The sequence below is a fragment of the Chiloscyllium plagiosum genome, chromosome 33, assembly GCF_004010195.1.
Source record: "Chiloscyllium plagiosum isolate BGI_BamShark_2017 chromosome 33, ASM401019v2, whole genome shotgun sequence".
Taxonomy (NCBI): domain Eukaryota; kingdom Metazoa; phylum Chordata; class Chondrichthyes; order Orectolobiformes; family Hemiscylliidae; genus Chiloscyllium; species Chiloscyllium plagiosum.
In genome coordinates, this window is record NC_057742.1 from 9,043,459 (window position 1) to 9,104,742 (window position 61,284).

General features: G+C 39.2%; 1 protein-coding gene and 1 long non-coding RNA gene across 2 annotated transcripts; one reads left to right on the top strand and one right to left on the bottom strand.

The window, feature by feature from the left end:
- Nucleotides 1-8,882: 8,882 nt before the first annotated feature.
- On the bottom strand, nucleotides 8,883-56,345 carry wipf2b (WAS/WASL interacting protein family, member 2b). The gene is made up of 8 exons (XM_043674868.1): nucleotides 56,104-56,345; nucleotides 29,047-29,176; nucleotides 28,608-28,740; nucleotides 27,975-28,118; nucleotides 24,020-24,676; nucleotides 16,702-16,908; nucleotides 14,367-14,468; nucleotides 8,883-12,563 (listed from the first exon to the last, which is right to left on the bottom strand). The coding sequence occupies exons 2-8, from the start codon at nucleotides 29,107-29,109 to the stop codon at nucleotides 12,523-12,525; spliced, it is 1,347 nt and encodes a 448-aa protein (XP_043530803.1). The 5' UTR covers nucleotides 29,110-29,176; nucleotides 56,104-56,345; the 3' UTR covers nucleotides 8,883-12,522.
- LOC122539806 lies at nucleotides 32,969-49,108 on the top strand. Its single transcript, XR_006309190.1, has 3 exons — nucleotides 32,969-33,052; nucleotides 38,344-38,406; nucleotides 49,029-49,108. It is a non-coding gene; the product is annotated as an uncharacterized LOC122539806 (long non-coding RNA).
- Nucleotides 56,346-61,284: the final 4,939 nt, after the last annotated feature.

The window sequence follows — 61,284 nt, forward strand, 5'->3', positions numbered from 1 at the left end:
AAGCTTTTGCAAGTTGCTTCAATACCTTTATTAGAGGGAGTCAATGTCTAGAGTGGCAAATGGGATCCCACTCAATTGTTGTTTTCCTGGATGGTGTTAAGCTTCTGAATGGTTGTCAGAGTTGCACTTCACCAGGGGAGCAGTCCATCACATTCCTGATTTTTGTTATGCAAGTAGTGGGGAGCAAGGAGGTGAGTTACTTGTAGAAGAGTAGCCAGGCTAGATCTGATGTCATAGCCAACATATTTATGTAGCTAGACCAATTAAGTTTCTGGTTAATGGGGATTTCCAGTATGTTGATGGCGGGTAATTTGAAGATGTTAATGCCACTGAATTTCAAAGAAACATGGTTTGACGCTCCCTCTTATTGGTGATGCTTATTCCCTGCAATGAGTTTCTTTGTTAACTTAGACCAGTGAAGAGTTTTCTTCTTGATTCTCATTGACTTTAACTTTGCAAGGAGGTGCTGATGCTATAATTGGTCAGAATCCAATAACCAGATGAGGTTTGATTTTTTGTAATTGAATTTTTATAAACTTGACTGTTGAACAGTTATTCCAATAAAGCACTTTGTCCAATATAGTCTCATTCTGCTATCTAGAATGAAGAGCAAAGTACAGTTTGGGTAACTGTGGATCTCTTGCTTTCCACCTACCTACACTTCTTATCTTTCAGATACCCAAGATTTGCCACTTGGTCTTCTGGTGCAACCTCATCAAGAATGGGAAAGACAAGACCAGATCTCTGAGGAAGAGCATTGTGTCACTTAATCTAACACTGCATAAATGATAGAGTGCAGAGAGTAACAATTAGCATGCAGTGAGAACCTAGTATGAATGGGCAGTAGCGATGTTTGCCAGTTCACTGGATAGTGAAATTGCATAGGAGCTCAGATGAGGACACATAGGTGAAAGCTGACAGGCATGTAACTGAGAAGCTTAGTGCATTTGCAGGCCTTTTGTCAATATCAGAGAGTATGGAAGTGCCATTTGGAGCCCATTCTTTCCAAAGTGGAAATATTGACCTTTGGAATGACTGCCAGTATTGCCTCTGGCTGATGTCTCAGTATTGCAGCAGACACAGACCAACCAACATTAGAATGCTGCAGTGGAAGATCAATTTGGAGTTCGTGTGATCCATACTTGTTGCCATAAAGGCTCAAACTATTGTAATTCTGGCTGCAGATTTCAGTTGGCAAATGGGCACATTTGCTCTCACAGCAGTCTGTCCTTCAGCAAATTACTGGGATTGCCAAGATGCCACCTTAGTTGGTGATAACTTGTGGTGCATAAACCTGTTGTCTTCTCTCAAGCTGACAGCATATGTGCTTCTCACTGTGAAACTGGTGGATTAGTGTTGCATTATTGGAAATGTTGTTAGATAAAGTTATTCTAAATTATTCTTTTTGCCAGAGGTTTTTACTTCAGCACTTTTGCCAAGAGTTAATTAGCAAGGATTGAAAAATGGTGAGTTGTGAAGCAATAGAAATGTGGGGTCAAAATGTTAAGTAGAAGTTGTCTGGAGTGAAGGTGTCACAGATACTTTCTCCTTTCCCTTTTCTTATTTCAGTATTGTTACACACTAGCTTTATTCTGGAAGGAGGCATTTGCAATTTTGCATTTACAGATTTGTATTTGCAGATACATTCTATTTTGTTCAAAAAGCACATAATTTGTAGAGTCAGTCAATGCAGCATTTTATAAATTCCTACTTTAGAAATAAAACCAGTCTGACTCCAGGTTAAGACCTGAGATGTCACCTCTTTTATACTGATAAAACCTTAAGTTATCTCGGGGCAGTGATTTGAAACAAATTATGAGATTTGCATATTAATCAATTGAAACCTGCAGCTCCATTCCGATTAAAGATTTAAGAGCCAGCTTAGGTGAGTTCAACTCATTCATATCAATTGTATGACCCTTTGATCTTTGACTTATAAATTCTGTGTCTAAGGTCTCCCTCTCTCACTAACACCTGAAGAAGGAGCAGGCCTCTGAAAGCTTGTGTTTTCAAAATAAACCTGTTGGACTACAACATTGTGATTTTGACCTTGCCCAACCCAGGCACCTTCACATTCTGGAAGTACGAAAAGGAACAACCATAGCACCTGGCTCTTCGAACCTCCTCCACCATTCAAGATCATGGCTGATCTGATTTTAACCTCAACTCTACATTCTTGCATGCCCCAAATAACCTTTCATCCCTGCCTTAAAAATATTTTAAAGTTCTGTATCCACTAATTTTGAGGACGGGAATTCCAAAAACTCTTGACCTTCGGAGGGAAAAAATACTTTCCTCATCTGTTTCAAATGGATATTTCTCCACCCACCCCACCCACTTTAAATATGACACTTAGTTCTAGGTTCTCCCACAAGAGGAACCATCCTTTCAATAGCCACATGGTAAAGTCCCCTCAGGTTCTCCTACATTTCTAATAAGTCACCTCTGATTCTTCTTAAGCTGTTGCCCATTTAAGAGGGGCATGAGGCAGTTTTTTTCCCCTGACAGTTAAATGTCTTTAGAGCTGTTTCTGAAAAGACAGTCGAAGCAGAGACTTAATAATTTTAGGGTAGAGGTAAGTGGATTCTTAGTATGCAAAGAGATTAAAGATTTTTGGGGTTGGCAGGTGCGTGGAGTTGAGGTTACAGTTAGTTTAGCCGTGATCTTATTAAATAGTGGAGTGAGTTCGAGGAGTGAGGGGCCTACTTCTGCACCTAACTAGTATAAATACACAAACCATTTAAGAATTTCAGTATCTACAGTATTTTGCTTGTGTATCACTATCCATACTAAAACAATATTCACAAATCTCATGTCGCAATAATAGGTATGCCCTTATCAAAAAACAGTAAGAGAATGGCAGTATCCAGCTTGGCTGCAGTGTCTGTTTACAATTGCATGATCTTGTTCAGTGCATGACCAGTAATGTCTCACCACTAAGTAAGCAATTATAGGTTGTACCTTCTCCTGAACCACAGCTAAAACATTGGTATCCTTTTACTAAAAGACAATTCAGCACTGAGCAGTTTAAAGTTGATCGTAATAAAAAAACGCTACCCTTACAGCCTCCCCCCCCCATCACTTTCTAAATGGAAGGCTGTTATTAAACATGATTTTATCAGTGCTACATATCTCAATTTCTATAATGCACGTTTCTATGCATTTGATTTATTTAGGGCCTTATCTCCTATACTTTAAATTATCAAATCCCCTTTTGCTGTAATTTATATAATAGATAATTCAAACTTCAATGCTGGGTGTTTATCCCGATTTATGAAAATGACATTTTCACAATGGACCATGTGTTAGCAGTTTGATTTAAGACTTTTCTCATTGTCTCACACAGTTGTCTTCCATCTTCCAAACATATCAAATGTTCTGAACAGGTCATACCGGGCTCAAAGCATTAACTCTTTGTTTCCACAGTTGCTGCCACACTTGTTGAGTTCCTCTCTGCTTTCTGTGTTTATCTCACAGATCGATATTCTACATAGTCCAATTTAAGATTTTGGGAGTTTTGATTGTACGTGAAAGTGAATCGACATTTTGTTTCTTTTAAAGCAGATTAATGTAAACATGAGCCAAGTTGATGTGGAGACCGTTTGGAATGAAAGGGTTCTAGCTTACTCCTCCTGCACGATTTGTATGTCCTATCATTCTCATCATGCTCACAAATAGTCTGGGTTGGAAAGGCAAAGGCGAGAAGGAAGGATAGCCGAAAGTAATCTTGGAAGTACCAACGTTTTAAAAATTCAGTAAATGAAGAAAGCCCTTTCTGATTTACAGTGCTTAGTTCTCAGTGCTGGGTTGGATGATGCAAGTCTCACTGACCTTTATACTCACCTACATCCAGAATCTCACTGAAGAGCAGGATCTGTATTAGAGTGGACAGTGCACTATTGGGTAGCATATTGGGATTCCATTACTGAAGTGTTATCAATTGAGCTAAACCAAGATGAGTGGATGGCAGAACAAAGATGGACTTCAGAACATTGATGGGGTAAGACGATGGACTGTCTGGTACCAGTGTGAACAAGAAATCCTTTCATTCTTTCCTATATTCACCTCCATCGGATAAGTGTTTAATCAAGCTGTTGGACATGTTGGTAGATAAATCCCCAGGACCTGATCAGGTGTACCCTAGAACTCTGTGGGAAGCTAGAGAAGTAATTGCTGAGCCTCTTGCTGAGATATTTGTATCATCGATAGTCACAGGTGAGGTGCCAGAAGACTGGAGGTTGGCTAACATGGTGTCACTGTTTAAGAAGGGCGGTAAAGACAAGCCAGGGAACTATAGACCAGTGAGCCTGACCTCAGTGGTGGGCAAGTTGTTGGAGGGAATTCTGAGGGACAGGATGTACGTGTATTTGGAAAGGCAAGGACTGATTAGGGATAGTCAACATGGCTTTGTGCTTGGGAAATCATGTCTCACAAACTTGATTGAGTTTTTTGAGGAAGTAACGTTGAATTCAGATAAATGCGAGGTGCTGCATTTTGGGAAAGCAAATCTTAGCAGGACTTATACACTTAATGGTAAGGTCCTAGGGAGTATTGCTGAACAAAGAGACCTTGGAGTGCCGGTTCATAGCTCCTTGAAAATGGAGTCGCAGATAGATAAGATAGTGAAGGCGGCGTTTGGTATACTTTCCTTTTTTGGTCAGAGTATTGAGTACAGGAATTGGGAGGTCATGTTGCGGCTGTACAGGACATTGGTTAGGCCACTGTTGGAATATTGCGTGCAATTCTGGTCCCTTCCTATCAGAAAGATGTTGTGAAACTTGAAAAGGTTCAGAAAAGCTTTACAAGGATGTTGTCAGGGTTGGAGGATTTGAGCTATAGAGGCTGAACAGGCCAGGGCTGTTTCCCTGGAGCGTTGGAAGCTGAGGGGTGACCTTATAGAGGTTTACAAAATTAAATTATGAGGGGCATGGATAGGCAAAGTCTTTTCTCTGGGGTCAGGGAGTCCAGAACTAGAGTGCATAGGTTTAGGGTGAAAGGGGAAAGATTTAAAAGAGACCTAAGGGGCAACTTTTTCACACAGATACAGGTATGAAATGAGCTGCCAGAGGAAGTGGTAGAGGCTGGTACAATTGCAACATTTAAGAGGCATTTGGATGGGTATATGAATAGGAAGGGTTTGGAGGGATATGGGCCAGGTGCTGGCAGGTGGGACTAGATTGGGTTGGGATATCTGGTTGACATGGACGGATTGGACCGAAGGGTCTGTTACCATGCTGTACATCTCTATGTTGTGTCACACTTCCATTGTAGACCGGGGAGCTGATGGCCTAATGGTATGATCATTGGACAATCCAGAAACCCAAGAAATGTTTTGGGGACTGCCACAGCAGATTGTGGAATTTGAATTAAATTTAACAAAACTGGAAGACAGAGCCTAATGGTCAATGGTTCACAAGTGTCCTTTAGGGATGGAAACTGCCATCCCTATCTGGGCTGGTCTGCATGTGACTCAGACCAACAGAAATGTGGTTGACTCCTAAAGATCCGCTGGTAATCAGGGATGGGTAATAAATGCTGGCCTTACCAGTGTTGCTCATATCCCATTAATGAATTTTTAAAAATACTTTGAATATAGACCTTCTCTCCCAGAACCAGGGAATCAGATTAAGCAACAGGATATTTAGCTGTTATGTGCATTGATGGTACCTTTATCAAATAGCATTATTTCCATGGAATTTTGTCAGAGTCAAAATGTAAATGTGTTTCATCTCCACAAATGCTACCAGATCTGGGTTTTTCCAAATTTTATATTTTTTTATGCAGATGCCCAGAATGTTGCTATCATTGTAAGATTGCTTAGGTATAAATTGCAATAAGTGCATTTGAAACAGGAATACTTTAATTGGAACTCAGTTCAGGTAGATAGAAACCTCTGCATACTTGTGTATATCATACAGAATCAACCTGCCTGAAATCAGTGCCTTTGCATAATTCAATTGAAATAGTGGACTAACTTTCTTCAATAATATTCATCCTGTGTAATATTCATCTTCCTTTTGTATTTTGCAATAAAATCCAGCACAATGGCTCAGTGGGTTAGCATTGCTGCCTCACAGCGGAGACCCGGGTTCGATTCCAGCCTTGAGTGACCGTCTGGGTGGAGTTTGCACATTCTCCCAGATTCTCCATGGGTTTCTTCCAGGTGCTCCGGTTTCCTCCTACAGTTCAAAGATGTGCAGGTTAGGTGAATTGGCTATGCTAAATTGCCTATAGTGTTCAGGGATGTGTAGGTTAGGGGCATTAATCGGGAAATGTGAAGTAATAGTGTGAGGGAATGGGTTTGGGCGTGATCATTTTTGGATGGTCTTTGTGGACTTGTTAGGCCAAGAGGCCTATTTCCACACTATAGGGATTCTATGATGTTTTGAAGCCCATTAAAAGGATGATCATAATTCAGATATTTACCCTGCTCAACAAGCCATTATTAATATAGATACATTTTGTTCACTTTAAATACAGGACATACACTCTTATCCAGAAGGCATCAGTGCTTTATAATAAAGGGAAGCTCATCTCCCAGACTGTCAATTCTGAAGCTTATTATCTATCAGTACATAAATCACTGAAATTTGGCAAGACAGGGACTGAGTAGTTATTAATGAGTAGTCAAAGTCCACATTCATTACCAGAGTTTTGCCACAATTACATAATTTTACAAATGGCTACACCAAACCAGTGGATCTTAACTCGCTTTGTCATATTTCTCCTATCTCTGAAAACATTCCAGAATATTTATTGTAGTCTCTTATGCAAACCAAATGATCATTTGTCAAAGGACTTTAACAAGTATCCTGCTCAAAGTTTCAGCAGCTCTATACCAAAAATACATTTCAGGAAGCTTGGCACATGCAATGTTAGAACTATTGGGGTGATCCCGAAAGGAGAATGACTTAATCAAGCAAGGCAATAAAAATACAAATATGGTTTCTGAGTCTAAAGAAGGCATCTGAGATAGTTATAGAATGGACTTTCATTAATCTAAAACCTGAGACCACCTTAAGACATCTGAAGCATTTTACCATCCATTATTAAAACATCACTGTTACAATGCAGAAAATTTGAGGCATGCATTCTATCTACACTCAACATTCACATGTGTCCTTTCCAGTCACTGGATATTAACTAGGCCTGAAACCTATACTCCTTTCCATAAAATGGTATTTTTGATTCAGTGCATCATTTACTCAAAACTTTTACCATCTAAAGCATTGTTAATGAACACACTTTGAACTTCTGGTAACTCACAGTAAATACCCAGTGTAGTAGATGCATTTATGTATCAGTAACATTCTTAACTTGAACACTTATCCCCTCGTAATTGTTTTGCCACCCCTGCTCCTGACATAAAAGATACCAGAAATTGGCCACTCAGCCCATCAAATCTGCTCTGCCCTTCAGAGATCATGGCTGCTCTTGCAATTCTTAATTCTACTTTCCTGCTTTTTCCCCCATAACCCTTGATTCTCTTACTGATTAGCTATCTCAGTCTTGATTATACTTGAATCCCACAAATTTAAAGAAGAAATTCCTCACCTGTGTTAAATGGGCAACCCCTCACTGTCAGGTTATGCCCACAGGACCTTGATTTGTCCATACAGGGGAAATAACCTCCCTGCAAATATACTGTCAAGTCCACAAGAATCTTCAGTATCAGCATGGTCTCCTGTCATTCTTCGAAATTCCAATGGGTACTAGCCAATCCTACTCAAGCTCTCCTCATTAGAAAATCCCTCCATACCTGGAATCAACTTTAGTGAACCTTTCCTGGACTGTCTACTTACAATACAATAACATTGAATTATATCAAATCACAGGACTACAAGTGGCAAAGTGGTATATCTCCCACATTGTTCTTGTTTTTTAAATAATTAACATCAATGTTATTAATTTCATAAAGCTTTGTTCTATTAATTAAAGTTGAATTTTTAGAAAGTTAACAGTTTGATGATTTTATTGCAATGCAGAACATCCAGTTTACTAAAGATGTCTTAGAACTTGATTATTTCATGGACATGCCCAGATATTTGCAGTTTCCATCATTTCAAGCCTATTTTTATTCTGAAGACGGCATTTTGGGTGAATATTTTATTCAAGATGGGAGTTGTTGAAATTACTGTTCATTACATTGTCAGACGAGTTAGTGAAAATGACTTATCACAATGGTGGTTCCATTAAATCCTATTCTTAAAAGTTAATCAAGATTCCTGCCCTGAGACATCAGGTGACTTGTTTTCTTTTGCCATTGACTACTCAATTGCTGCTGTGGCCCTCATAGCAGACTCAATATGAAATTTCCTCACCTGCTTTTGCAGCAGACATTCATCTGCTTGGAAGTCCTAAATTCAGATGCAAAAGTAGCACTGCCAACCTAAGGAATGCACAAATATTTTCTCCTTCCATTTCACATGGAGCTATCTATTTCTAAGAGGCAATACTGTCTGTGACAGACTGTACAAATATGACAATCCTCAATCAGGCAAATGAAAAAATGGATCAGAGATCTAATTCCACCTGCTTCACAGTGGGAAAATGCAACTTGAAGCACTTGCAGAAGGAACCAAATGTTATTTAAGGATCTAGAGGTTTTTTTTTTGTGTGCGCAACTTGTTTAAGTTGGCAAAGGATTCTTTGGTATGAAAGAGTTCAGAGAAAAAACTGCTGTTTTTCTTCTCTTGCCTCACATTTTGGCAAATGGGTAAGGATATGGTGGTGTTATTTTCTTACGCATTCTAAGTAACAGAAATTAAGAGTAATGCAGTTTCCTGTAAAACACACAAATAATCTTACATTGAAAATGAACCAAGAAATAGAATAGTAACAACGGAGTCAACAGCAAATCACACTTCAACACTCAAAATAAGAAAAATTAAAGTGATTATTTTTATTTCAATTTTCTTGATAATTAACAGAGAACCAAGTCCAGCTGGCCTGCATGATACAGCAATTAACAAGGGAATTTAATGTTTCAGTTATTGCAATCTCCATATCTGAGTCCTTTTTTAAATCTTCTGTGTATTTCAATCCCACAGAAGAGCTGCTGTACCATTTAAAGAAATGTGATTACAAAGTTTTGTTTTCATAATCAAGAATTGCATAGCAGGGGAAACTACAGCACACTCCATATCCATAGTCAGAGACTACCCCAAACCCTGCACAGATCAACCATAGGAGGGGGACAAGAAAACTATTAGATTACCATAAAATGAAAGATAAATCAAGACAATAAATTAATCCAGCTAAACAGAACTTTAATAATAATGAGGTTAATTTGTTTAAAAATAATATTTCGAATGCAGAGTACCCACCATGTTAACAGAAAAGCTACTGGAGGGGGGAGAAAAGAAACCCACCATTGGTGGCCTCAGATGACACAGAAATGGTAATATTCACAGGACTCAAAACAGGCAACATCTGATGGAAGGAAAAGTCCTCCTGTCCTATTTGTGTGTGCTTGCACACACACATAAAAGAGCAAATCAAAGCAACACAGAAACACCGGTGCATTCTGTAAGGCACAATGTTTGTGGCATTTGCAAAATGAGAAGAAAACAAAACAAAAAAAAATACTGGACCTGTACTGGACTGGCATATTACATACACCATGCATTAGGGAGCTGGTGCTATGTATACCAATAATAAAGCTGGCATTATATGTAGAGGGTACTGGCATGATTATTAGACATACCAGCACTGGTATTACTGTATGTGTCAGTACCAGTGCCAATAATTGCACATTTCAAACCTGTACTACAAATCCCAGATTTCAGTCTTGTATTGAAGACGACTGATAAAATCTCTATGGCACTTGCAGTAAATGCTGCAAATGCAATTTATTTTAAAACCCACAAATTCTGCTCATCACCTGTCAGTCTGCTGTTTGCCCAGTTCATTCACTGTTTGCTTTTTCCTTTCTTGGTGTGTGCTGGATGATTAAGGATACAAATTCCAGATTTTCAACAAGAAACAAAGACGTCACCAGTACTGGACCAGACTATTCTGTGGAATGGTCACTAGAGTTATTGGTTCAAATGATTATTATACAAAGTTCTTCATGTTCACTGACTACACTATTGAAACCGCAGCCAGAAGCGAATGCAAACACACTGGGTCCATTGATACCTGGACAAAGCATGGTGGGCCAGTTCTGCAGTATTTGAATTGCATGCACTTGTGTACAGTATAGAAAACCATCCCATTGTCACGCTTAAGAAATGTAGGATAAACTTGAGCATATTTGCAAGTACATTTTCTACTTTACAAACCAGCGAGTCAAAATCCTATATAATCGTTCCATGCATGATGAAACACATTTTAGTGTTACTTTTACAGTACCTGTCAATGATGTTTCACAAATGTAAAATTGAAAATGTGGTAATACAAGTGTTTTTCTGAACCGTGGTACTGATCTGCACACAGTCCATAAGGGTAACTGATGCCACTCAGGAGATCATGTAGCAGAGGGCTTTTCTGTGTTCCACAGGCTTATTTCAAGTTTTCAAAAAAAAAAATGGCAGCCAGACTCTTGCTTTGTAGCATCTTCGACAGGGCGAATCAAATATCGCTCTCAGTAACTGCATTGCTAGGGATATTAATTCATGAGAGTAAGTGTGATCCACTTATACCTGCAGTAGCACTCATGAGAATGCTCTTCCCTACACCAACCAAATGAACCAATGCAGAGTGCTTTGTCTTGTTAAGGTAGGTGCATTCAAACAACATTTACATGAAAGTTAACACATTAAAAAAATACACAAAGATACCTTTTAGGCTGTGCCAACTAACTGTTCCAGCAAACAAGTCATCCAGCTTTACAGTGATTGAATGAATCAAACTCCATGGCGAGTTTCCAGGATCTCCACCAGTATTCCAGGGACAACCACCCACCTTTTACTCAAGGAAGCTGTAAACTAGCAGCCTTGTATGAAGGTCAGGCACACAATTAAACATAATCCATTTCAGAATTCTGTCTTAATACAGCAATCACATCAGTGTTTTGCAGGATCTACACAATAATCAAGTGAGAATAAAATACTGGGCTGTACCCATAATGATTGGCTCAAAAAAAAAACTGATTGATTAATAAAATATTAAAAACCAACAGCAAACAAATCTATTAGCTGATCATGAATCGATTTACTGATGTATACTCCGTTCCCCTTCCTTTATATAACTATAATTCTGTCAAAAAACTTCTAATGGAAGGCTGCCAACAGTTCCATAGATTGTTCAGCATTTTTCACATTCTCACATCCCAAGATCTTAATGCAAACCCCACTTCCTAACAATGCAGAGAGAGAGAGAGAGACAGAAAGTAAAAAAAGAGATGGAAGAATGTTTACCTATGGAAGAAATTACTGTTGTTCCTATAAAGAGAGATTTAGACTCGCTGGTACTGTAGCACCGCACATGCCGCCTGTTGAACAGTGTACAGGGCTCCCAAGAATAGTATGAAAGTACCACATTACAGACAAACACACAAAAAAAAACACCAAATTCAAAGTGCTTTGGCCTGAAGTTACAGCTTTAAAAAAAATGCACAGTGCATTTCACATCGCTCGTACCTAGCACGTACCAGGCGACATCACCCCAACTTGGTGAATGCCAAGCTGATAAACTCTCATACCCAATGCGTGCCAAGAAGAGACTTTATTTGTGCCTGGTAAATGACACACTCAGTCAGCATCCCTCAACATGAGCTCTGCTGCTCCAGATTAAATAAAAGACGAAACCTCTGCTATGGATAGGATAAGCAATCAAAACAAGTCAGTCCTTTATCTGAGATGTCTTCCATCAAGCCCACCATTACCTAATTCACAAGCTCTGTACAATTACAAATAAAGAATTATAACAATGATTACTATATCTCCTGTACTTGAGTAAATACATTATAATAAACCTGGTACCAACAACATGACAATGTATAAGGCAAGGACCAGCTAGATATTGGAATAAAAATTCAAAACAATAAATGTAGTGTGGGAATTTTAGTCTTACCAACTAGTCCATGTGTACCCAATAGTGTTCCATAACTGTACCAATCTACCAGAGGTCCAAGGATATTTTCAAATCAGCATCCATTTCACAAAAAATTATTTTAACCACTTAGTACAGACTGAAGCAAGACCCACATTATTCCATATATTCCAATTCATTTGTAGTGAAATTTGGGCATGCATTCTTGGAACTCTGGTAGCTGTAAACATCTTACAAACCCTCAACTTCATAAAAAACATGACATTGCAGTCAACTTTCCATTAGCTCAGCCCAATTGCAGTGACAATTCCTGGAGCTGAAAGATGTGAAGGTCAAAGATTGTGCAATCTGAATCACAGAAATCTCAGATTAGGATACATGCTCTAAGCAGATCTGACGAGGTTTTGTCTCAACGTAGTGAAGTGGTTAAGGATCTTGAGCTGTACACCAGGAAAAAGGAAGGAAGGGAAAGCATCAGTCTTCCACAACAGGGAAGGCAGGGAATAGCCAAACCCACACAGTCACAGATCACCTTGCAACAGGTGGAAGAGGTGGTGCCCCTCGAACAACTGGAAGAAATGAAGAATAAAAAAATGCATCAGCAAACAGTAAAGCGTTGGACAGGATTAATTAGATTATACAAGCCTTATGACGATGATCTGCAGCATTTAATTGAATTATGGACCAGATATACAGCTTATTACAACATTTCCCTCCTTCCTCCTGAAGAATTGGCCCACAATGGAGAATTATTCCATCCCTGTGGTGCTTTATCCGACTAGAAACTCATCTGTAAGACACGAATGAGAGGATGGGCAGCAATCCTGATGTGAATTCCTATCAGTTATCATAGACGACTACAGACCAGTGCTGCTCGGTGAATCAAGCCTGTCTTAAAAAGCACAATTCAACTGGGTAGACGGTGCATTTGAGAATGAACAAGACAAGGTTGGAATTGACACTAAAGAGAGGAATTAAACGGGTATTTGCAATACCTATGGACTTAAGTACTTCGTTCCCTGTAGCTCTGTAGGAATTTATTTCAATAAATTTCCTGAACATTGCCATTCGTCAGTAGCCATTTAAGAAACTCTAGCTTCCCCATGCTCAGTGCAAGTCACTGAGGGGGACTGAAATTGATACTAAATGCCTGAATATGTAAATGTAAATGAAAACCCTGTTTATATGGTCGCCAGGGATGTTAATAACATGAATCCAATGGTTTAAACGGACATATTCATAGTCGATTCAAATAGTTTTGTAACTCCTCCATTTCTAGCTCCAAACTGCCATAAATGTTAAATGTACTCTCTAAACATACAGATAAAATTTTAAGACACCAGATTGAATACTTTCATTTGCCTTGCTTTGCTATAAAATTTAGTATGTGCAGTTAGTCTTTAGAAGTTGGTCTCTTGGGTTACTGTCACCATTTTCAGTCAATTTATTTCGTTTACTTAACACAGTTGATGACACTGCAGTCAAATTTCTAGCCACCCCTTGCTGCCTTACAAAGATGGCGGTAGGCCTTCTTCACCGAGCAGCACTGGTCTGTAGTCGTCTAAGATGATAACTGATAGGAATTCACATCAGGATTGCTGCATCATCATCCAAACACATTTTGACTCCTGGTCCTGTGTGTTATATATGTAATTTTCAACACCAGAAATGGTGTAGACATTACTCCAGAAGGTACTGATTGTTTGCTTTTGTACTATTTGAGTTGTTCAAAATTAAAAACATTGTTTCTCTAAATATAGAAGCATTAAGTCAGGCATGAAGATGGGATCAAGTCCAATATATTCCATAATGGAATGAATTATGTCTGAACACGATACAAGGGCCACATAAACTTCATTCCTTTCATTTCTTCTCTCACATGGATACTTGCAATTTATATCAGTGCATCAAATACTTAGACACTAAATTTAATCACACTGAAAAATTATGTTGTCATGAAGCAAGCTCATACCATGGAACAGACAAACCAGATGTGATTGAGGGGAGCCAGATAAACACAAGAAATAAAGGCTTTGATGAATGATGAAATGGAATATGACGATGCTCACTCAATAATCTCAAACATAAACCAGTTGGGCTGAATGGTCTGTCATAGCACTGTAAACCACTTAAAAGTAACTAAGTAACACAATGTATTATTAGTTGCACACTCGTAAAAATATTTTTCTCGGATTGATACCTACAGGACCTAAGTCTCAAGAATAAAAATGAAGACAACTCCCTTCAAGTAAACCTGTTTTATATGAGCAGAGATGTCATGTTTAACAAATGATTCATCAGTGAGTGTGCTGAACACTCAATTAAAACTGGAATCCTTGCACATAAACAAACAGTTAACAGGAGGAACTCACCTCTATTCAGCTTACTTGGGTACGTTTTTTGGAAATGTCGATATTCCTCCGGTGCCGGGAAGTCTTCCATTGGATGAAATGAATATTTTGATTCAAAGTCATCTAGGAGAGAGAGAAAATTTTTAAAATAGAGTTTTTAACATTCAAATAGTAAATGCAAATTAGGAGTATTCTGGACGAATGAAGGCGATGAGCTGATCAGAAAACTCTGCCACTCTAGTAAATGAGCATCACCATGTCAGCTCCAATGGGTTACAATGGGATTCTACAAGTTGACAATAACTGAACAAATTGATGAAGGGCTTATGCCTGAAGTGTTGATTAGCCCGCTCCTTGGATGCTGCCGGACCTGCTGTGCTTTTCCACTGCCACATGTTTCGATTCTGATAGCCAACATTTGCAGTCCTCACTTTCTCCTAATAACTGACTGAAACTCTATTATTCTCTCGACTTGATTATAAGATATTGCTAAAAGCACAAAACTGGCGAGAGCAGAACATGTGCAGACCATGAGCATACCTACAGTTTCTAAGCTACCAATAACTCTCAAAACATTTACCTCCGTGTCAGAAAACAAATAGGTTCTGGAAATGTGTTTCTTTGGAGTCCAAGGTTTAGACTGGTTTAATCCAAAACTGAATAGGTGACAGCTTTCAGAGTTGTACAGCACAGAAAACAGACCCTTCAGCCCACCCTGTCTATGCTAACCAAGAAACTGCAATCTACACTAATCCTATATACCTGGCATTTTAAGTACTCATCCAGATATTTCTTAAATGTTACAAGAGTATCTGCCTCCACCACACACTCTGGCAGCATGTTCCATATTTCTTCCACCCTTTGGGTGAAAGAATTCTTCCTCAGATCTCCTCTAAATCACATACTCCTCAGCTTAAATCTATGCCCTCTGGTCATAGACATAGATTACATTAAAACCTCCAAGTTAAAATGTCATTAGTGAAAGCAGCTTCACCATTTTAATCAGTTCCCACATACATGAGCCATAATACTAGCTCGAAACGCGAAAATCTAAAAAAAGCATAGGCTTGTGTCTGGACTTTCCACATGCAAGATACGATTGGCACAGTGTTATGGTGCCTACAGGCTTGTGTCTGTGTTGACCATATGGCTAGTTATTAATGTCAGCTGCCTATGTCATGATGCCAGTTATAGAAAAGATGGCAGCAGGGCATAGCCACGTTTCAGAAGAGTAAGAGCAGCATCTCGAAGAGCAATTCACTATGGCTGGCTCTCTCATATCTCCCAAGTTTGGAAAAAAAAGCACTGAGTGAGACATATTAGAGTCATAGAGGCTTTATAGCATGGTAACAGGCCCATCGGCGCAACTTGCCCATGCCACCCAGTTTACACAATTAAACTAATCCCATTTGCCTGTATTTGGTCCATACCTATCCCACCCATATCTTCTTTCCCTTTTTTGCCAGACAATTGCACACAGTAAAGGAGACTCCAATAAGGTGAAAGAATAAAGCTTAAAAAAAACTAAATCTACTGATTTTTTTTCCTTCACTCCATTATTCACAAATAATTTCATTGTTTTCTTTTACTAGAGAAAATAAATTAGCTGAAACTCCCTGTTCTGATCATTAATTCAATGGCACTGAAAACGTGTGAATGGATGTTAGGTCAAAGGCTCACCTTGTGATGCTTACTCCATAGACTAACTAGTTGGCAGGTATAGCATAGGATTACACATGGAAGACTGTGTGTGTGCGCGCGAGCGCGGGTTGAAGACGACAAGTCACCAGCACCTTCTGAAGTGCAATTAGAGGTGGGCATTAAATGTTGGCCAGGTCAGTGATGCATACATCCCATGGGCAAAGTAAAAAGGATCTGAGTATGGAGGAGCAAATTGGCAAAATAAAAACCCAAAATATATGTAATACTGCTATTAGGAAAATGCTTCAGTCTACTTGTGTGAATGTGACAACAGTTACAAGTTTCAGTTTGCTTGATAACAATTTTATCCTGATTGTACGTGGCTTTTGTATTAGAAACTGTCTGCACGCATTAATTCACTAATGGGAAGACTGGTATAGCCAGAATAAATATTACAAGGAAGGTCAGAGGGAGACAGGCATTTCTGCTACAAAAACATTCCAGAATATCTGCATAAATAAAAGAAAAGAATTTAATTTTGTGCCAATTTTCCTAAGTGGTGGGAAATACAGAAAAAAGTAATAAACATCTTGAATTTATCTTCTGAAAGTATCTCGCCAAAAATTTACAGTCACCGAAAATCCCATCAGAAAGTGAATGACTGAACAGATTTAAAACCCATCATAAATTTGACATTTATTCTCTCTTCTTTTACCTGTATGTGGTTTGGAAGATAGTCCAACAGGATCCCTATGTCCATTTCTTATAGGTGGAGGTGGAGGAGGGGGTGCAGGCGTTCGCATTGGAGGTGGTGGTGGGGGTTTCCCACGATTTGGAGGATCTGAAGGTGTCCTGTACGGTGGTGGCGGGGGAGGGACCTCGCGAGCTCCATTCCGTGTTCCTGGGGGAGGTGGTGGGGGAGCTGCACACAGGAATAAAGTGCTTAACAAGTTATATCAAGTGGCACATGAGAAAATACATTTATAGTTAAACACAAACAGCTTTTCAGAGTTACCTAAAAGTGCAGATACAAAAAGAAGCAAATCCTTCAAGATTTGATGGTTATCACTGTAGACAAGAGATTTTTTCCAAAAATGAACTTAGTGCGATCCAAACTACACTTTCATAATCAATACCAGTCAAATAATCATTTAGTGCTCTCATCCTATTTCTATTTGGTTTCTATGCAGTTTCTTATGTAGCAGCCAACATTTGCAGACACAAGCTATTTTCAAAAAGAGATGTCTTCAAGGCAGAAATTGATAAATTCTTGATGTCACAAGGAATTAAGGACTACGGGGAGAATGCAGGTAAGTGGAGTTGAAATGCCATCAGCCATGATTGAATGGCGGAGTGGACTCGATGGGCCGAATGGCCTTACTTCCGCACCTATGTCTTATGGTCTTATATCCATAATGTCTCAGACACCAATTATATTGCATTCTACAACTAATACCATTTTCAACAATTTGTTCTGATTAATGTAACCATTTAGGGGAAGTGACAGGACTTGTGATAACTCAGATTTATTACAGCTAGACACGGCAAGAAAAGAAAGTGTAAGAATATGGCAACATGCATGGAATTAGCCTGCCCATTTAAGACTCTCTTTAAAATAAAAATTGGGACCCAAAGGGCAAAAGAACATCTAAGAATTTATTAAGTCAGACACAGTTGAAAAGTTCTTGATGAGCTTGCATTCCAAACAATCATAGAGAGCATCTTATTCAATTTATCAGCTTTTACTCAACGAATAGCATGAAACTAAGAAGCTCAGGGGAATAGAGGGAACTCAGGGTGCTTGACCGCAAACCCCTGATGGTAGCAGGACAGATTAATAAGCTAGTTAAGGTGGCATACGGGACACTTGCTTTTATCATTTGAGGCACAGATTATAAGAGCAAGGAAGTTACGCTGGACCTCTGGTTTGACCACAAATAGAGTAGTGTGTGTATTTCTGGTCACCACTTATAGGAAGGATGCAACTGCGCTGGAGGGGGTGAGAGGAGATTTACCAGGATTCTGTCTGGAATGGAGCACTTTAGCTATGTTGAGAGGCTAGATAAGCTTGGTTTGTTTTCTTTGGAACAGGGAAGGTTGAGGGGGTACCTGATAAAGCTGTATAAGATTATGAGGGCATGGACATTGTGGATAGAAAGCAGCTGATCCCTTAGATGAAGGGTCAAGAACAAGGGGCCACTTTTAAAGTGAAAGGCAGGAAGTTTAGAGGGAATTTGAGCAAAATCCTTTCATCCAAAAGATGGTGTAGGTGTGGAATGTACTGCCTGGGAGGATAGTTCAAGTGGGAACCTCACAACCTTTAAAAGAAATACTTGGACAATCACCTGAGGTGTCATAACATTCAAACTTATGGGCCTGTGTAGGAAAGTGGGATGAGTGCAAGTAGTGGTGTATTCTTGGTGGCACAGATTTGATGAGCCGAAGGTCCTGTTTTTTTACTTTATCGATCTATGATTTATATAATTAAGGGAGGATGCATTTTGGAACTAGCTACAAGAGATGGGTATCAAAATTGACATTGCAAGTAAAACTAAGAAAAGCAATATTTATGATAAACTTGGAGATTGTTAGGGTAAATAGCCTTTTGCTACCAAATACATTTGTATATTTTTGCATATGGAAACACAATATTCAAGCTCTTCTGTTTAAAGTTATGAAATTTTCAGAACAATCCAAGTATCATGCTGTCTATGAAAGGGGCACCACATTATAATATAAGGGAAAGAAGAGCAGATAGGAAGGGCACTGTTGAGAGATTAAACACAAGCTGATGTCTAGAGTTTCTGGGATTAAAATCCTCCTGCACTGCAGCTATATGCTTTGTTTCTGTATTCCTATACACATTACACTCAAGTAAATTTGACAAAAATACCTGTAGAATTAACAAATCTGGGCTGGATTTGCCCATTGAATCATCACTGATCTGAGGATCGGAATGAGTCAGCAATAAACTTTTGTGAATGATAAATTATCAAGACATTCTTCACTTTGATTACATAGCATAATCTATACCCAATTCTCCTGTACGTGCCAAATCCTTACTAGATCAACCCAAAACAATTAAAATCCAAGTTTCAGTCTCACCTCAGAACAACAGTAAGGAAAAACTGGTCAGATTTCCTGTACCTGCTTGGTGGACGTGGGAGCAAATAGATTTACATGAAAACAGGATCAGGCTGGGCTGTCATCTTACCTGGTTTCCCACAACTTGCTGAATAATAATAAAAGCATTTCTATAGCACCTTTAATATAATAAAACAATTCAAAGTGTGTCACAGGAGTGTAATAAATAAGCCTCCAACACAGCCAAAGTTACTTCAATCTCAGACCATATCACTGCTAATATTTGCAGTACATGGAACCAATTTCTGTGATTTAAGATTGAAAATTCTATGGCCCACTCGACCTAGATTCTGCAATATACTAATTGATCTGAACATATTTATGCAGTCAAAAATTTATTGCATATATTTTACATTTGTAAAGGGCCATAATGACAAACATTATCTCAATTTGAATTACAAACTAGTATGTATTTCAGAAGTAGATGCAGGAAACTATAGTTCATATAGAAATCTTCTAAAGAAATGGAACTGTGTATGACACAGAGGAATTATTATATAATCTGCACAATGCAAAAAGAGGCCATTCAGCCTATTGAGCCTGCACTGACACATCCCCCACCCCCTCCCAAGACCATCTCACCCAGACACTGCCCTATCCTTTCCCCATAAACACGCATTTTCCATGGCCAATCCACCTAACCGGCACACCTTTGGACAGTGGGAGGAAACCAAAGTACCCAACAAAAATCTGAGCAGACACGAGAAATACATGCAAACTTCACACAGACAGTAATCGGAGGTGAACCCAGGTCCCTGGCACTGTTCCTGCCCCTATATAGAATAGATATTTCTCTTTCTTTTCTAAAGCTACCATAAGATTTGCGTTAAACAGTGAATTTGCCGGCATTAGGTGTAATACCCTGTCTAAAAGTCTTTTTCAAAAAAAGAATGACTACAAGCAGACAGGATCAATTCTTGTTTCAAACCATTGATGTGCAACCAAAGAAATCAGAGGCTTTTTGTTATAGCACAGGTAGAGCTTGAGAAATTGAGAGGATAAAAAAGTTGCCCATTAATTTTCATTATTCAGCTGCGTTTCTATACAGAAAATGTAATAACTAGAAGGAGTAGCCCTTTGAGCCTGCTCCATTTAATACGATCATGGCTGATCTCATCTCAGCCTCAACTTCACTTTCCTGCTGCTCTCCATAACCCTTCAACCTATTACTAATTTAAAACTGGTCTATTACATCCTCAGATTTACTCAATGTATCCACCACACTCAGACATAATTTCTCATCGGTTTTGAATCTTCTACCCCATCACATTCTAGATTGTTCCACGAAGAAACATCATCTCTACATTTTTGTCAATCCTATTTAGCACCTTACATACCTCAATTAGATTTCTTCTCATTCTTATAAACTACAGCCTAAACTGCTCAATCTCTCTTCAAAGGATAAACTCATCTCTGGAATCAATTGAGTGAACTTCTTCCGAATTGCCTCCAATGCATTACATCTGTCCTCAGATCTGGGGACCAAAATTGTTTGCAATAAGCCATGTGTGACTCAGTAGTGCCTTTTACAGTTGCAGCAACACTTCCTAATCTTATACTTAATTGAAGGGCTTCAGCTCTGAGTTTACGATGTAAAGCCCTGAACCCTTAGAGGTCAGCAGGACAAGTGACTTATCCAGATCTATGCACAAATTGTAAATGTCCTTCTACTTTGTCTTTCAACAAATTACACCTGATGATTGTATTTTATTCTTTAAAAACTTTGACTTACAGTCTGGAGAGAATGATCTCTCATGAACCATGTTTCTTTTCCAAAACCTTTCAGTGACTTCATAATTTGATGTGACAGTTACTGCAGTATTATTCAATTAATCGAGTAATTAGTATTTTAAACGTTTTTGAATAACATGAGTGCATCCTGATTGGCAGACTGCAGCTGGTGGTGTTCCTCAAGGATTTGCAGACTTGCAAAATGCAAATTTATGAATTATATCAAGAAATTCTTCAAAGATTGATCAAATACGTGGTGGATTCCAGGTGGAGTAGTGGAAGTAGTTGAAAAACAATTAAATACCGAAAATTCATTCAGAATCTGCCATATGGACTCCAACATTCCAAAAACATCTTGTCACAAAAGCTTTGCCTCAGCCCAGTCTGCTCAACTTATCATGAAAACTTTCACTCCGGGTCAAAAGACGTCCAAAACACTAAAATGAAGTCACACTAGTAAAACATTCAGGAAACACTGCAGCAGAGAAATGATATCCATCCAAGTTTGTCGATGGAATTAAGTTAGAAATCCAGCAAAAAAAAACAAAGAATTGTTGATGCTGAATATCCCAGCTAATTGTTTCGAAGGAGGCATGAAGAATGGACTTGGGGCAGATTACGAATGGGCAAAACTGCAACAGGTGAAGCACCAAAATCAAGGAGGACCGACTGGATTTTTTTTAATGTCAAAGAACTGTGAATTGAGAATGAGAAGAGAGATTTAGGTGTCCAAGCCCTCACTAAAAGCTGCACAAATAGAAAGTAATCTAAAAAGACGATGACATGATAAATACAGAAAAGAAAAACCATTTTTGAAATATTATGATTGGTGCAAGGCAGTCAGCACTTTGAACCTGCTTTCTCATTCAAATAGATCATTGCAGGTGTTTATCTCAACCTTACTTCCTGACATTTCTCCATGTAGCTTAACATCCTTGCTGAAAAATATCCAATTCAATCTTAAGTACAGCAACTGTAAACTTTTGAGAAAGGTAGTTATCGTTAGCCATTGCCCTGTGTGTGAAAGATTAATAGCAATTTCACTCCGAAATGATCTATTTCTAATTTTAAGATTATGGGCCTTATCTGTACTGTCCCAGTTAGGCAAGAGGCTTCCTGTACCTAACCTATCAAATCCCTTTAATACATTGCACATACTGCCCTCATTTGAACTCAGCCTTTCAGAATAACTACCCTTCCCATCACCACAGGATACAGCAGTTTTGTAAATGACTCCAGAAGTTTTGCATCTAATGTACTCCATGCAGGCCCATCCACATGTTTAATACACTGTGTGCAAGAAAGAGCTCTTGATGCCAGTCATAAATATCACAGACTCAGAGTAGTCTAATATTGAAACAGGTTATGTGGTGCATTCAGCTCTCTGCTGATGCTGCTTTGTGGATGAAATCCTGAGTCAAAGCTATTCTCACTTGCTCTCCATATATGCGCAATGGCTAAATTGTGTCAGTAAAGACATTTCTTCCAGTTTTCCTTTTCAATCCTTGATTTTAAATGCATGAAGTCTTGCTGTAGTCTCACTAACCAGTGGAAACACTTGAATTCTATTTACCTTCGAATTCTTCATAATCTTGAAGACCTCCAATTACACCCACCTCTCAACTATAATGAAGAAAAAGCCATCAACTTCCTCAATCTTTCTCTGTAACTAATCACTCAGCCATGAATCAACACTGCAATTTCTCCATTCCTTCCTGTAAAATGGCGTCCAAAACTCTCACCATGTCCAAAGTTAGCATAAACTTGGTGTCACACTTACAAGGATCATTACACCAAAACAAAAACACAAACACTTTCTTAAAACATCTTCGAGTCAATTATGATGAATAGAATCAATAATGTTTTTTACTTTTGCATGGGAATTCCAATGATGTAGTCACTAAAAACATGCTGCCATGTTACGTATTATACTTGGACTTAAACCAAAGCATATTTTAACAGCTCCCCACAATGAACCATCAGGAGCAACATTCTGATGCACAGCAAGCTGCCATATGCCATCAATAAAAATAACACTTTTCCTGACGTGACTGGCAACAAATTTAATTGCTTGTTTCTTGCAGCCACACATATCACCTGTGGTTTAAAAATAGAAGAATGCTCTCCCCACTATTCCAGAGGTTAATTATATTAATCTTTAGTGACAGTAGTTGAGTATCTGCAGCTTGTGATGTTGCATTCTGCACATGAAAATAAGATTCCCAAAGACAAGTTCTAACCATAACATTAGAATTTGCAACAAAGGATATCTTGTATATAGATCCAAATGTCAAAACTTGCTGTATTCTTTCTTAATCCAACTCATTCTCTCAGACTGCAACATGTTTTTAATCTACTTGTATGCCTCAGTTTACACTTCTTCCTATAGACTAAATATTTATTTGAAATCTACAATTAATATTACCCGATTGTTACTTCTTAATCACCCGCTGTTCAATCCATGTCTTGAACTATGGGCAAATTTTTGACGGGGTCTTCATTAAATATCCTCAAGCTGAATGAGCTGGACATAATGATATATGAAGAAATGGGAAGACACTGTCAGGGACACTGCAGTTGTTACTGAGTTCTTATTTCATTATATCATAATAACAATTTCTGAAGTGCATAGTCCTCAAAATAGTGCTTTTAACTCTCTGACTGGTGTACAGTCCATTAAATATAGCCACAATGAGTACTGGAAAGCTACTCAATGAAGGGCAGTAAAAACAGAAAATGCTGGAGAAATTCAGCAGGTTTGGCAACATCTAACAGAGTTTATGTTCTGAATCCAAAGACTTTTCTGTTTCGCTCTCCACAGAACTGCCAGACCTGAGTTTCTCCAGCATTTTCCATTTTTATTTCAGATTTCCAGTACACAAATGTTGCTTTTATTTGACCAAAGGTAGGCTGGGTTTCATATCTCACCCTGTTGCTTCATCCATAGCATATCCATTTTTCAACGGTAATCACTGAATCGACAGCAGAAATTGGATTTTAAACAAATGCCCCCAAGTCCAAGAATAAAGGCTTTTAAGGTCAATCAATTTTCAAGTGTCTTCTTGTACACAAAAGGTATCATTTCTAACTCAGTAATAAAATGTATTTCATCTCTCATCCATTATGTTTGATCTCTATTCTACATGCAAAGCTCTTACCTGCACCGCGGTTTGGTGGCTCTCTAGCAGGTGGTGGCGGTCGATTTTGGGAAGGTGAAGGAGATGGAGGGGGAGGAGCAATTCCTCGCATTGGTCCCGCTGACTTGCGTGATAACGAGTTGTGCCTCTGCGGCAATTCTGGGGCAGCCTCATTTCCAGGACTAGAAGGGCCATTATGTACATGGGGAGGTTGCCTGTAAGGTGGGGGAGGGGGTGGTAGAGGTTGGCTCTGAATATTACCAAGCCTAGGATTGATTGGTGATGGGGGAGGCTTGGCAGAAGGGGGGGCAGGAGGTCCATCTCTATTGCCAGGAGTCCTTTGTCCTGGGGTAGGAGGCAAAGGTTTTTCTCTGTTGTATGGTCCACTGGAATGAGTTCTGCTGCTATGCACAGGTGGCGGAGGTGGGTTTGAACGTCTTCCAACTGGAGGAGGTGGCGGCGGTGCTGACGCACTGTGCCTCACACCACTGGCACTACTGGGGCGGGATGTGCTGGAAAGATCAGGTAATGAAGGTCGATGAACTCTTGGAAGCTCTGGAGGAGACGTTTTACTCTGTGCATCAGAATCATCACTGTAGCGGTTACTACTGGAAGGAGGTCGAGGAGCAGCAGATCTTGAGCCAGGTGGATTTAGTGCCGTTCTACTGGGTGCAGGATCTGAAATAAAAATAAAAATAAAAATAACATGTAGCTGAAATGTGAAGTGCTTTAAAAATTATACCCTAGACTCCTTGATGATCTTTTGAGATTGCCCCTAACTCATGAACGATAGGGATTTGGACTCTACAGTTAACTGGTCAGCAGTAGAACAGCACAGAGTTAGTTGAGTGATCAGATTCCCCATACCTAAGCCAGCCCTACTGAGAGTGCACCAGCGAGGGTGAAACTGGGAAATAGAAATAGGCATAATATACACTCAAAGCCAACCAGCACCCACTGGCAGGGCTGACTTGTGTGTGCCCATGACACCATTTTACAGAAAAAATTGGAAGATGAAAGAAAAGGGGAGAAGTTATAATTTTTACAATATTATAACTTGGCTACCTATTCAAATTCAAAGGCATTATATATGATTAGGTTGTTATCTACACATTCTAGCTGCAGTCATTGGACGTTAACTGGGGATACAAATCCTTGTTGCTTTTCTCCATTATCATGAACTTTTGGGCAAGAGAAAGCATTGCAAAAAACTATGGAAAATATACATGTTCCACCACTTCAGTTTTAACATTATTGACTATTTGCGAACTAGAGGTATGGAAAAATCAGTTATGCAATTATATTGCTGCCCTTCACCTCTTGTGAGCTTGTTAACTGACAGGAAAACTGGAGCGAGGGACAGATTACACGTTCACAAACCCAGCACAAGTTAATCTTACCCACACTTCTGCAAAACCTCAATTAACATGGACAAAGCAAGACCTTTTATTGATTCATTAAAAAGTAGTTTTGCCTTCCATTTACACAAGACATTTTTTTATTCTTTCAGGGGTTGTGGCTGTCAGTGGCAAGACCAGGATTTGTTGCTCTTTCCCATTCTTAACTGTGCTTGAGAAGGTGGTCCTAAGCAGCTTTCTTGAACTGCTGCAGTTCGTCTTGTGTAGGCACTTCCACAGTGCTGTTAGGAAGAAAGCTCCAGCACTTAGTTACAGCAACAGTGAAGGGACGGTTATTTGGCTTGGAAAGAAACTTACCTGTTGAGGCAGTATTCTTAAGCATCTGCTGTCCTTACCCTTCTCAGTGGCAAGAGGTCATAGATTGGGAAGGTGCTCCCAAAGGAGCTTTGGTGAAATGCTGACGTGCATCTTGTACATGTTGCACATTGGTGTGATTTAACGAATATTTAGGTTGGTAGATGGGGTACTGGTTAACTGGACTTCTTTTGTCCTGAAACATTACAAAGTCTTTCGTGTTGTTACTTCACCAGGTTGACACCTGATTTTTAGGCATACTTAACATTCCTTGTGACATGCCCTTCTGCACTCTTCAGTGAACCAGAGTTAATCCCCTGGCTTGACATTAACTATAAAGAAAGTGATATGCCACATCAGGAGGTTACGAACTGCGGCAGAATACAATTCTGCTGCTGATGGCCCACAGTATCTCATGGATGCCAGCTTTGAGCTGCTAGATCTGCTCTGAATTGATCACATCTAGCTTGGTGGTAATGCCACACAACATGAAGTGTGCACTGTATGAAAATTAGAGTCTTTTCAAGGATCATGTGGTGATCACACTGTACCTATATTGTAATGGGACAGATGCATCTGTGACAGATTGGTTGGTGAGAATAAGGCCTTGTAGTTGTTGGCTCCCAGTTGTTACTGTCCTGGCAAAAGTGTCCTGCAGAACTCAATCAGCTCGATCAGTAGTGGTACTACAAAGCCACACTTGTTGACTGACACTGGAGCCCTTGCTCAGGGAAAAAAAATGTGAACCTTTACTTATGGAGCAACTTTGGGGCACTGCAGCTTTCACACATAGTAACAATGTAATCTCAGATGGTGAGAACAGTCATACATTTCTAACTTATCACATTCAGGGAAGGGACAAGTCATACACTAATATGGAAGTCCCAATAAAAAGTATGATTTTTTTAAAAAGTTACTTGCTGTTAAGAATCAAATACTGGAGTGGGCATTTGGCGGCAAAACCAATTCTGAGCTCAGTGTTTTTTCACAACTGTGACCAAGACTAAAAATCTAAATGTTTAAAAATTTTAACAGGTCAGAAACTAACTATGGAGAAAGGTTAATATTTCAGATTGATGATCTCTCATCAAGCTAATGCAGTTTCTCTTTCTATTCCTGTCATATTCTCTTTTAATTTCAGATCTCTGACATTCACAATACAGTATTTTGTTTTTGTAGTAATCAGGTCTACCTGTATAATGAGGCCTGTGGAAAACTGACATTACCACGATAGGCCTTACCAAATGAAGTTTTAATTCTTCCATACTTAGCAAGAATATAAAACCAGGGCAACCATTTATGCACAGCATTTGTCATAATAATATGTGGTGGGCCCATAAACTTTATACTCAAGAAAGTACTTTTCAAAAAGTCTATTAACTACTTTGCTTTAAAAAATTCACAACCAATTCAGAGATAGCAAAGTTCCACAAATAGCAATGAGTTAAACAGTTTTAGTGTTGAGGGCTAAGTATTAGTCAAGGCATCAGAAAGTACAGCGTTCTTAATTAAATACCACTGTGACATTGTTCACATCCCAGAGAAAGAGAAATGATGCTGGTCTACTTTAGTGTCTCATCCACAAGATGGAATTTGACAGAATTTGATACAATACTGTCTGAGTACTGTCAAGAGCGTGGTCCTGGAAAAGCACAGCAGGTCAGGCAGCATCCGAAGAGTTGGAGACATTTCGGGGATCTGCTATGCTTTTCCAGCACTCTCAACTCTGATCACCAGCATCTGCAGTCTTCACTTTCTACTATACGGTGAGAGTTTTGTACCAATTGCCAATAGGATCATGTGTACATATCTACAGTGGCATTTGTTTATTGCTGGTCTGTTTGTTGCTTAATGGTACACTATATTGTGCCATAAAGTTTTTCAGAGCTAAAGTTATTAGTTTAAATAGCTCAAAAAATGTTATTGCTGATTATCAGAACATTTTTATTGACGACCAGTTATTTCCAAGAGTACTACAGTCACTATTCCAACAGCCACCCAACTGAGCCTCTCTAAACTAAGTGGAAGAGCGTCGCGCTGGAGAAGCACAGCCAGTCAGGCAGCAAACAAGGAGCAGGAGAGTCAACATTTCGGGCATAAGCTCTTCATCGGGAGTAGGTTATGCTCGAAACATCAACTCTCCTGGTCCCCGGATGCTACCTGACCAATTGTGCATTTCCAGCACCACGCTCTTCGACTCTGATCTCCAGCATCTGCAGTCCTCACATTCTCCTAAACTAAGAAGTGGGGATGACTCAAAATACCTGAGCTGTCTCTGTGACCTACTGGACGAAGCTTAGGAACACCACCCTGAAACAAGCCACCGATTGATGGGACTGGTCCTCCAGAAACAGGTCCTGCACCAAATCCTCCACCGCCACCACCACCACCTCCTCCTCCTTTCGGAGCTGTAGTTAAAGAAAAACATGTCATTAAAGCTATACCAAAGTAATTTTCCTCATGATGGATTTCAGTGACTCCATTCCCATATTACATAGCACAAACGGATAAACTTCAGCCCAGGCATAAATCAGCAAGCAATATAAATCTAAATGTGTGGGTGTATTCCTGTCAGTGGATTATTCAGCCAAAGGAAAAAAAATAGTAAGTCAACGAAGATTACTATTGTCTGTTAAATTTCTTGTATGGTGCTCTTCATTATTCATCTCACACTGGCTTCAAAACGAAGGAGAAAGTACCAGAGTTCCACCATAATGTTCCAGAACTCAAACTGCTCCGTCCAAACAGGCACCAAGCATAAAAAGATAAAAATTAACTAGTTGCATTGTAGAGGTTTTCACAGAATTTAACTGGACTTTGGACGACAATATCACAAATCCACCACTACAGTTTACTGAAATCCTATTAACATACTGCTCTTTACTTTCAGCACTTACTTTCAAGAATTGGGGCACTTCTATCATTTACATTGGTCACTTTTCGAAGTTTGGCTCCCTTTGTGATATCATTTAAGAGTGCCCCTCGATTACGTTGTTCATCTCTGGTCAATTTAGGTGTAACTGTATTTGCCTGGTTAAAAAAGTTGAAATGAACAAAAAGCATACATTTTTAAATACTTTGCTATAAATCTCTTGGCAAACTGCAACTGTATATATCAAAGACTTTTCACAATAAACTCTGATTAAAGCATTGAGGTGCAGCATGGAGTCAGGGTGCACCCTCTTCCTATGTAGTCTTACATAGGAATGCAAAAACATATTAGACATCATCTAAGCGATGCTGTTATGTACAAAATATTTTAAAGATCAAAGTCAAGGGTGCTTTGACTGAAATTGCTCAAACTGTCACAGAAAGTGTTTGCATGCCTTGTCTTACCTGATTAAAGGCTGGTGGAGGGGGTGCAGCAGGTGGGGGTGGGGGTGGTGGAGGTATTGGCATATTTTCCCACTACCTGCTGGTTCAATCTCTGTTGTATTTCACACAGTGTAATGGGTCATTAATATACCTAAAAAAAAGCAAACACTGAGCAATTAGAGTACAGGTTTATTTTACATCAATAATTGGTATTTTAATTACCTGTCCCCTTAAATTTTCTCCAACCATTTCCAGCAAGCACTGATTTATTATTGGGCGCTGATCCAGAGATGACCACCAATCTTCCAGTATTGCAATTACAATCAATCTCCAAACATAAATCAAAGCAGCATTTATGTGCAGAAATTCAACTGGTGCATGGCCAGTGCAGACTTTGTTATCCTTATTCAACATGCACACAATGCCTTTTCAAACAGAGTATTAAGATAGAAATCAGGAGTAGTAAGTTAGCCAAAGCTACTGATTTACTACTCACTCAAAAACAGTTATAGTCTCCAATCTTTACAGTAAAGGTTAGAAATAGGCAATACTACTTCACACAGCTCAGATGTTCTTTGTTTTATTTGAATTATTCCCCACTATTTTTATTCCTTCCTGAATATAAACAATGTTTGGATATTTAGTTAACCTAATTATGAAAGCGATTTATGAAATGTCCTCTTTTCCCTAATGATAAATCCAGATTCCTCAATACTTTCCCAAATTAAACTTTCAGCAAAATGTAATCACCCTGATGCTGTACCCATGACCTTATAGCATATGTCAAGATATGTCGCAATGTGTTGTAAGAATACTCCTAGTAAAGGTACAATAATATAAAAAAAGAGCAGCAATGTACTGGCCAACATTTTGATAGATATGCAAGAAGCGGTGATCCGCTTAAGGGTAGGTACCTTGGTCATTTCCGTAAACTGTGGTCTTGCGCTTTTTTCAGTTGCTCTTAACAGCCTCCCACTTTCAATTTCCATGAATAATATGACCAAAAATAATACATCATGTGTGCCATTCATGCGTGTGCTTGAAAGAAACACAAGCCCTCTTCCAGCAGCTTGCTCTGCCTGGAAGCAACTGTTGTCCCTTGAGGTTCCAGCTCTTCACCACTGAATATTACCTGGATATGAGATGACTCTCAAATTTTCCATAAAAAAACTCAAAGTTTTTCTCACTTACAGTAGCAGATTACATGAATTTAATTTAACACATCTTTTGCTGTGAGACTACTGTCCATTGGCTCTACATGAATTCCCCATAACAAAATTCACCTCATTTGGCACTAACAGGAAGATTCCATCAGAAAGGGCACTGGAAATTTAAGAAAGAAATGAAAAATTTGATAAAGATAGAACTTGGAGCGTCATCTCCTGATGTTGGTACTGAGGCATAGTTTTGTCAGCGAGTAAACACTACTTGGCATGAATGTGTCCTAAATCTAGGAATTAGGAATACCCCTCCAAAAAAAAACTCAAGCTGAAATACCAAAGAATCACTCACTCACTTTTCTTATCCTCAATTTTAATCCAAAACATCCATCTTGTGCACCCCATTTCGATTTTCTTTTCCTCTACCAACATAATATGCAGTAATAATCATACAGTCATCCTATTTGCTGCTTTATGTTTAACCTGTCTGCAAACAGAGTCATTGAGATGTACAGCATGGAAACATACCCTTCGGTCTCATCAGATACCCTAAATTAATCTAGTTTCATTACCCAGCATTTGGCCCATATCTCTCTAAACCCTTCTGATTCATATACCCATTCAGAAGATTGCTCACCATCACCTTCTCAAGGGAAATTATGGGATGGCAACAAATAGTGGCTTTCCCAGCAATGCTCAGGTTCAATTAATTGAACCTCCCACCATGTACGTGGCAGGTACTCATGCGACTCAGCCAACGTTGTCTCTCACATACGCTACAGGCAAGGATGCCCTGAGGCATGGTACATTGGCGAGACCAAACAGAGGCTACAGCAACGGATGAACGGACACCGCAGAACAAACAGACAGGAGTGTTCCCTCCCAGTCAAGAACACTTCAGTGGTCCGGGACATTCGACCTCGGACCTTCGGGTGACCGTCCTCCAAGGCAGACTTCGGGGCAGGCAACAACGAAAAGTGGCTGAGCAGAGGCTGATAGCCAAGTTTGGTACCCATAGGGAGGGCCTCAACCGGGTTCATGTCACACTACAGGTGACCCCATTGCAATATACACACACACACAGACACTCAGACCCTCTCTCATACACTCACACATAAACTCCCACACACACCCTCTCACAAACTTAAACCCCTCTACGCTCACACACACATGCACACATATAAGTTTGTGGGGTGAATTTGTACTTGCAGAATTACATTTTACTTTGCTCAAAAACTGCATGAATCATGTAAGATTCTGAAAATCCGTTTTTTAGATTAGAATCAGTCTGACCATTGTGGCACAGACAGCCTCACAGGGAGTTAACACCTTCAATACCTTATCTGGGCCAACATGACACCAATTGTTAAAGTGGTAAAAACAATGACTGCAGATGCTGGAAACCAGATTCTGGATCAGTGGTGCTGGAAGAGCACAGCAATTCAGGCAGCATCCGAGGACAGGCAAAATCGACGTTTCGGGCAAAAGCCCTTCATCAGGAAATGCCCTTCCGAATGTAACTTTTTAAAAAAGTTTTGCGATTTACATATGAAAGAACTGATACCAACATGGTCATTCTAAAAGATGAGAGACTTAACAATTCAGGTCTTTTTCAATATATAATTACGTCACACTGGAAACTTTTGCTATAAATTCTGTGTCTTACAATTTTATTCTCCACAATCACCTGATGAAGGACTAGATTAGATTAGATTAGATTACTTACAGTGTGGAAACAGGCCCTTCGACCCAACAAGTCCACACCGCCCCGCCGAAGCGCAACCCACCCATACGCCTACATGTACCCTTACCTAACACTACGGGCAATTTAGCATGGCCAATTCACCTGACCTGCACATCTTTGGACTGTGGGAGGAAACCGGAGCACCCGGAGGAAACCCACGCAGACACGTGCAAACTCCACACAGTCAGTCGCCTGAGGCGGGAATTGAACCCGGGTCTCTGGCGCTGTGAGGCAGCAGTGCTAACCACTGTGCCACCGTGCCGCCCCAAAAGGACTAGTGCTCCGAAAGCTAGTGCTTCCAAATAAACCTGTTGTATCATAACCTGGTGTTGTGAGATTTTTAACCAGGTTCAATGAATAAGTTTTTACAAAGTCTGATTCAGGGATGAAAGTACTACCATTGAATGAAGGTGAACACAATCAAGGTTAACACTCTATTGAAACATTAAATAAAACTAATTGGAGACAAAAGTTTAAAAAGAACATAAATCCTAAATGTACACTTAATTTTCAAAAACCTTGTCATCTCTAAGCTCCAGACCATGGAGGCACTGGTTTTGGTTTGTAACAATGGCTGAAATAAATCAATTTTTCTCATATTTGATTTTCATAATGTTGCACAATGCCTGGGTTATAACTGCCTAACAAATTAGACAATCAATCAAGACTTTAGCATCCAAGTTGTTAGGTGAAGATGGATAGAAAAAGGTCATAAAGAAATAAGAATTTGCTACTTCTTGTAGTGGCAATCACATTAGGTTTCATATGGTAGATAAGATCACTGTCATGAGAAAAGATGAAACATCAGTTTTCATATTCAATTCAGAGGAAGAGGAATCCCCAACCAGTTAGTGCACAAACAATGTCATATCGAAAAGTATAACACTAGTTAGTACAGGTTGTTCTGCTATAGTACGCATTTCATTAATGCAAATTTGCTGTAACATGATTGACGAATTGGGGGCACTGTTTCTAAAGTGTGACTTCTCTATTATGCAGGGTCACACAAGAACTCAGCAATCACGTTGTAGAAGAATACCTGTATTGCACACAACTGTCAGCCTAGATTATATGCGAAACCTCTGGAGTGGAACTGGAATCCTTCTTCTGACTCATTTACGCAGTTTGTTGCGCTTTTCATTATTTTTGCCTGAAAACTGTTTCCCCAATTACTGGATCCACTCCCTAATAGCTTAATCAACAGGACTTGAGAGAGTATCTCACCTTTCAAAGGAATAGGAATTAGCCAGAAAATTGCATCAGCTAATGCCCTGACAGCCATGTCCTCATGAGTTCATGATGTGGAGGTGCCACTGTTGGACTGGGTTGGACAAAGTTAAAAATCACACAACATCAGGTTATAGTCCAACAGGTTTATTTGGAAGTACAAGCTTTTGGAGCGCTGCTCCTTCGTGAGGTAGCCAATGAAGGAACAGCATTCCAAAACCTTGTACTTCCAAATAAATCTGTTGGACTACAACCTGGTATTATGTAATTGTTAGCTCATGAGTTCAACCAGTTCTTACCTTTTCTCAAATTGTCCGTTCAAATAGCCCACTGTGAGATTAACTACACTGGGTGACAATTACCTTGATCAGTGTTCTTTCAAAGTGTGAAACACCCATAAAATCATCATCGCCATAGATATTTCTATGACTGAATTTTAAACAAAAGTGACATCGATCTGTTTTTCCATTGGTTTGTCTGGAACATAGCCAATCTGTTGACAGCTGCTGTTTCGATAGAATTTCGAAGCTTACCCAAAGCAGCATCACGATTGGCAGTGTGCAAACTACAGTGACCTGCTTTAGTTGTCTGGACACGTCCTTTAGGAGTTGTGCAAAATGCTTGTTTTTGTGCACTGGGATAGGTACTGCAGCCATGATGAGTCATTATTGATGTGGTTACTCTCAGGCTTTCCAATTGTTTTAATCATGCAGGGTTAACATGCTGCTTGAAAATTTTTCAGTAAGGCAACCACAGTAAATCATTAAGCAATAATTCAGTGGTGTGCATTACTGTTTTCAAATTTGTGAATTATTACTTGTCTGGGCAATGAATGTATCTCCAATCCAACTGAATAACTGGATATAGTTATCTGACATGTTCAGCAACTGAACTGCAAATTCTACAAAATAGTTTCATCACTGACAGTATTTCTGCTAGCTAAGTTACTGCATTTAGAATGCTTCAGGCAATTCCAAATGTTCTAACTGCTATTTTTTAAACAAAATGGATTTAGGCACTTGCTGTAAACATATTGCTGCATCAAACCTTACAGAGACATAGAAACTAGGAGGAGTAGGCCATTTGGCCCTCGAGCCTGCTCAGTATTTTAATATCATGGATAATTTATTTTATAAACCATGACTAAGCCAAATTTCCTGTTTTATTACTGCGCCAATTAATAATTGTTGGTAATCTTGTACACCTTGCTTAAATATTAGCCATTGTCTATTCATTTTTAGTAAGGTTCTGCAAATTTTCCTTGCTAATTCAACCTAACACAACTATAGTTCCTTTTATTCAGATTTAGGACTTAATTTCAGCTTAGGCTACTTCATTCTCCACCTTAATGAAGAATCCTACCATATATGGTCACTGTTCACCAAAGGACCACATACAAAATAATTATCAATGCATTCTATTTTTATTGCACAGTAAACATTAACTGTTCAAATAATGGCCTGCCTTGGTGGGCACTTGCTAGTTTGCTGCTCTGGCTAAGAATCATCTCTGATTTTAGGATAAGCTCAGTAATGTGAAATCTGCCTGAACTTCTTGTGATATTTTAGCTTAGAAGAAGAAACAAAACCATATATGCGGTCAATACCTTCAGCTACACGTGCCATCTTATTTGCCATGGAGTCCAGGCAAATATACAATGAAAACTTGTGAAACATTATGTAAAAGAAAATAAAACTCAATATTTGTCCTCCTCTCAGCCAGTTCATCCAGTGAGTTATTAAGCCTCTCAAACATGAACAATCCTCAATTCAACCCATAAATTCAGATATCCTGATCTGGGACAGGATCTGCATTAAGGATATTGCATTAGGATTCAATGCCCAGTTTAGAGGAGGAGGAAAAAAAACAGCAAGCTATTATTCCTTTTTTCTATTAAAATGATTCCTGCCAGATATTTAGATTGGATAGAATCTGATTTGATTGCAGTATCACACTTGTCAAATTGTTATGAGTTCACATAACACCAGACTGATATTTCTTAGTAGATGAAGCTAAGAGACATCAAAATTCAAAGCCTTAGAAAACAGACTATTCAACTCATTTTGTATAAATGCATGTTAATTAAAAGGTGACAACATTAAATACAGCAGGTAAAATTCCAAACTGATCTTCCCTACAGTACAAGACTGTAATTATAACAGAAGCAAAACAGAAAATGAAAAGTACATATTAAAATGCAATCTAAAACTCATGTTCAAGTATAAATAATTTGCCAATTACTAAAATATAATCCTTGTGAAAAACTAGAACAATCACATCAGATTTTATGCAGTACTCTCACTTTAATGTAAAAAGACTTTCAACTAGTTCTGAGGCACAGACTGCATTACAACACAGAATAAATCTGATATCACAGGCATTCTTCTCTTTATAAATTGTCCCTAATTCATAAAGGATTTAATAGTGGAATTAAGCACCTAACTTAAACTATATAAACTATAACCTCAAATTATATATACTGATAACCATTTCTTAAAAATGGAATAAAAAAAACCAAGAGAACTGCAGATGCTGAAAATCAGAAACAGAAATCGCCGGAAAAACTCAGCAGGTCTGGTGCCATCTATGAAGAGAAACCAGAGTTCTGAAAAAAAGGTCACTGGATTTCTCTCCACAGATGTTAAGAGCATGGTGCTGGAAAAGCACAGCCAGTCAGGCAGTATCCGAGGAGTAGAAGAATCAACATTTCGGCATAAGTCTTTCATCAGGAATCCTGACTTTTGAATTTCCAGCATCTGTAGTCCTCACTTTCTCCTCTCCACAGATGCTGCCAGACCTGCTGAGGTTTTCCAGTAATTTGTTTTTGTTTCTTACAAACTGATATTTGAACTGACAGAACTTGCTTTAAATGAAAAAGTTGAGATTAACCGAGCAGTGTCAACATGATGAGATTTAAAACTTGCAAATGAGGAAGAGAATAAATGAAAAATAGATTAGAAAACAAAAAATGAGCTTAGTTAATTGGTAGAAGTTCAGGACAAAGCAATCTGTTCAGCTAATAGTTGCTCCACCCGTCAAAAATAAAGCCTTCTTCCAATGGCATACTGTGGCTGTAGTATGTACTACTTACAGAATGCAATGGCACAGTGTCAAGACTTCTTTAGATTTACCTTCAAAACCCAGAATATCCACTACTGCTTCCCTCTCACCTCCACCGAAATCACAATGTGCCCCAATTTGGACAAGGCTCACCATTCCTTTATCTACTTAAAAGCATCAACTACCTACTTAAAAGCACTGTGGGAAAGGGCTTCAGTACTTAAATTGCATCATCACCTACTTAAGACAACTCAGGCATAAACACGTCTTGTCAGCAACAACACCATCCAGAGGTCTAAATCTCAAAATCTGTATTATTTATAAGATACCATGAAAAGGAAACATAAGACAAACAATAATTTAACAAAGACATAACTTAATAGCTCGTAAGTTGATATATAAAGTTAATACTGTGGGGTCCATCAATTGTAATAATTACTGACTTCTCTAGATAACAGTTAGGACCAGAATTTCAAGGCTGATCTTACCTAATCAGAACTTAAGAATTTTAGTTAAATAACTACAGTCAATTCTTTACAGAGTAGCTAAAAGGAACTAAATTAGTAATATTTTAAATACGAAGAACATTTCTAAGTGATTAATATTAACTAATCTAGCCAATGATATGAAGACAACAGAGTCTGGATTAGAGTGATGCTGGAAAAGCACAGCAGGTCAGGCAGCATCCAAGGAGCAAGAAAATCAACGTTTCGGGCAAAAGCCCTTCATTAGGAATAGGGGATGCTGCCTGACCTGCTGTGCTTTTCCAGCACCACTAATTCGGACTCTGGTTTCCAGCATAATGTGGAATGCACTCTAAAACAACAGGAAGCACTACTATAATGTATTTTAGAAGAACATTTTTTTCTCTTCAAGGTATGAATCAATGGTGAGGGAATGGAAAGCAGATCATTCTTACAGAGAGCTGGCATGAATGCCAATGGACTGAATGGTTTTTTTTGTAAAGTATTATTCTGATGTTCAATATTTGAGGTAATTCAGTGAACAGTCTTATAAATTTGCTTCAGCACAACTATTTAAATTTCTTTTTGTTTTCAATCAGGCACCTACTTTAAAAGTTAACTTGTTCTTTTAGTGTTTTTACTGTCACTTTTCAATATGTTTTTCTGTACACCCCTCCCTTCCCCAACAAGTTAAATCTTGTCAGCAGCAAAAATCATGCTCTCTGATATGAAGCTGGTTGGAGCTTGTGTTTACACACCTTACTGATTTCCTCATTCTGTGCAGAACTAAAAGTGCAGCCTCTTGTCAGATCTGGAGTTACGGAATGTTGCTTGGCCTCATACTCTCAACACATTTTGTGCCCCAAGCTAGGTTTCAAGCTTCCCAGAGTTGGAAAATGCCAACATAAGGAATTTTATGTGAATTACAAAAAAATTAATTACCAAAGTAGATTACTTTTAAATGGCGGGGAATGCTAAACTAAAGGAGGACATTAATTGTATAAAAGCCAAGACCTAAGGTAGACACAGCATTTACTAACTTCAAAACAAAAATCTGAAGCAAGGACTGGAATGTTGGAATTCTCAATGGAGTTTGTCTGAAAGCAAGCTAATTTGTCTGCAGACAGCACAGGAAATAGCTGGAGTGAAAGACAATCCCAAACTCTGCAGTTCACTGAACCCAAGGGGCAGACCATCTCACTCTCCAATCCCATTCTATCACCTCATGAACAGCCACTCAGTGTGTATACTGCTACTAGCATTTCAAATTCTAATTTTTAATCAAACTGTTCAGATATTTTATAACACAACTGGAGATGGGACGTGAACCTAGATGTCAGCACACTACTATTGTGTCATCAAACGGATATTTTATCTGTTCATTTACCAGATAGAATGAGATCTAATTAAATCATCAGAAGTAATACCAAAATATCAAATGTTTCTTCAGAAACCACAATTCAATTTCATAAAGATTCATTAGCAAAGGTTAATTGCACTAGTGACATTCAGAATCTGGTTTAGTTCTGCACCTGAATACCAAAGAACCTGTTTAAATCGTAACTTTTCTAATGGGCATTTAGTAATACTATTTCCTTTAATTGTTATCTTTTAAAACCTGTTTCCTTTATGTTTCCTTCATTTGTGGATCCTACACTCAAAGTAAGATACTGGTGCAAAAATAACAGCACGAAAACGAGGAGCTACAAGTTCAGAAGCATTTGAGGTGAGATGAATTTGTGTGCTAATATGCCTTGGCATTTATTTAAAAGGGCTGTTAACCTGATTGTGCAAGTACAGGTATATGCAAACTTGGTAATCTGTTGGGGCAGGGAAAGGAGGTAAGCAAGGTGAAGAGATATACTGCTGAAATTTACACCTCCAAATTGGTAAGTACTGTAGTTTTATTTAGAGATGGACTGAAACAATATGCAAGATATCCAGTTTAAAAGTAGCAAATTAAAGAAAGGGATACAATATGAATGTAACAAAACACTCAATGAAATATCAATCAGCCAAACATTTTCAGGGACTGGATTCATAGTTCTGGTATATGGGCTAGAAATTTTAAATATTGTACTCATGAACTGTTAAGTTGACAATCGTATAAAATTGTTCTTCACAACTCTCCCAATGAAGTGACAAAAATCAGTACTGCAATCAAACTGGCCAGGTTTGTGCTTATTTGCATGGCTTTGTGAATTAGTTGGTGTGTTTAGGCAGTTACAATTGGCCTCAATACAAGAGGCTGGAATTGCCCCAGTTATTATGATTAATTAATATTTATTAATTGCAGCGAGGTCATACTGCAGCTTTAGAGAGTCCTGGTTAGACCACACTTGGATCATTATGTTCAGTTCTTGCTCATTATAGGAAAGATGTGGAAGCTTTAGAAAGGGTGCACAGCAGATTTACCAGGATGCTGCCTGGACTGGAGGCCATGTCTTATGAAGAAAAGTTGAGTGATCGAGGGCTTTTCTCATTGGAACTAAGATGGATGAGAGGTGACTTGATAGAGATGTACAAGATGTTGAGAGGCATAGATAGAGCGAGTAGCCAGAGACTTTTTCCCATGGCGGAAATGTCTATCACAAGGGGACACAATTTTATGGTAACAGGATGAAGGTTTAGGGGAGATGTCGGAGGTAGGTTCTTTACTCAGAGAATGGTGGTCAGCAGTTGTACAGTCAGATACATTAGGGACATTTAAGCAACTCTTGGATAGGCACATGGAAGTTAGTACAATGAAGGGTATGTAGGTTAGTCTGATCTTAAAGTAGGATAAAAGGCAAGGACAACATTGAGAGCCAAATGGCCTGTACTGTGCAGTATTGTTCTATGTTCCAACATTTATCAATTGTTTTTAATTAATTAGTATTGGAACTGGTTCATTCCAAAATGTTTTGAGCAAAAAGGACCAGCCTCATCAATACTACCTATAGAGAGAAATGCTGCCAATCACACAGACAATTAAATGAGACTGTATGTAAAAAATGCAATATCACTTAACCTAGCCCTGCTTGTTCAAGCTATAGTTGATCATACAATCCACTTCCTATGCCTCTGTTCTATTAGAAGCCAAAGATTGGCCAATGGAAATAGCCAATTTCTCCATACAAGTCACTGATAATTAAATGTGCTACTATCACACCATTGCATGACAGCAAAGGCAAATTCAGTGAGGTTTGATATCAATAGCTATGATGGTTCTTCTAAAGCAGTGGGTTCAAATCTCAGTGACATCAGAGACGTGTCACAAGGTGTTCAAACAAGTTGATTTAAACTATTTTAGGCTCTTGTGCTACAGCAGTAGTGACCCTATCTCTGGACCAGGAAGCTAAGGTTCAAGTCCCACTGCTTCAGAGGTGTACAATAGCATCAATGAACAGGTCATTGCACTGATAGACAAAATAATTACACAGAAACTGTAAAAAAAAAAACTGGAACACTGTCTATCCAACTAAGCTTGACTCCTTGAGGGCTAACTGCAGCATTGCATAAACTAAAAAGATATGATCAAAAAAGGCATTTCTGTCCCAAGACTGTAGCCCAGTAATCTCCTGAGACATGTACAGGGTTTAATATATCCAAAATTTCAGCCTGAATTTCCCAGATGTCTGCTGTTTTTGTTTTAATGTTCATCCAAAATATTATCATTTTAGAAGGGGTTAATTTCCTCTTCAACATACCTTATTGCAGAAAGACTTTAGATCAAGGCTTTCTCTCTCCCTACAGTTGCAGTGAGCTCTTTTGGAACACATTTCCTCAGAGAAACAAGAGGAGACAAGTTAGTCCCTCAAACCTGCTCTGCCCACCAATGAAATCATGGCTGATCTGTGAAGCAACTCCATCTAGCCATTTTTGCCCCAATTTCCTTAATATCTTTGGACAACAAAAATCATTCAAAATTAAGAATGAATCAAATGTCAATTATAAGTGTTCTAAACTTTTACAAATCTTGTGTAAAAGCATTTCCCTATTTCAGTCAAAAATACCTGGCTCTGATGTTGGATGACAATCCCCCATTGTAGGCTTTTCAATAAGAGGAAATAGTTTCTATCTACCCTCTCTTTTGGAGGTTTGTTATCTCAATTAGCTGGATGACTGACCAACTGATTATATATTTTGGTTCTGTGTTCACAAAGGAGGGCACAAATAACGTACCAGAAATATGGAAAGAGGAAATTTAGAGAGAAGAATGTACTGAGGCAAGTCAGTATTAGTAGAGAAAAGGTGATGATGCACTTGATGGGATTGAAGGCCAAGAAATCCCCAGGCCCTAAAAATAGTGGATGCATTAGTGGTCTCCTTCCAAGATTCTACAGACTCTGGAACAATTCATACAAATTGGAGGAACCCCACTCACTACTTAAAAGGGTGGGCAAAGAGAAAACCAGGAATATAGACCAGTCAGCCTGATGTCAGTAGTGGGGAAAATGCTATAGTCCATTGTAAAAGAATTAATAACTGAGCATTCAGAAACAGTGGCAGGATCCAACAGTATGGATTTACGAACAGAAAATCATGCTTAATACATCTACTAGAGTTCTTCTAGGATGCAACTAGTAGAAAAAAAACAAAGGGGAGTCTGTGGATGTGATTTATTTGGACTCTCAGAAGTCGTGTGACAATGTTCCACTAAGAGACTGGTGTGTAAAAGAGAAGCACATGGAATTGGGGGTAATATGTTGAGATGGTAAAGACCTTGAAGGCAGACAGGAAACAAAGAGTAGAAATAAATAGGCCTTTTTCTAAATAGCAGGCAGTGACTAGTGGAGTACCAGTACTAGGAGCCCAGCTGCTCACAGTACAGTTTAATGATCTGGATAAAGGAATTAAATGCAATATCTCCATATTTGCAGACCACACAAAGCTGGGTGGGAAAGTGGGCTTTGAGGAGGACCCAGAAATGCTTCAGCGTGATTTGGACAAGCTGAGTGAGTGGGAAAATGCATATCAGATGCAGTATAGTATAGAAAAATGAGAGATTAGCAACTTCGGCAGCAAAATTAGGAAGGCAGATTATTATCTGAATGACTATCAATTGAGGGGGAGGAATTTGCAACAAGACCTGGGTGTCCTTATACACCAGTCACTGAAGGCAAGCATACAGGTGCAACAGGTAATAAAGATGATAAATGGTATAGGGCCAAATTACTGCAGATGTTAGAATCTGTACTGAAAACAACAAATGTTGGAGATCACAGCAAGTCAGACAGCTTCCAAAGAGAGCAAGCTAATGTTGTCGAGATGACTCTTCATTAGAGCTGAAGTGAAGAAGCCATCTAGACAAGAAGTTAGCTTGCTCTCTCTCCATGGATGCTGCCTGACTCACTGATCTTCAGCAAGATAAATGGAATGTTGGCCTTCATAGTGAGAGGATTCGAGCAGAGAAGGCTTTCTGCAATTGCACGGGGCCATGGCAAGACCATACCTGGAATAATGAAAAAAGTTTTGGTCCCTTTTAGGAAGAATATTTTTGTTGGTGAGTGCAGTGAAAATTTACCAGAATGATTTCTGGGAAGGCGGGACTGGCATACAAAATGACGTTGAAATGGTTTATGATTACAATTGTTGAAGTTCAGAAGAATGATGACGAATCTCATAAACCTGAAAGTTTCTAACAAAACTAGATGGGTAGGATGGTCTGACTAACAGTCCAGAGCCAGGGGTCACAGTCTAAATATACAAGGTAAACATTTCTTCACCAAGACAGTGATAAGCTTGTGAAACTTGCCATCACTGAAGATAGTGGAAGCCAAAACATTGTAATTTCAAGAAGAGTTGAGTATAGCACTTGGGCCTAAAGGGATCAAACAATGTGGGGGAAAGGCAATAACAGGCTGTGACCTGAATGATCAGCCATGATCAATGAATGGCACAGCAGGCTCAAAAGAGGTGAATGACCTACTCTGGCTCCTAGTTTCTGTCTTTATGACTAGAATGTGCTGTAGAATAATGGCAACAACATAGTTTCAACTCCCATGTCAGTGGAGGTCATTCACTGAGGTCTATCTTGCTTTAAACAATGCTTAACACAGAGTGGCTCCCTGTAGGTTATTTATATAACTAGAGAGAGATGCCAATGAAGTATTGGTAATTACCTATCTATTCTTTTCACCTTTCTAGTCCTTAACTTTGTACATTTCAGAGAATACAACGGTGATTTTGCAGTCTCTCATAATTTAACTTTGAGAGGTTAAGTACGATTCTGGTAAAACTAAACTGGACTCATCAAATACCAATATATCCTAAGAAACAGTGACCAGAATTGCTCACGTATTCCAAGTGTTGTCTGAACAGGACTTTAAATAGCTAAAGCATGATTTTGACACCCTTTTATTCTCGCCCTCTAGATAGGGATCATTTTCTTTATCATAACATTTTATGGATTTAAGTACCCGGACTTTTTGGACCAAGAGATATTGACAGATCAATTGAATGTGCAAAACTCTGGCAAATGGTAAATATGAGACCAAAAAAAAAACATAGTCCGTTTTTAATGGGGATAAAACTATCATTTTTAGGTTCAAAGTAAATTGTCTCACATTTGCAGCACAAGTTCTATTTGTCTCAGTCTTGCCAATTCACGTTTTCTACCTCTTTCTCCTTCTCTCCAAGGCTTAAAATGCTACCTACCTTTACCTTGTAGAAAGACAGCTTTCTAACAGATCATTCTAAGTCATTAATAAATAGGGAGAATATTGAGTCTGCTATACAAAGCCTTGTGAACGTGGAAAATTATTCATTGTATTTTTATGTGACGATCAGACTGATAATTCTAAAGAGTGATCACTATCAAGTACAGAATTGTACATTTTTGGAAGGACATTCAAACTTTGTAGAAGCTGTAGAGGAGATCGCTGCAATGGTTTAAGACATCAATGTTTCTAACTAAATGACTAGTCTAGAAAAGCAGTTGTTCTCGCTAAAAGTAGACTAATGCAAGAGGAGATGTGACAGGAACATTCAAAACTATGAAGGGTTTAAATTGACTAAATAAAGAAAAATTTTTTCCAATCACATAAAAGGTTAATACCAGATAATACAGATTCAAAGTGATTGGTATAAGAATTAGAAGTGACAAGAGGAAAATATTTTGCTTACAGTTATTAGGATTTGAAACACAACACATATCAAGTTGGTGGATACTGATTTAATAGCTTTCCAAAGGTATTAGAAAAATTCTTGAAACAAAGTAAATTACAGGGATATGAGGAAAGAGGGGAAGTTGGATTAAGTGGATTACTCTTTGAAAAGCCCAATACATACTCAGTGGGCCAAGTACCTTACTTGTCTGCTTTACCATTAATGTGAACCAAAAACACCGTCATGTCGTTGTGGGTCCCATGATAATGGTGTCACTGTGCAAAATAAAGCATAGATAGAGGAGGTTGGACATTTAGCAGTAAGTGCTAAATTAGCTCATTTTCAAATAGACAAAGTCTTTTCCCTGGGATCAGGGAGTCCAGAACTAGAGGGCATAAGTTTAGGGTGAGAGGGGAAAAGATATCAAAGAGACCTAAGGGACAACTTTTTCACACAAAGGGTGGTAAGTGTATGGAATGAGCTGCCAGAGGAAGTGGTGTAGGCAAGTACAATTGCAACATTTAAGAGGCATTTGGATGGGTATATGAATAGGAAGGGTTTGGAGGGATATGGGCCGGGTGCTGGCAGGTGGGACTAGATTGGGTTGGGATATCTGGTCGGCGTGGACAGGTTGGACCGAAGAGTCTGTTTCCATGCTGCACATCTCTATGACTCTATAACTGTTGCACCACATCTAGACCATGTTCTTTAAGCTAAAGAAATGAAAACAAGATCAGCCAAGGTTCCCACTCTTGACTGCTATCATGTGACTCATCGAAGTCACAGGTCTAAGTGCTGATTGAGAGGGACCAAGGTAGGCTTTGGAGGCACTTCATTTGCTTCTCTCTCCATGGTGAAATGATCAGCTGACATTCACTGCCAAAACCCCATGTGCGAGGTACCAGAGGTCAACTATACAGCTGACTACTTTCAGGAGAGAACTGAAATTTGGAGGGCACTAAAGAGACAATATTTTAAAAAGCCATTGTTCAAGCATCAAGTTAGTAAATTAACATTCCTGTTGAAATCTTATCATTTTTAAGTTTTACAGCAGAGTTACCAATTAATATAAGAACAAAGGTGACAAAATGAGAAAAGCTGTCTAAAATTTTAATAACGGTTAAAGATTCCACCATTGTACTGAATTGCAAACCAGGGACATCATGCCATTTTATAAATCTATGAATTTCTCAGCCAGTTTAAGAAAAGCAAAAATCTCCCATCTTTGGCACTGCACATTCCTATCTAAAATATGGATACTTTAAGGGTGCAAAACAACTAATTTTGGAAAATGCTGGAAATACTTTGCAGGTCTGGTAGCATCTATCAGGAGAAAAATAGTTAACCTTTCAGGTCAATGACCTTTCAAATCATTACATAGAGGTGCTGACTCTATCGTTCTCTTTCCAAAAATGCTACCAGACCTATGTATTTCCAACATCTTCAGTATTTTGCTTTTGTAAATTTGTTCTAAGCTGCACACATACCTCCAATATCAATCCTTATGCTTTGCTTTACTCAAATACCCAACCGATTCTGACACCATGAAGAATTGTGACACTAACATTTTTCTGCATACTGTCATTAAAACGAACAGGCCTTTTATTTTCTAACCTAGACTTTAAAGATGCCCTCCTTGAAATAGAATATAGTTCAATAGAACATAGCGAAGATATACATGCAGACTACGTACAATTTCAACAAAATCAATCATGCTTGCTGTAATGTGTCTGACACAAAGCAGCACAAAACCAAATTGAGCACTGTACCAGATTACAATCTATGTAATGCCAAAGTGAATTAATACAAGATTATTCCTTGCAGGTTGGCCCTGACTCTGATGTTATACCCTTATGTTTAGCAACAGTGTCAAAATACTGATATTCCATATGCAGTATAAATGTACTCAAAGTCTGCACATTTGCAACTGAAATCCATGCACACAGTTACCCAATAGTTTCCTATTCACATGACTCAGTATGAAATGTATTATCCCAAACAGAGAGGAGTGGCACTTGAACTTTAACAGTAATTCAGCTGTTGAGTCAAAGCAACCATTTCCCAAGTTGTTCACACATTATCTTGGAAATGATTAGGTAAGCAAAACTTCTGATAAATTCAATGTCACACGTAATAACCAGGAACTTCCGTTTTATACCCAGATAAAATACCATTTGCCAAATATGATAACACCACTGTAGTACGAAAGAATCACCAAGTTTTACATTTTTAAGTTGACAAATTCTTCCTGCATCCAAAAGAAGTCAGAGATGCCATGTGGATTTCTTATTGTGAATGAACATCACTTCAGAGGACTATGTGGTTCAGTGACTTATGAAATGCCTTTCACTTTTGGGACCTGCAGTCAAATCCAGCCTACACTGACAATGCTGAAGTTCTCCTGATAATGGATAAAAGCTTTTTTGTAAGATGAGTTTGGTCAGTCTCACTCCCGCTCCTAGAGATCCTGTACAACTGTCGCACGTTATTTCATAACATCTAATACCTATACAATCATGATTTGTATTGCAAATTATTTCATGCTTTACAATTACAGGATTTTCTTCATAACTGCTCTTGCATAACTTCTGCAGTCTGACGGTTTAGTCTTCGTCTCTGATTCCACATTCTAGTCCCTATTTATCCTAAACAAAATAACAAATTACAAGTGGGCATAATAAAGTGATAACAGAGCAGACAGGAGCCAGATGTTAAGGCACAATAAATCTTTTCTCGCAGCCTTGGAAAATATCACACATCTAACCACCATTTCAGAGACAACAGATCAACGCTCAGTCTTGTAATAGCTGGACTTTTCTTGGTTCACATTTGGTTACCATTTTAAATGAAATTGATCTTCAGAGGAACGAATATACAGATATAGTGCAATTCTTCAAATCAGGATTTCAAAATGGTGTGTCTACTTCTGGATTTCTGCACCAATTTTCAGTTTTGGTTCACCAAGTTAATATACAGGAAAGAGTAGTGCAGCATCTGATATGCTTTATGCATTCACAACTTTTTGCTAGAAAGCTTTGAACCATCTGTACTGCACATCAACATTGCAGAGTCTTTTTGGTTAAATGATCACCATGAACTCTCGCAGAGCCACTCAACACTATCATTCCACTGTTGATCACCCCAGAATAGCTTAGTCTCCATTCTACGGAACCTAATAATAACATGATTTAAATTCATCACGTAACAGATTGGGAGTCACTGCCAAGAAACTACAATTTGCCATCCCAAAACTGTGTGTTTGAAAAATTTAATGAATTCCACACCTGACTGCACATAATAGTGAAATTACTTTGCTTGGGCATTTGGTCAGCTTTAGTGCTACTCTCCTATGACCTGCAATCAATCGGCAACAAACTACAGCAGGCTGTCATTTTTATTTTAGAATAGGATTGTAAAAAGATTACACTCTATCCTATCTCAAATCTGCACATCAGCATAAAGACAAATGCCAGGAAACCATCATGCCTAAGTAGCAGTTTTTACCACACACTTAAAATAGGTGAAGTAGATGCTATTGCAGATGATCATGAAGTTTTGCAACAAGACTTCAGTGTCTCAATGACTAATAATTGATTTCTTATTAGAAAGTGTGCTTGGTGAACATTACAAAGTACATATATACAATGCAATGTTTATGCATGTTTACAGTTTCACAACTACTGAATTGAGCAAATACTGTCCCTATTTTCTATTGTACAAGTCAAACGAATAAAAATTGGGAAAACCTTTCATATGAGCTTAACATATCAAGTGGTGCCTTTGCTCATCAAGTCATGGCAACTACATGAAAACTATTAAGGAAATGTTCAGAATTTCTATCACTCACGTCTATGCAAGTTGGTATAAACTACAATGGAACAATACACGTTTCACACTCCATTGTTCAAAGGAGTATTACAGAATTTGCTAATCCCACTACCCGTGCTTTTGTAGTCCTAAAACACATTCACATTCGAGAGGATTAATGATCTCAAATTGTTGATCCATTCATTTTCACTTAAACTGGTCAGTTTACCTTAATTTAAAATCCTACTAGTATAAAAATGATCCTTGAGATCAAGAAACAACTTGATGTGTGTGGTTGCATGAGTTTGAGAGAGGAAGAACCAAGGTAAAAAGTTCTATTCCTGTATTATGAAAACAAAGTTAAGGATCATTCCATACATTTCTGCAACTAATTAAAACACACATCAACTAAACAGGACCATGCTGTCACAGTATATGTCATACAGTCAACTGTAGCCAGCATGAATGATGATCTTGGAGTTAAGGAAAGAAAACTGGGTAAAGACAAACCCCAGTGAGTCTATGTTACCCAAAACATACACGCTGAGCATATTCTAAAATAATAGCATGTGATATAGACACTTTATCACTTAACTGCCTGGTTTGTCCTTTATCAATGCATCAATAGTTTGATATTACTGCAATACAACACACTGAGTATCCATTACTCGTGGACCCAAACCTAAGACAGAAAAGTAAGGAATAGAAAGCATTCTCATTTGAAATATAAATGCTGAATGCGTTCATAGTAAGTGAATCATATATTTCAAGAATCAGTTAAATACATGTATTTAATTTTCATCCCATTCTGATAATTTTTAAAGAATTATTCCCAGGACAAGAGCATTGCTGGCTCGGCAATTGCCCCTAATTGCCTGGAGGGGAGTTATGAGTCAGCCATATTGTTGTAGGTCTGGAATCACATGCAAGCCAGGTCAGCTAAGGCTGGCAGTTTCCTTCCATAAAGGACATCAGCGAACCAGATGGATTTTTTCCGACAATAGATTCATGGTCATGATTAGACTCTTAATTCCAGACTTTTTTTTAAACCTGAATTTAAATCCCACCATCTTCCATGGCGGGATTTGAAACTAAGTCCCCAGAACATTATCTAGATCTCTGGATTGACAGTTTAGCAATAATACCACTAAGCCATCACCTCCCCTTACTGAGTATATATTTTATGTATAATTTGTATCTAATTGGTTCCTGTGTGTTCAATTTATTCTATTTTTTTAAAGAACAAGTCAATAAGGCAAGGGAGATTTATTAAAGATTACAAATAATGAATTGCTAGATACAAGCATAACAAAGTGCAATCTTTGATCTGGAATGTTTCAAGCTTTATTCTTGGTCCCTTGCTTTTCACAGAACTTTAACTTGCAAGTATAACTGAGCTTGCCGTTTAAATTTGTAGCGCCTTTTTCTCATTGTCTCTGATTTTTACTTCAGATCCCACCTTTACTGAAAACAAGAATGCTGTTGACGAGAGCAAGAATTTTAATATGTTGGATGAACTTACAAAATACGGCCATCGATCTATTACAAGACCAATATAAATATAACCAATAGAACTAGACATATTCTGAAAATGTTATAATGGCAAATAACTTACAGACAGGCACATATATCTAAATGCGCAATGGGAAATGTAAAGGATCACAACTTTCTGGGCTGTGTAGGCTTGCAACTTACAAAAACCTTAAATGCAACCATGTAGTCATTATCCATTTGGAAACTAATGATTCAGAAAACCACATTAAATGTCCTCAGCTAACAACAAACAAGGCAGAATAAGTCATAGAGATGTACAGCATGGAAACAGACCCTTCCGTCCAACCCGTCCATGCTGACCAGATATCCCAACCCAATCTAGTCCCACCTGCCAGCACCTGGCCTATATCTTTCCAAACCCTTCCTATTCCATATAACCATCCAAATGCCTCTTAAATATTGCAATTGTACCAGCCTCCACCACTTCCTCTGGCTGCTCATTCCATACCCGTACCGCCCTCTGTCTGAAAAGGTTGTCCCTTAGGTCTCTTTTATATCTTTCCCCTCTCACCCTAAATCTGTGCCCTCTGGTTCTGGACGCCCGACCCCAGGAAAAGACTTTGCCTATTTACCTTTTCCATGCCCCTTTGTAAACCTCTATAAGGTCACCCCTCAGCCTCCGACGCTCCAGGGAAAACAGCCCCAGCCTGTTCAGCCTCTCCCTATAGCTCAAATCCGCCAACCCTAATGACATCCTTGTAAATCTTTTCAAAACCCTTTCACGTTTCACATGATAACTGCACTCCCATAAACATTCTGCTTTGCAGTCACATTTTTTCAAAATTAAAGTTAAAAAGAATTATTCTGAATTCTTCCCTTCCTTGAAAAGAGAGATGCACATTATGACATGGTTATAAGGACACCAAATTATATCTTAATACTGTGTCTGCATAACCATTTTTAACAAGCAGGGCCAAATAATAAAAAAAAATTTTAATCGACTTGTTTGGACATGTCTCTGCAGCCATCCCATCGTGAGTTGGGACATGAAACTGGGCATTCTGGCCCAGAGGCAGGAACACCACCACTGTATCACGAGAACCCCCTTCGGCCAAAGAATAAGTGGTAGTATGTTTAATTGGGAGTCAGCTTTGGGTAATGAACACAGGGGTGATGGATGAATAGAATCTGGTGCAAGCTGGGAGACAGGCAGAACAGTTTTGAAAGACCTCAGGTTTATGGAGCGTAAAAGCTTCGCAAGGAGTGCTAGAATAATCAAATATGAAGAACGTTGCAAATTAATACTATACACAAGAGTGATGTGATTAAGTTCTGACAATTTGACACAAGTGGAGAGAAAGAAAAGCCACTCGGTTTTGTGGCTCTTCACTCACCTGCCCTGTCAATTTTGCAGCCTCAAGGGAAGTGCACATGACGATTCAATGTGCCAAGTACAATTCGAACCTCTAATTTTCACTTTCAGAGGTTCCTAAACATCCACTTGATGTATCTCGGTTTGGTTACTGAATTGAGCTTTTACCAGTCACCAATTTGTGGCATTGAGTGTTAACAGAAACTCAGTAACAAACCAATCTTCTTAGAATTTCCATTACAATAACTGTTAACACACTATATGATCGTGTAATAAACATTTTATCAACACAACAGTCAAAATGTTTACAAACTAAAAGCCTGTTCCACACAACTATGTATTTAATAAGTATTAAATAGTAGAATAACTGCTGGAGAGTGCATAAAAACAAAATTAAACCTGCAATCTCAGCCTAAAAGTACTGAGGTCTTCTACAGTTCTTCCACCAGCCCATGTGAAAGTAGCTAGAATAACATAAGCCAGGAATCAAACCTGGAGAATTAATATGTCTCAGTTCCACAACACACTTACCACTGAACTTCAATTGAATTGTAGCTAGTTCCCTGAGTGTATACAGGATACTGCGAACAGCATCAATCTCCTTGTGCATAGCACTCAAGACCTCTGCACTTGAATTGAAGTACTTTTAACTCATCCATTGCCTGAAATATTACTAATGTAGTCTTGCATTCAGCTAAGTCAAATAAAGTCTAAGGAGCACCAGTAGTACTAATGGTCATGAGACTAAATAGTACATTGCCAATATTAATTACTTCCTTTAAATTTAATAATTCATATGATGTAGTCATGATTTGGAGGTGCCAGCGTTGGACTGGCGTGGACAAAGTTAAAAATCTCACAACACCAGGTTACAGTCCAACAGGTTTGTATGGAAACACTAGCTTTCGAGACGCTGCTTCTTCATCAGGTGGTTGTGGGGCAGGACCAGAAGACATAGAATTTATAGGAAAAGGGTTACAATGCCATCGAGTTGTAATGATACATCAAACAAACTTAAATTAAGTCTTGCATCTTTTAGGATGTGATATGCTGGTTTAGGCTCTTTAACATCTAAATTCAAAAACTCCTTTTAAGTTTCATTCTCAAGATGGCTGAGAATGTAACTTAAAAGGAGTTTTCGAATTTACATATTAAAGAGCCTAAACCAGCATATCCCATCCTAAAAGACGCAATACAATCTAAGTTTGTTTAATGTATCATTACAACTTCACGACACTCTAACCCTTTTGCTATAAATTCTGTCTCTTCTTGTCCTGCTGCACAACCACCATTTAAGAGGCAGCGCCTCGAAAGCTAGTGCTTCCAAATAAACCAGTTGGACTATAACCTGGTGTTGTGAGATTTTTAACATATGATGTAAAGCACACCAATTGGCTCACTCTGGTCCATTAACGATCAGTTTTCTCAGTTCACATTTACAATGCTGGTAACTAGTTGAAGTTTGTGTTTACAAACTGTGGTCGTTAAGTACATTAAATAAACTTCAACCAGGAAAGCTAAGTAAAGTAATCCTTAACAAAATCATGTGACTGAAATCCAATTTGACCTAAACATGCTGTCAGTGAGTTAGGTATTAATGCAAGATGAACATAGTTTCTGTATTGAGACTGCGTTTTCTCAGACATCAGCAACCTAAAGCTATTCTTCTCCCTCCAGCCTCACTTTCACTGGGTTCAGTTTTAATATAAGCAAAGGGCTCCACAGCTCCATACGCTCATCTGGAATACAAAACTGTCACCTTGCAATTGCAAAAAGGCAGGGTTAGTGATCTTAAATGTTTTGCATGGCTACCTCTAGAATTCAACAGAGATCTCACCAAACATTCTCAAAGCTGTTGCTTATTTTTATTCAGCTTCCCCAAGCTGTAGAGTGAAGAAAAACTGATCTGACTTGAAGCTAATGCTTCCCTAATGTGCTACTGGTAGAAAGGCAGTGCACAAACTTGCAAATTCTAGTAGCGATTCCCAGTCTGAATTAGCTCACCTTCGTTGGAGTACTGACAGGTATGGTCATTGCACTCAGCCCCCTAGGCTAGGGAGGTGAAAATAAAATAAGCTGAAACTGCACATATGAATGTTGAGGAAGAACAAGATCAGGCTCAGCTGAGAAGCTCCCTACGTTAACATAACCTTCCATCATTTACACTTGTATTAGCTGACCTATGTAATCATACACCAGAACATGTCAGTATCTTCAGTAGAGAAAACCAGATAATTTTTTTTCAATCTTTACCTCATTTTGCACAAAGATGCTTCAGTATACTTTTCAAGCTTCTCGAGCATTTATTGGACCACAAAGTTGGTGCCAATAGTATTGATACATGACATGTATTAGTACTGTTTGCCCAATGTCCGCCAGTTTTTATACTGGATTCATACAGCACTAGTGTCCAAACTTTAAATAATTGTGCATGTATGAGCACTGCAGTGCCAAAGTCATTGCAGACTAGCACATGCTGTAAAAACAAGGGAGTGAATTAACAGTGCACTTCCAGATTGCTCTCAATATTCAAATAATAATGTATGTACACTGTTTTGACAGGTTAGTTTTTATGGCAATGTAACGCAATCATACTTCTGATCCCCCTTTGTCTCCACATTGAGTTCAATGTGATGTTGGAAATCATTTCCTGTTCTTTCTGAAGCTACACCCTAACTTTTATTAGTTAATTTCCTCCAGTCTTCAATCCCTATTTTATACAGTGCCTCTAATTTAGTCATATTTACTGTACTTGATAATTTCCAGTCACGAGTTTAGTTTCTCTCCTCCTCTTCCGAATGAGGTTGCTTACCCAATGGGTACTTCATCTCATCACCCATTTTTCATACTTGAGTCAAGACAGTAATTTCTTGGGCCATTTCATCCAACTACCATACATGCACTGTCCAACAAAGAGAACTAATCAGATATCTATCAGGGGGAGGAAACCTAGTTGAATTTCCTATTCCTAACCTAATTATAATATTTTTAATGGAATCCCAGCAAGTTCAACACATTATGTCTGGTATCTTGGTATACATATTTCAGTCGTATGCCTCTTGAGAAAATTAACAAACAGAAAGTAGGCTTAGGTTTGGAGTTGAGCTTTGTTCATGGCAGAAAGAACAAAATAGTGGAAAAATGCAAGGGTCATAATCACCTTAGACATGTGTCTCTGCAAGCCCTTTACAAGATAACTTGGATAAAACAGTTGATGACGATAACCCTGATGTGCAACGCTGGGTTTGGGTATTGAGATCAAGATATCTTGATTCTGTACAAACTGTTATGCAAGTACCTTTCCATCAGACTCACGCAAACGTACAAAATATGTGACACCAGTGCTAAAATGAGGATACTCAGGCTTGATATCACAATTGATGGAAGGCAGCCCTGGAGACTGGTTATGAGCATTGATGGAGGATACATTTCCTAATGAAAATATTGCAGAAAGGCTAGCAGTCACTTGCAAAGATCCAGCAGGAATAGCCATGCTGCTGCATTATGTGTAATAAAATAAAAACAACGCACACATACATTATAGCAAGTTGTGCTAATGACCATGGTGCTCATGAGTTATCCTTATTATCTGCTGTCTGCCTGCAAGTGCTGAAATCAGAGTTTCATAGTTTTCCAATGTCTAGTTTCTAACCATCTGAGAGTTAAGGCTAGTGGCAATGCAAACAGAATCTCTTAAACCTCAAGAATACAGAGAATTCTTTGAATGGTTGAAAGCAAGTCATTTCCAATTGACAAACTCTATTCTATTGCTAGTTAAGATGCCTGAGCCAGACAGATACATAAACTTTCAGGGCACATCAACAACTGTCTACCCAGCTCGACACATTAATGGAACTTGGAATGGCAGACCTGTCACAATAGATTCAGAGTTATCCTTTTCAGCCGCAAATAAACCTGCAACTTAGAGATCTCACAAATTCAGAACTTTACACTGGGTAAATAGTTGCTACCTTGATTAATTTATCTGTTTAGATTGCTACTCTTCCCAATTTTAACCTTTGCCTTACTGTTATGTTATTGCTCATTTTCAATAAAACAAATTTTAACTGTTTGCTTTCTTCTGATAACCATACTAGAAATATTTTTGCTTTTTACTTATCAATTCAGTCTATCATCAAATAAAACTTTTATTCAGAGTACATTCATTATTTTTACTTACTTGGGAAATGGCGTTAGACTAGTGATGTACATGTTTTTTGACTGGCACAAACTTAATGACCAAAGGGGTTTTTTCTGAGTTGTAGATCTCTCTGACATTAATCCATTGATCATTTGATCACCTAGGCTATTGATATAGGAATGGTGCAATACACTAGACTGGAATCTGTTCCTTACGATTTTCAAGACACAGCTAGTTTAATTGTTGTCATATGTAATTCACCAGATGCATGTGGGTTTTTTGTTTACAAGTTGGATAGCTGCTAAATGAAAAGGTTTCATCGAAGATGTATGAGAGCACAATTCTGCTTTGCCCTTTCCTTGATTTTCCATGTAATTATAATACCTGAACCTTACAGGATTGTTTAATATATCCATACCTACAAAACTATTAAAGAGGTCTTTCCATTCTCTGCAAAACCTGATAGCTTATAAACTAAATTTCACTCCAATAATTTAGACTCCTGTCAAGGTCAAACAAACAGTTTGAACTCCTGAAGTTCACATTTAGGAGACTTTTAACATCTCCAAAGAAAGAAAACTAACAATGACATTGCTGTGTTTATTCCCAGATTTCAAAACAAACCATATAGGTGCATACCATATGGGAGTGTCAAACATACAGTTTTCTCAGTAATACGCAGCAGCAGGGGAAAATAAACCTGATGGCGAAGATATTGCAATTGCAAGGCCTCAGTAACACCATCTGATAATTTCAAAGTCAAGACTGCCATGAAGCCAAAGAGTCTTCAGCAAAATGCACCGGATTTTACGAGGGATCCTACATCCTAATCTGAATAACTCCCACCGAATTAGAAGAGTAAAAACGATCAACGTGTCAAACCAATCGCAAACAAGTCCGGCAGACCTAAGTGAGAGAGAAAACAGCACGTCCACCCCCAAAACGAGTGGGACTGGTTGGTACAGTGTAGGCTTGGTGAATCGAGGCCCCGTTGGTGACTCCCTCGCCTTCACCCTGCACTGCCCTTTCAGCCACATTGGGAGGAGCAGAGATCCCAGAAATCAGGTGCCCACCAAAATGAAACAAATCCCGGCAGCGCTGACCTTCCCCCCAGATTTTCATCATCTGCCTATCCCACCCTCACACAATCTTCTGGACTGATTCCCCTCCAATCCACACACCCCCCCCCCCCAATGAGGAGGGTCTTCTCCAGCCTGCCTCCCTTCTACCCCACCCCCTGGGGCACTCTGTGTGCGTCTCAGTGACCCCAAACCCAAGGCCACTGCCCTCCTCGGCCTTGAGGCCCCATCCCCAGGTAACCAATAAAACAGATAAATCCCTCCGAATTCCACCCACCTGGATTCAGAATTTTGTTATTCTCTCAACCCTAGCTGCCTCCTTTTCTTTAAAAATAAATGTCCATGCTGGAACGCGGCTTTCAGGGATCCAGTACTAGGCCCCGGGTCCGGGGGCTGTGTTTCATGCTTCCCCCCCCCCCATTCTCTCCCGGTTTGCCTTACCTTTCCCTTCCCCCGAGCCGGTCACATACCCCGGTGTCGGTTCGGGGCTTGTGAGGGACGTGGCGGGTGGGGGAGTTAATAGTGCTTTCCGATCGGTGCCCGCCACTCCCCGGCCCGTCTCCTCTCCCCAAACTCCTCGGTTGCTGAAGCCGCTGCCAACTTTTTCCTCATCAACAAACCCGGAAATTTTCTCTCTCTCTCTCTCACTCACTCACACACACACCAGCGTCCCACAAAATGGCGGCCAAGGGGGAGGGGGAAATGAGAGACGGGGGAACGGCATCGACGTGATCGCGCACGTAGAGCGAGCGTTAGTCACGCATGACGTGCCCGCTCGCGCGAAACCGAAAGCCCGGCCCCCGCCCGTGTCGGCGCTGAGCGCGACAGCGCCCTCTAAAACCTCGGAGGTGGAATCGCAGGCCGCCCGAAGGAGGCCGGCCGTTCGGCCCGACGATCCGAACCCAGCAGTCATGGAGATGTAGAGTATGGAAACAGACCCTTCGGTGCAACTCGTCCGTGCCGACCAGATATCCTAAATTAATCTAGTCCCATTTGCCAGTACTTATCCCGCTAAACCCTTCCTATTGTTGTACCCATCCGCTTCCTCAGGAAGTTCACTCCACACGCAAACCACCCTTTGTGTAAAAAATTTGTCCCTCATGGCTTTTTTAAAACACGCTCCTCTCACCTTAAAAATGTGCCCCCTAGTCTGGAAATCCCCCATCCTGGGGAAAAGACAACAACCATTAAGTATGTACTCCTCATTATTTTATAAACTTCAATGAGGTCATCTCTCAACCTCCTAAGCTCCAGTGCATTCCTTTCTTAATCAAACTTTCTCACTTGGCAGCATCCTGGTAAATCTCTTCTGAACCCTCTCTGGCTTAACAATATCTTTCCTATAACTGGGCAGCTGGACAGTCCTGAAGAAAGGTCACTGGACTCAAAATGTTAAATCTGATTTCTCTCCACAGATGCTGCCAAACCTGCTACGATTTTCCAGCAATTTCTGGTTTTGGTTCTGAACAAGGGTCACCAGACTAGAACTGTTAACTCTGTGTTTCTCTCCAGAAGATGCTACCAGACCTGCTGAGTTGTTCCAATAATTTTTTTTGTTTTAGTCCATCATGCCAGCCTGCGCCAGCTCTGCAAACGAGTATCATTAATCGCTGTCAGTTTTTCTGCCCCACTGACCCCCATACACTTGCACATTATTCTTATCCCACTAAATCATGCAATGGCCTTCCTCTTTGAATGTCCCAATTGAGCCTTTATCCCTGACACTTCCAGACAGTGCATTCCATACTTGAACTCACTGAAAAATGTTTTCCTCATATCAGCCTTGCACTTTTTGCAAATCATTTTGTTCCCTTGTTTGAAATGAAAATGACAAAGAGTAAATGACAGCATAACCTCACTCACCCACCTCCTGAAGTGCTTCAACACAACTTCAACCCGTACAGTGGACTTCAGGGGAATTTGTTTCAGAAAAAAGTAGATGAATTTAGAATCATAAAACCCCTACAATGTGGGGCCCAACAACTCCATACTGATCCTCTGAAGAGTAACCCACCCAGACCCATCCCTCAACTCTACAGTTCCCCCTGACTAATGCAACTAACCTACACATCTCTCAACACTATGGACAATTGAGCATAGCCAATTCACCTAACCTGCACATCTTTGGATTGTGGGAGGAAACCAGAGCACCTGGAGGAAACCCACACAGACACAGAGAGAATGTGCAAACTCCACACAGACAGTCACCTGAGGTGGGAATCAAGCCTGGGTCCCTAGCGCTGTGAGGTAGCACTGAACCACTGTGCCGTGCCAGAGAATAAATATGTAAAGGGGTATTGGGAGAGAGTGGGAATATGGCATTGAAATAGAAGATCAACTATGATCATGTTGAATGAAGGAGCAGACTCAGTGGGGTGAATGGCCTACCCTGATCCTAATTTCTTTGCTTCATGATCATGGGCTATGCTGGATAATGGCATTTAACTGCAGTTAAGAAATTTGGAATTGAAAACTGGTCTCTGTAATGATGAGGAAGAAACAATGATTCACTGTGGTTAAAAACAAAAATTATCTGGTGCCTTTTGGGGAAGGAAATTTGTCATTCTTATACAAAGCAGAAATTGCTGGAAAGACTCAGCATGTTTGGCAGTAACAGTGGAGAGAAATCAGTTAACATTTTGAGTCCTTCTTCAGAACAGTATCATTCTTACCTGGTTTGCCATACATATGACTCCAGACCGACAGTGATGTGGTTGGCTCTGAAATGGTCTCTGAACCACTCAGTTTGAGGCATTAGGGATGGGCAGCAAGTAATGATGACTACGCCCATTGGAAGAATTTTGAAAAATGTATCATTACTATATTTGCATTTCAGTAGCGAACACACTGAGAACACAACTACAAATTCCATCACTGTAGTTGATAGAAGTTAAATTCAATTATTGAAAATCTGGAAATGAAAGCTAGTCTCAGTAATTGTGACCGTGAAACTATTATCAATGAAACTATCTTTGTCATAACTCAATCTTGGTGCAACGTCTGTGTTTAAGTTCATATTCTCTTTTGAAGCAATCAATGAAGATGTGGGAGTTCCTCAGAACATCCTCATTTTAAGAGTTAAGTTTACCTTTCTGAGTCAATGTATCCACATCTCAGCTCTTATAATTGTTAGCCAATAACTGTCAACTTATTCTCAAACAGAGTAAATTGTTAACATAAAATAAACTTGTATCAGGTTCTAATAAGCAATCAGGTAAAACTGCATGATCACTTAAAATGCTAACATCTTCCAGTTTAATGAGTTAATCAAAGCCGAGAAATTTAATTCAACCAAAGATTTGCAACAATATATAAAAAAAAATATATTTAAGATGGAAAAAATAAATTTAGTAGAAATACATTGAGAAACTGCCATCCTTACCTGGCCTGGATTACATGTGATTCCAGACCCACAGCAATGTGGTTGACTCCTAACTGCCCTCAGGGCAATTAGAGATAGGTAATAAATCCTGACCCAACCAGTGATGCCCTCATCCCTATGAATGAATAAAAAAAAGCTCCAACATGAAAGCAAGCCGGACACTAAACTCTCATCCATATTTTCAAATTCCTTATGATTTTAGTCGTCTTGTCTGTATAGCCTCCTGCACTGCCACACCTCTCAAAGATTTCTGCAACCCTCCAACTTTGATCTCTTGGTTTCCTGTCCTTTATGACTGTCCTTAAGGTGCATCTATTTGAACAAATTTTTGACCACCAAAATTTCCTTGTAAAGCCCAGCATTTATTTGTGTCTGATTAGATTTTTAAGAACCGCTGTTTGGAGGTTTTACTACATCAAAGGCACTATATGAGAGCAAGTTGATTTTTTGGGGGGAAGAAGTATTGTCGACCATTTCTTGTCAAGTTTGTTCAATGCTCTTTAGTGCAAGCCTGAGTTTTAAACAGTCAAGGGAAAAAGTATTCCACTTGCAGCGGATTATTATTCAGTGAACACTGCAGCACCCACACACGCAGGCAAAAGGAAATTAACAATCGCACTGGGGCATAAGCAATATGTTATCTAACTCCCCTTCTCGGTTGCAAGCACAATTCAATATAGAGCCAGTTAATTCATTTCACTTTGGCTTGTTGATGGCTTTTCGCATGTATTATTTCAAAGGACATTGTTTGTTCACAATAGGAAATGTTTGTATGAGAAACCAGCTGATTTTGGAGAGAGTTTGGAGAAATTGGGGAGGGTGCTGAGGAAACAGTCGAATCTGCAGAGGAAGCAGGGTCGTGACAAACAAGTGTCCCAGAGCACTGAAGCTGAAACAGGAAGTAGGAGCAGCGTGGGAAAATAAAAGCTGGAGCAGCGAGCTGCAACAGTGGGGTATCGGTATATAACAAGACAGAGTCCAGAGGAAGGAGGATAATTAGCCACAGAACAAGACATTTATTCATGATCCATTGCAATCACCACTGTACAATCCTGCTGGAGACAACGTGATTCTACACATAATCATGTTGTGCAGCAAAATATGTTGATTTGGATACATTCTCCACTTGCCTGGAATGAATGCAGCTCTAGCAACGTTCAAGAAACTCAACATCACTCACGACAAAGCAGCTCACTTGATTGACACTCTATCCACCAATTTGAACATTGACTCCCTCCACAACCAGAGGCAGCAGTGTATACCATCTACAAGATGCACTATAGTTTCTGTGATCCTAAATTTCAATTTCAGGAATCAAACTTATAATATGAAGTGGCCAGGAAGGTGGAATTGAGGTCAAAGATCAACCATGAGCTTATTGAGTTTTGGATCAGGCTTGAACGGCCATTCTTCTTTTTTTTTCTCTGTTCTTTTGATGTCCAACTTGGAAAGATCAAGCTGTGTTCCAGGATTTCAGCAAATAATTTAGGCTAATCCAGTTCAATTGAGTGGTTCAAAAATTCCACTTAACCATCAACCACTGCACACTTTTTGTTTTTCTGAGATCTCCCAAAGTTTTCAGTCACCTTGAGCCCCTGGTCTGAAACAGTCTTCTCGATTTATTCAGGCAGCACCCTCATTCCTTTTCAATTGATGGGCAGGATCAATTCTCTCACTGTCAATGAAGGTGTTTCACTGCTATGCAAATACAACTGCTGCAGGAAGTGTCCTTTGGAAGAGACATTAAGCCTAACTATGTTAACTGTGACTCAGCCGACAACACACTCACCTGTAAGTCAGAAGGCTGTGGATTCAAACTCCACTCCAAGGGGTGAGCATGAATTATAAGGTGACAGTACAGTGCAATATTGGCCACTGACAGGCAAGGACATTGATTCAAATTTGAATCATCAATTTCTTTTCGATTTGTTTTGCTTTCTCATCTATCCCAAAATGTTTTCACATTCCTCTCAATGTTTTTGTTTCACCACACGGTGGCTCTCAGCACCAGGGTCCCAGGTTCGATTCCAGCCTTGGGCGACTGTCTGTGTGGAGTTTGCACATTCTCCCTGCATCTGTGTGGTTTTCCTCCGGGTGCTCCGGTTTTCTCCCACAATCCAAAGATGTGCAGATCAGGTGAATTGGCCATGCTAAATTGCCCATAGTGTTAGGTGCATTAGTCAGAGAGAAATGGGTCTGGGTCTTTGGAGGGTCAGCGTGGACTGGTTGGGCCGAAGGGC

Bases quoted from the DNA above. Each gene is read 5' to 3' on its own strand.
- wipf2b (XM_043674868.1), bottom strand. From the start codon at position 29,109: ATGCCAATACCTCCACCACCCCCACCCCCACCTGCTGCACCCCCTCCA. The intron at 16,909-24,019 runs GTAAGAGCTTTG...TCCTGTGTGCAG, and splicing joins GCCACCAAACCGCGGTGCAG to CTCCCCCACCACCTCCCCCA. The intron at 14,469-16,701 runs GTAAAAGAAGAG...TCTCTCTCCTAG, and splicing joins ATCTTCCAAACCACATACAG to ATGACTTTGAATCAAAATAT.